General features: G+C 41.2%; 3 protein-coding genes across 3 annotated transcripts; 1 reads left to right on the plus strand and 2 right to left on the minus strand.

Annotated features, from left to right (window-relative positions):
• Positions 1-5,029: 5,029 nt before the first annotated feature.
• Positions 5,030-7,834, plus strand: LOC111017798 (Peroxidase superfamily protein). Its single transcript, XM_022293671.2, has 4 exons — positions 5,030-5,282; positions 5,407-5,595; positions 5,686-5,848; positions 7,304-7,834. Exons 1-4 carry the CDS (start codon positions 5,067-5,069, stop codon positions 7,681-7,683), a joined length of 948 nt encoding a protein of 315 aa, XP_022149363.1. The 5' UTR covers positions 5,030-5,066; the 3' UTR covers positions 7,684-7,834.
• Positions 7,835-8,643: 809 nt separating this feature from the next.
• LIGB (catalytic LigB subunit of aromatic ring-opening dioxygenase family) lies at positions 8,644-10,141 on the minus strand. The gene is made up of 3 exons (XM_022293670.2): positions 9,739-10,141; positions 9,300-9,670; positions 8,644-8,959 (listed from the first exon to the last, which is right to left on the minus strand). The coding sequence occupies exons 1-3, from the start codon at positions 9,973-9,975 to the stop codon at positions 8,749-8,751; spliced, it is 819 nt and encodes a 272-aa protein (XP_022149362.1). The 5' UTR covers positions 9,976-10,141; the 3' UTR covers positions 8,644-8,748.
• An 18,505-nt stretch (positions 10,142-28,646) lies between these two features.
• Positions 28,647-33,831, minus strand: LOC111017821 (RING/FYVE/PHD zinc finger superfamily protein). The gene is made up of 5 exons (XM_088126165.1): positions 33,084-33,831; positions 32,532-32,658; positions 31,650-31,865; positions 30,078-30,686; positions 28,647-29,711 (listed from the first exon to the last, which is right to left on the minus strand). Exons 1-5 carry the CDS (start codon positions 33,418-33,420, stop codon positions 28,910-28,912), a joined length of 2,091 nt encoding a protein of 696 aa, XP_087982291.1. The 5' UTR covers positions 33,421-33,831; the 3' UTR covers positions 28,647-28,909.
• Between the last annotated feature and the right edge of the window lie 38,258 nt (positions 33,832-72,089).

Raw genomic sequence — 72,089 nt, forward strand, 5'->3', positions numbered from 1 at the left:
TACCCAGTACATATACTGTCCCGGTTACACTAAAATAACCTCGGATGTTTAGTTTATTGGATTTTGGACAATGCAATGCTATGAACTCAACAACAAATTTATTGAATGAAACTTTATTGAATATACATTTGTTTTTACAAAATACAAATTACGAGTTTAGGGCAACACACCCAACACACTCATCTACTTACCCTAAAGTCAGGAAGTAGTAAATTCCATCTTGTGTAGTTATGTTTCCAGCTCCACACTCGGTCTTGTCCCCAAAATAGTAAGAATATTGAGTCGGCGACTCAGGCCACTCTTACCCATACAAATCATGAGCCTTAACAGGCAAGAGTCCATGACTCACTCAGGATTGAGATCGAGTTACCCGGTCATCCTATTGAAATATTAATCTATTAGCTAATGGTGTTACAGCTAAAGATTCATTATTTCATGGTCCGGTCTTATACAAACTCATTGTGTAGGATACTCCCACTCACATGTCTCTACACGAACGACCTGGATCAAGTCATTTGTAACTATTACAAAGTGGGCTGTATCCACAATGTTACCAAGATAAGGTACTCAACCTTATCCATATACTATAAATCCTTTAGGTTACTACTGGAACATTATACACATATATATTGAATATATACTATATATACACTGTATATCAAATATATACGTTGTATATCAAATATATACTGTATATCTGTTATATACTGTTCTAGTTACAGGACATAACCTAAGATGTTAGTTTATTGGATTTGGGTTAATGTTATTCTAAGAGAAACATCAATAACAACTTTATTGAATGAATATTTGTTTTATGTTTACAAACTACAAGTTTAAGGCATAAAACCCAACAAACATATACTTCCATGTTTCTATCGATTTGCTTGGTGAACATCAAGTTCACCATCCGCTAATAAGTGGCTCCTGCGTTCTACAGGTCGAACGACATGACCTTGTAACAGTAGAGCCCCTAGTCGGTAACGAATGAGGTGTGCTCCTGGTCATGTACATACATCTTGATTTGGTTATAGCTTGAGTATGCGTCCATAAATGTTAATAGCTCATGTCCGGCGGTGGCATCGACGAGCTGATCTATCCGAGGTAGAGAGAAGCTATCTTTCGGACAACCTTTGTCCAGGCTAGTGAAGTCGATGCAGACGCGCCATTTACCGTTAACTTTTTTTAACTAATATACAACATTAGAGACCCACGCGGGGTAGTGAACTTCTTTTATAAAATCAGCTCGTAAGAGCTTCTCAACTTCCTTACTTATTACAAAACTACACTCAGCATTGACAGGCCGACGCTTTTACTTTATACGTCTAAAAGAGGGATATACATTTATCCTATGTACCATGATGCTCGGGTCGACCATGCAAAGACGTCGACATTTGCTCGTAGGAAGTTGATGAGTTCAGTTTTTGTCTCTGCCCCCACCTTAGTGCCGATGCTAACTTGCTTGTTTGGGCTCAGGAGCGACACAAGCTCTAGTTCTTCTGCTAGCGTCCCACGGGTCGGCTTATCCGGCGGCGGGACCTCAGTTGTGATGGCTGCACATGTGGCTGAGCCTTTTAATGCTATGGCATAACACCCTCTCGACATCTTCTCCTCGCCTCGGACGATGGCTATCCCAACAGCAGTCGGATACTTCATCATTTGATGATAAGTTGAAGGGATCACCTTCAATTGGTGTATGAAGGGTAGGCCTAATATATCATTGTAGGCCGATGTGCGATCAATCACCACAAATTCAACGATTGAGGTGACCTGATGCTCCTCCTCGCTGAGGGGACCGGGAGTGAGATGCAACCCTCAGCGGTTACTGATTCTCCAATGAATCCGACCAACGACGTAAGATTCGGCTTGAGCTGAGCTCGCTCCCAGCCAAAAGCCGAATATACCGACATGGATAGTACGTTAGTCGAGGCCCCTCCGTCAATCAGGATTCGCTTGACCATCACGTGGTCAATCATGGAGGCGATGACCAGGATGTTGTTGTGAGGTAGATGGACGCCCTCGGTATATTGTTCGTCGAACATAATTGGAAAGGTCGTCTCTTTCGAGTATGAGGTGCAAACTTCGTGTGCTGCCTCTCTGCAGAGCCTTGTGCTTTTGTTCGGACCGGCGTTCGATGGACCCTGCGGCAATAATGTTAATTATTGCAGGTCGATCCCTGGTATGCCGATGTAGCGACCGGGTCCTCTCCCTGTGATCTTCCTTATTAGATTTGGTCGGCTCGTCTCTACTGCATGAGCCAACATACTTCTTTAAGTAACCTAGGTGGATCAGGTCTTCAATCTGATCCCTCAACACATAACAAGTTGATGTGTCATGACCGTGGTCCTTGTGGAAGCGACAATATTTACCTTCGTCTTTCTTTGCCTCGGGCTTCCGGGTCTTCCCAAGCGGGGAGAGTAAATTCTCAAACCCACCTTCCTCACAACTGCTAATATCTCAGCTATGGGTTTGTTCATAGGGGTATACTTGTCGAACCGAGGACCTCGTTTGGAATTGGATCGACTGTCGTCGCGGCGGTTCAACTTGTCTTTGGTTCAACGAGTTAAACTCGGGTCATCATCCCGCCGCTTTTGAGACTTGTCGTTTCGGCTATATCGCTTCCCACCATTAGCCTTCCACAGCTCTAGGCCATCAATATACCTCCAAGCTCAGATGAGGAGCTCATTTAAGGAGGTAGCTAGATTGCTGCTGAGCTTGACCACCAGAGTCTTGTCATTCAGCCCGATGGTGAAGTAGATGATCGCCATCTCGTTAGTACAATTCATAACTTTCACATGCTCGTCTATGAACCGAGTAGTATAGTTGATCAGGGACTCTCAAGCCTGTTGTTTGACTGTGCCAAGGTGGGATGCAGGTAATTTCATCAGCTGACAAGCTGAGAACTAGTTGATGAATATTTTGTGCAGCTGCTGCTGATAGACTTTGATTTCAACTGTCTGTACCAAAGCCGAGTTGAGCCTCCTAGAGCAATCTGGAAGATGCGGCATTTGATCGCGTCACTGGCTGCGAGAAAGTTCATCTTCCCCTCAAAGATCTCGACGTACGAGACAGGGTCTCCCGACCCATCGTACGGAGTCATCGTATGGAGTCATCGAGGATCTTCTGGATAAACGGTGGTTCATCGCACTCGGAGAAATCCACCTGGTTCGGAGCTTTGTACTGCTTTTTGAGACCCTCTATTTCTTTTTGCATTTCTTTCTTCAATTGGTCTATCTCGAACCTAATGCTGTAAGAGGTCGACTGGAGTGTTCCTTTTCACTTGGTCTATCGCGTCACCTCTTCACTTCTTGCACTGATGCGATTTCTGAGGTCAACTGGAGTGTTCCTCCTACGCTGAAAAGTCTCGCGGTCATTGTGGAGCACTCGAAGCACGCCACAAAGATCGTGACTGCTTGTTGAGGCCTCTGCGTGCCTCCTTGGTAGTTTGACCCGAGGGCCTCTTCGTTCGGTTTGGTACTACTCGGCACGTCCACGAGCCACTCCACCAAGAGAGGAGAGGATCTCCATACTCTGTTGTGGATGTAGCGGTGGTGTCCCGATGCGGATGCCTACCGTAGGTCGACGCGGGGGGTCGACCTTTGCTCGAGGAGGAGCCTCGGCCTTCTACATTGCGGCCAAGTGGGCCTTGACCTCAGCAATATCAGCAATGACGTTAGCAATGATATATGGTCGGGTCGACTAGGGGGTAGACGTTGTTGCCATAGCGGGCGCGAGTGTGGCCCCAGTCTTTGATCAAATAGACCTGCTGCTGGGTCTGTTGAGTTGGGAGTGGAGGTAACTCTTCCCTGTTTTCCTGAACCATAGGGTTCTGGGTCGTCTGGGGGTTCGTCGGAAAGTTCTCGGCTCGATCCCCAATTAGGGATTGTTCATCCGTTCTGTGCTTGCCGAGAATGGTGGGAGCTGGTCCCTGGAGGTCTTGACGACTTGGGAATAAATACGACGGGCATAAGTTCGACTAGTGCGCTCGCGGTCTGGGGTGCAGGAGAGTTGAGAGCGGGTTGGAATTGTCATTTCTTAGTTCGGTTTCTTGGTAGGATATGGCTTGAGAAACCAGTCGTTCTCACAAATGACGCCAAATGTTTGATCAAGAAAATGATCAAGTCTGGATAGCTCGACTCAGACCGAAGACTGCTCGAAGGATGAGCTGGAAGGGTGACCTGCAAAACCGAAGACCTAAAGTTAGTAACTGGCTGAACTAAACTCGAGAGATAATTTAGTATTCACGTACCTTGAAAATGGAGTGAATGGGTCTATTTATAGGCGACTTCCCGGACAATCTTCCCGACAGTGCCTCAACGGTTCTTTAAGGTCGTCGTGAATCATGGCGCGTTGTCGTGGAGTCTGGAATTGAGTCGAGGAGAAGCTAGACAGTTCACCTTAATAGATGAGAAGGAGTCTTGAGTGAGCTTGATCGGCTGGGCCACGCAAGAGATCGGCTCGGCCATATGCATGAGACCTAGGTAATGGAACTTCAATATTCTAGACAGAGGCCACATGTACTTTTCACCATCTATATGACGTATGTCACGCGTAAGGTGAGAATGACTCCCACCAGAAATAAAATAAAATGGTGTCATATTTGTTAATATTGTTCCCTAATACTGAATTTTGCAAACATAGTAACTTTATTTCCCACTCATTAAAAATACTAATGATTTTATAACTATTGGAGCCATTAAATTTGTTGTATAATTGAAATCATTCTCTTGAGTTTATGTACTAATTAGCATGCATCAACCATTTGAATAAATGTAATTAAGAATCCAAAATATTTGTAGAGGGTTGACATGGAGTGTTCAATTATTTTATGTGAAATTGGAATCCAGGTTTGATAATTAAAAAAAAAAAAAATGTTGGTGTTTGGTGTTAGAAACCAACATGCAAAAAGCTGTATAATTATCATTATTTATTATCATGGCTTGTTTGAGTGGACAATATGACGAACCCACTTTCTCTGTCTCTCAATTAAAAGTTAGAAGTACAGTCTCCATATATAAATACACAAACTTCAAACACATCTCTCCTTAAGCTCCCTACATTACTTGGCAATGGCGATAAGTTTAGTTAGTGTTATTTTGTTTGTGGGTTTTAGTTTGAGGTTGAGTAATTTGGGAGGTGTAAATGGTTTGAGCATGGGATATTACTTGATGAGCTGCCCCTTTGTGGATCCGATTGTGAAGAACACTGTGAACCGAGCTCTTCAGAACGATCCCACTTTGGCTGCTGCCCTCATTCGAATGCACTTCCATGACTGCTTCGTCGAGGTAACATACTCTCTTTCTCAATCACCAATGAACTCAAAACTCAAGAGCTTAAGTTAATGAGTTGAGGTAAATTTAATCATTTATAAGATATCTAACTTGAAACGATAATATCGTTGGTATGCAGGGGTGCGATGGATCGGTGTTGATTGACTCGACACGAGACAACATGGCAGAAAAGGACTCCCCTGCCAACCTCAGCTTACGAGGTTACGAGCTTATTGACGGCATTAAGGAGCAGCTAGAGAGCCAATGTCCAGGCGTTGTTTCTTGTGCTGACATTGTGGCTATGGCTGCTAGAGATGCTGTCTTTTGGGTAACCCTTTTAACATTTCCCTCTCTCTTTTTTTTAATTTGATCCCCTACCCAACATGTTCGGACTTAAAAATGGAGAAGATTTGGACAGGCGGGAGGTCCATTCTACGATATACCAAAGGGAAGGAAGGACGGAAGCAGGTCAAGAATCGAAGACACGGCCAATTTGCCTTCTCCTTTCTTTAATGCTTCACAGCTCATTAACACCTTCGCCCAACGTGGCTTTACTGTTCAGCAAATGGTCGCACTTTCAGGTAACCCTAACATACATCCAACTTTTATTCAATTAAATTTGAATCTCACCTCCTCTATGTCGTTGTATTGAAAAAAGAGATGTTTAAATTTTTCCAATAAATACAAAATTTGACAATACAAAAAAAACAGGTGAGGATAGGAAATTTGAACTCATAACTTATTAGCCAAAGACATGCACCAATTACAATTGGGATAGTTCAGTAGAAAATACAAATTTAATTCAGAAGTTGTAATCAACTACGTAAATTCTCAACTAAAAAGTTAAAAGTTGGAATTTTTAATCGTATATGTTGTTGAACTAAAAAACACTTCAACTAAATAAAAGGTTAAAAGCTTATGAAAATTATACTCCTCATAATAATATTTCGTTTTTAATTTTCTATTTTTCAAAATTATACTTATTTCCTTATCAACTATTTAGTATGTCTTTTCATTATTTTTTTCAAATATATTTTTTCTAATTTGAAATTAGATTTAAGTGTTGTCTTAGATTAAAAAAAAAAGGAGTAGATATAGTGTTTATAAGCTTAATTTCTTAAAACAGAAAATAAAAAATAAAATAGTTCAAACACGACTTAAATTATTGTTTTTTTGTTCATATGATTGTATTTAATTTTAATTTAGTTTATATAATTAAAAGAATTTCAATTTGGTCCATATAACTTTTTTAAATCTCTCCAAACATCTCTGATATCACTAATATATGACCGTTTATGTTAAGATATATGTTTTTCTAAATGTATCAAGTAAAGATACTATCAACATTTTTCTTGAGTATAACAATTTGGGGATATATAGGAGATCGAACCTCCTACCTCGGAATGAAGGAGCACACGCCAATTCAAATTCTTACCGCTATAATTTGAAACCACCATGAAATGATAATTTAACATAATAAAAAAAAATTAAAAATACCCTTTATCTACATGTAGTTGGTTTCTATATATTTTGTCTGCATCTAAACTTTTCCAATCTGACCCCAAATCTTTTAATTTGTTTGAAAGGAACCTCCATTGGCAATCTCCATTAAAATACCTAACCAATTAAAAAGTGTTGGAGTAAACTTTATTTTTTATTTTTTATTTTTTATTTTTTTTTTACATGAGGATTAAAATTGAAACTACTTGCAAATGATAGGATACCATTTTGCCCCAAACATTTTAAAAGTTCAAATTTTAATAGAAATGTTTTTTTTTTTTTGAAACAATGGAAATGTTAATTTAAGGTATGTAATTAATAAATTAAATGGTTGAAAAGTAAAATACAAAAGGTTTAAATAGTATTTTTTAAAAGTAACTATTTTTGCATCACCTTTATTTTTATTTTTACAAATTCAATTGAAAGAGTTGCTTGAAAGCTTGACGATCAAACGAGCAAACTTCAAAAGTGCAAACTGCATACTATAATGATATTTCGAATAATTTAGTCTGAAAGGTCAAAAATTTTTTTTACAGGGGCTCATACATTGGGAGTGGCAAGATGCGTTTCATTCAAAGACAGACTGGACGGCGAGGATCCGCTGCTGAGTCCCAACTTCGGGAGAACACTGGCAAGAACATGCAGCAATGGGGACAATGCAGTCCAGCCCTTCGACACCACGGCAGCCAGTTTCGACAACGTGTACTACAACGCGCTGTCGAGAGGCGCTGGAGTTCTGTTCTCGGACCAGGCCTTGTTCGCCAGCCCCCGCACGAGAGGCATCGTCGGTGCCTACGTCATGAACCAGGCGCTGTTCTTCTTAGACTTCCAACAAGCCATCATCAAGATGGGGTTGCTTGACGTCAAGGAAGGTTATAGAGGCCAAGTGCGGCGCAACTGCCGTAGGGTTAACTGATAAAACAAACACATTATTGTTGTTGATTATAGTAATTATGAGTATATGGATATTATGGATTATGGATTATGGATAATGTGGGTGTTTTGTGAGCTGAGTATTTCCTTATTAGGATGCTGCTGTTTTATAAATGATATGTGGAGTTAATGTTTGTAGTTGTGTGTAGTTTTGAGTAATTTCATCAGATGTTAAACTTGGGTACAGTGAGCAAATTTATCCTCCAAAAAGTATTATCGTGAGTTAGATTCCTACCTCATATGTTGTTCTAAGATAAAGAAATTTGTTTGATAGTAATAGATTAAAAAGAATTGAAATTGACCCAATTTATAAAAATTAAGTTTTCTTTTAAAAAAAAAAATTATTATTTTTTAAAAACCAATACTGACTTTATCCCATGCGACTGTACATTTTTGATGCAAATATTTCACTGGGAAAAGTTACTCCTGACATTTTGAACTGTTAGAAAAAACTTTAATTTGAAGGAATGATGATTTTGCTTGATCTTCTAACTGTCGATAGAAAACTTATTAAAGAATGTGTAAGACAGCTGTAGAGGCAAAGCTACAACTCCCAATGCTTTTCTCTTATAAAAGACGGAAGTTACACCTTTTTTAAAGATGCACAATCTCTTGAAATTCAATCCAGCTCAACTCGAGACTAACTCCTAATTAGTGTCATAATTTCTATTGAAAAATAGGGGATATGCTCCATACTTTAATAATAATGGTACAAAGTCTATATATAGGCTAAAGAGTACATACTAAAGTAAATATTGCTAAAGGTTACAAACCCAATACTATTATCCCCTCCAAATAGATGCTAACAGAAGTAGCAGTTTGGACGGAAAGAAGCTTAAATCACTGGTGTTCGATTTGGTGAAAAGATCAGTAAGTGTTCTTTTCCTCACAACTTAAGAAAAAATTAGTGCAAATATACACTATTCTCGCATAAACAAGGTCATTAAATAATCCAACAACACATATAATTATAATTACATCAATATGTGGTCCTCATTTTATTATTACAAGAGTTCATAAAGTAGAGTTAATACACCAAAGCAAAGAGTTAATGTGATTGGTGGGGTGGGGAAGGGGCTGTGAACTGGTACGACGCGTACGACATGGTGCCGAGGTCCCAGCTATGGTGTATCAGCTTTGCTTTCGCATTGCCTCCCGCTGCCCCCATCGCGACGTGGAGCGGGTAAAGGTGATCTGGACTCGGATGTGCCATTTTTGCATGTGGAGCCTTCTTCTCGTACTCGTTCACGTCTTCGTATCTAATAACAAACCATTCTTGTCAAACAAACACATGCGCATTCTATTTGGCTAAACTAACAAGGGTCCTAAATTTCATACTTCAACTACGTTAATAGCTGGTTTAATTCCACCGAAAGATTTTAAATATATACAATATAGGGTCAATACTCTCTAAATTGTATTTGATTTATAGTTCAAAAAATTAGTGATTTTAAATAAATTTTCTACCTTAAAGACTAAGTAACATGAATAATAAATTTAAAAGTCACTAATGGATCACATAAATCCAACTAACAAAAATTCTCCAACTACAGATTCTGAAGCTCAGTGATTAAACTTGAAAGTAAAATACTTGTATACCTTCCTTGAAGAAGAGCATCCTTGAGCCAATTATCGAACTCGAGAGCCCATGGCGCGATGGATTTGGCGCCGCGGTCGAGGGTCCTGAGGTTGTGCGTAGCGCTTCCGGAGGCAACAATGAGAACCCCTTCGTCCTTGAGAGGAGCCAGTGCTCTCCCCAAGTTGTAATGGTACGTCCCGTTCTTGCGGGACTGAACTGAGAGTTGGCAAACTGGGATGTCTGCCTCTGGATACATGAACATCAGAGGAACCCAGGCTCCGTGATCCAGCCCTCGCCCCCGCTCCTCCTCCACCCGCTCGAACCCGGCCCCCACCAGAGCCTCCTTCACCCTCTTCGCCAGCGCCGGAGCTCCCGGTGCCGGATATTTTAGCTGTTTTCCATCGATTCTCATACCAGCAAAATGACCCAAATAATAAATACACACAGAAATTTGCTTACCTTGTACATGGAGGAGGGGAAGCCATAGAAGTCATAGATGGTGTCGTTGGGGCCGGAGACGACATTGAGGGTTGGAAACGACGTGTCGTAATGGGCGGAGATGCAGAGAATTGATTTGGGCTTCTGGGGGAACACCTTCTGCTTCCAGGATTGGAAGAACTGCCTTGCTTCTATGGTGTCGTCGATGCTGAGAGTGGGAGATCCATGGGATATGTAGAAGGTGTCGCTCACAGCCATGGAATTCAAAATTTGTTTCAGATTCACGAATTGGGAATTGGGAATTGAGAGTCAACTGAAAATGTTTTATACTTGGGGATTTGGGATTTGGGAATTGCGCGTCTTGCGGTTCCTTTGGGGGTAGGTGGGATTGGAGGGCAGGGCAGGAGGGTAGGTGATTGACATCTCAACTTCTAATTATATATTGCAACAACCTCACCACTAATTTCATTCTTTTATATCCATTCTCAATCTTTTTTTTTTCTTTTTTTAGTACATCAAAGTGATCGAGGAGAAATGTTCCAACTCATTACTTCTTGGTGAGAGATATATGTTAATTACGGCTGAGGTAAGTTAATGTTGACCATTCTCTTATATTTAATACCAATCATAAAATTACACGTGTTCTAAATTAATTTTAAAATTTACAAATCAAATTATGTCAGATGTTTTTCTCATGGTCGTTCGATGAAAACTCTATAAATAGAAAGAGTCACCTCATTTGAAACATTGGAGATTCACTGATTTTAGAGCATTTAGAGAGTCATCTACCCATTCAAAGTGAGTTATCTATCCATTTAGAGTGTGCAACATCCAAAACCAACAAGACTAAAGTTCACGTTTGAGAGAATTAGTTAAAGGATCATATATTATAGATTTTAATATATAAATACATATTAAGTTCATTAATTCGAGTTTCTCTTCATTGAATTTCTCGTCAAACAATTATATTTAAACAAATGAAGAATATCTACGCATGAATTTCTCGTCAAAAGTATTTCCAGCAGAAAATTTTTGTTTTTCCCATTTCTGACATAATTTATTTTCATTTATGCCATTATTTTGTCATATTTGTAGTGGCAGAATTCTTAAAATCAAAATTTCACCACAACTAAGCTCTTTCTCGGTTGGTAGCTCATATTTGGGCAAATGTGGAGGAGCCGATTATTACTTGTTGGGTTTGTATGGTGATTGCAAACAAAGTCCCACATTGGCTAGGGAAGAGAATGATCATGGGTATATAAGAGAGGACAATTATCTCCATTGGTATGAGGCCTTTTGGGTGAAGCCAAAAGCAAAGTCGTGAGGGCTATGTCCAAAGAGGACAATATCATACCATTGTGGAGATACGTGGGGTACTCTGGGTACCGTTGTCCTTAACATTACTTTCCTCGACAATGGTCTTATTTTATTCTAGTTCTTGCATGACACATTGTGTGATTGGGTGTTGTTCAATGGCCCGTGGCATATTGGTGGTAAGCCGCTTCTCCTTCGGTGGACGCCTGGTATTGTCCCTAGGTCTTTTACTTTTGATATTGTACCAGTCTTGGTTAGCTTTTCTAATATCCTAGTCGAGATGTGAACCCCGCGAAGTTTTAGTACTATTGCTAGTGGGCTTGGGACCCCGCTTTGGCTTGACAAGGCTACGGAGGAATGCAGTAGGCTCTCCTTTGCTAGGGTATGTGTTGAGATGAGGGATATGTCTTCTTTTCCCACTTCTGTAAAAGTCTGAGTGCGTGATGTTGTATTCTCTATTTCTGTTGAGTATGCCTTGAAGCCTCGACGTTGCTCTCGATGTTGTATTTTTTGTCACTTGGATGCAGTTCGTCCTGTTACTTCTACGCATGTGTGGGTTCCAAAGGTTCCTCAGGTGTCGGTTGAGGCTCCGAAGGTTACTGGGCATTCTTTGGATTCACTAGTGCCGGTTCCTTTAGTTCTGGCTAAGGAGCCTGTGGTTTTGGATAAGGTGCATACAGTTTCAAATCTAGGACCAGATCGACCTATTGTGGGTGGAAATCGTTTTGCTGCATTGGCGTCTAGTGAGGATGTTATTGAGGATGTGGCTGACACAGGTCAAGTGGTGCGAAGGGGTGATTTCTCTTCACCTTTTGGGGGTTTTGATGAGCCTCAATATGATGCGCATGAAGGTTTTACTGTAGTTGTGTTCAGACGTGCTAAATAGCGACTGGGGGTTCTCCGAGTATGAGAACGGCTTCCTCGTCCCCTCATGTTTATCATGTCTAGTTGGTGTTCATGGAATGTGCGGGGCTTGAATGCCACCGCAAGGGGCCGGGAAGTCCGCTCGTTTCTAAGTAGTGTGGGTGTTGAGTTATGTTGTGTTGGTGGAAACTCGTGTTCTGCGTTGTAACTTTGATTCTATTTTTCGACCCTTTTAGGGTCATTGGCAGTGTGTGAGCAGTTATTCTTCTTCTGATCTGGGGTGAATTTGGGTGTTGTGGCGTCCGGGCCGTTATGCTTTTACTTTGCTTGCGCTTTCTTCTCAGTTCGTGCATGGGGTGATCCTAGACAGGGCCTCTCAGATTTCGATTCAGGTTCTTTGTGTGTATGCAACGAATTCTCCTTCAGAGCAGGCTTCGCTTTGGGACTCTTCGGTGCCTATTTGTTCATGGTGGTCTGGCCCTGGAGTGGTTATGGGCGATTTTAATGTTATTCGTAGTTTGTCGGAGGTTTTGGGTGGTAATCCAGATATGACAGAAATGGTATGGTTCGACGAGACGTTGCTGCAGGCTGATCTTGTTGAGCCTCGTGTGTCCGGACCGTGGTTTACTTGGATGAATAGGCAGTTGGGAACTGGTTTGATTCTGAAGCGGCTTGATCGTGTTTTGGTCAATTCAGCCTGGGTTGACACCATTCCTGTTTTTTAGGTTCAGGTTCGTGGGTGGGGTGTTTCTGATCACTGCCATCTTGTGTTTTCTATGGGTGTCGTTATTCCGAGGAGGCGACCGTCCTTTAGGTTTCTTTACCATTGGGTTGCCGATGCACAATTTCTTCCTTCTATTCGAGCTTCTTGGAAGTCGTTTCCACAGGTTTCACCCATTTTGAGCTTCTACTATAATCTCAGAGCGCTTAAGCCTGTGTTGCTCGTTTGGGTCATCCTTTAAGTGTTATTCAGAAGGGTGTTCATGAGGCGTGTGCTCGAATGGAGCCCAAGAGATGTTGCTGAGTGACCCGTTGTCTTTTTCTGCTCAGGGGGAGGAGAGGTTGGCGGTGAAGGAGTTCTAGGCTTGGGTTGGGAAAGAGGAGGTGTCGCTTCGTCAGAAGTCTTAAGTCTAGTGGCTTTCTCTGGGTGATCAGAATTCTGCTTTTTTCCATTGGAGTGTTCGAGGCAGGGTTGTTCGGAATGAGTTAGCTTCTTTGATTGATGATGCAGGTCAACGGTTACTGACCGTTCTGAGATTGCTCGAATTTTATCATGATCTCTTAGGGTCTGAGCCTGTGGGCTATCGTGATTTGACTGATCAGCTTGTGGGAATTCTTGATTTTATTTGGCCGGTTGAGTGTTGCACTGATTTGTGTCGTCCGATGATCGCTTTGGAGGTTAAGGGTGTCTTGTTTTCTATGAGTAATGGGAAGGCTCCTGGCCCTGATGGTTTTCCAGTGGGGTTTTTTAAAGCAGCCTGGAATGTTGTGGGGAATGATTTCTGCTGGTCTGTGTTGCACTTTTTTGACACCTTGTTCTTGCCTCTTGGTGTGAATGCGACGTCGGTTACGTTTATTATTCCTAAGGCTCATAGCATCTCAAGGCTAGGGGATTTTCGCCCTATTTCCTGTTGTAATGTACTTTATAAGTGCATTACGAAGTTACTGGCGAATCGTTTGAAGGTTTGGCTCCCTAGTTTTATTAGCAAAATCAGTCTGCGTTTGTGCCAGGGCGTCATATTATGGACAATATTTTGTTATGTCAGGAGCTTGTCGGGGGTTATCATTTGAATAGGGGAGTTCCCCAGTGTGTTCTAAATGTGGATCTTCTAAGGCTTATGATTATGTTCATTGGGATTTTCTCTTTGGCCTTTTATTGGCTATTGGGACTCTGTTCCGGTTTGTGAATTGGGTTCGGGCTTGTATTACCTCCCCCATGTTCTCGGTCTCTTTGAATCGTGCACTTGAGGGGTACTTTCCTAGGCGTCGATGTTTGCGTCAAGGAGATCCTCTATCTCCGTATCTTTTTGTTATGGTCATGGAGGTATTGTCCCGAATGTTGAAAAGCCGCCGTCGGGTTTTCGGTTTCATCATAAGTGTGATAGGGTTGGTCTGACTCATTTATGTTTCGCAGATGACCTGATGATCTTCTCTCATGGGGATCTTAGTTCTTTATCCTTTGTTAAGGATGTTTTGGCATCTTTCTGAGAATTGGTGAGGCTTGTCGCGGATACTTGGAAGAGCTCGTTTTTTGGGGCGGGTCTTCCTGATGTTGAAATAGAGCAATTGGCGGCTTTCTTAGGTTTTTCGGTGGGTTCGCTTCCTGTTTGTTATCTTGGGATTTCGCTCCTTTTGTGACGGCTCACTTATTGTGATTGTCAGCCTCTGCTTGAGCGAATTGTCTCTCGTGTTCGGAGTTGGTCGCCTCGGATACTTTCTTTTGCTGGCCAGTTGCAACTTATTTGGTCGGTTTTATAGAGTTTCAGGTTTATTGGGCTAGTGTGTTTCTTCTTCCAGCTCGAGTTGTCGATGATGTTGAGCGGATTCTGTATTCTTTCTTGTGGACGTGAGAGGGGGCGGTCAGGGACTAAGGTAGCGTGGTCTGAGGTGTGTATTCCGTTGCGGGAAGGGGGTTAGGTGTATGTCACTTGGCTGCTTGGAATTCGGCTGCTATAATGAAGCTGCTATAGCTGCTCTATATGCAGGCTGGTTCTTTCTGGGTGGCTTGGGTGGAGACCTATATTATTCGAGGGGATTGTATTTGGACCATTCGTGCTTCGCCTTGCTTCTCTTGGTGTTGGCGGGATATTCTTTCTGTCTGGGATGCTTTTCGACCTTTGGTTCAGTTTGCGATTGGAGATGGTCAGCGTTGTTTTGTTTGGCACGACGCTTGGCTTCCGAAGGGTCCGATTTATCCGAGGTTTGGTGATTGGATTATCCATGATGCTGTAAGCTTGTCCCGGACAAAGGTTGCTTATTTTCTTTTTCCCGATGGTTTGTCGAGCTGGTCTCGGGGGTCGGCCAATCTTTTTCAGTTGGTCTCTGAGGTTTCATTTGTGCCGGTTTTGGTTGGGAGGGAAGATGTGCCCATTTTGATTCTGGCGTCATCGTATCTTTTCTTGGTGTCGAGTGTGTTTATGCAAAGAATTGCACAACGCTATTTCACGAACCAAGCTCGAACCCGGTCCCCGGCTTGACCTGAACTCAAGAATGAACCTGCACAAGAGGGCAAACTCTCCGACTCTCAAGTCAGTTATGGTCGGACTCAATATTAAGTTCGAGTTGAGATTCGATACCTGAGTGTGAAATGAGGCCCTCTATGAACGGATGTGATTCCCAGAGCGGAAGCAGATCTTCGTTGTTGATTTTCGGGATACAAAATCCAAATGGAAAGAAGAAAATACAAGGGAAAAACCAAACCTTTGAAAACGTTTCTTCAGTGAGTTCCCCTCGAACACCACCACCGGATCTTCCTCGCTATCCTCTGGGTACGAGACCGTGTTTGTAGGAGCAGTTCTTTGGAATGAGAGGGAAAAGATCAGATAGAGAGAGCTTGATTTTTTGAGAGAAAATCAATGGGAGTTTTTTTCCTCATACTGTTCTGTTTTCTCCAACCGTTGAAGAAGATAAACAATGACGTAGGGTAACTCCCCACGTCACAGCAACCTCCCACTCCCCTGCAATATTGCAGGGAGTTTAATATTAATAATAATAACTATTAATATAATATATATATATGTATATATAAATATATATATAATAATTAATATATATATATATACATAAATAATTAACACTTAATTATTTATTATAAAATTAGAATCATATTCTAAAACATTTCTTTCGTATAACCTATAGTTTTAATGTACATCTTATGCACATTATTTTTAACCTATAGTTTTAATATGAATCTTATTTATATTAATTTTATTTGAATCTCATTCAAATAATATCTATCATAATATATAGTTTTAATTTACAATTAACTATATATTATAATATATCAATATACATATAATCCCTTAAGTAATTTGAACAATTCAAATTCTTCCAAAAACTTGATCCTCGTTTTATCCGTTATGAGCTAGCAAGGGGACCTAATGGACCTACAGATCTGAAGCTCCAACGATGCAAGATTAATCGGTCAAACTCATTGACCGAGTTAATCTAGATTCGTTAACTACGGGTCATTCCACTAAAGACCCGCAGTTGCACTCTTCTCACTGCAGAATGTTTTCGTGTCCATGGATATACGACCATTAATGACGAGTCAATCCTTCACGAGTGTTCGTAACTCAAGATGGGTCAAACTACCGTTTTACTCCTGAGTCACATCTTACTCCTTAAACACCACTGCTCCTCTAATGAACAACCCGGTTATGGTCCAACCAATAACCGGAAGTCCCTCTCGGCCAATGAGAGGGTGGGGCCCCTTGTTCAAGTCCTGGAGTCAGCATTTAAGGGAACACTCATCTACTCCCCTAAAGTCGGGGAGGAGTGAATTCCATCTTGTGAAGTTATGTTCCCAGCTCCCCACTCGGTCTCGTCCCCAAAATGGTAGGAATGTTGAGTCGGCGACTCGGGCCACTCTCACGCATACAGATCAAAGGACGAGCCTTCACGGGCAGGAGTCCATAACTCACTCAGGATTGAGAATGAGTTGCCTGGTCATCCTAAGAAATAGCAACCTATTAGTTAACGGTGTTACATCTAAAGATTGCCTATTTCGTGGTCCAGTCTTATACAAACTCATTATATAGGATATCCCCACTCGCATGTCTCCACACGAACGACCTGGATCGAGTCGTCTGTAACCTTTACAGAGTGGACCGTATCCATAGTGTTGCCAGGATAAGGTACCCAGCCTTATCCATATATTATAGATCCTTTGGGTTATTCACGGGACATTATCCATTCATATATCAGGGGTATATCAAATATATACCCCGTATATCAACTATATACCCAGTATATATACTATCCCGATTACATCATAAATAACCTTGGATGTTTAGTTTATTGGATTTTGGACAATGCAAAGCTATGATTCAACAACAAATTTATTGAATAAAACTTTATTAAATAGACATTTGTTTTTACAAAAAACAAACTACGAGTTTAGGGCAACACACCCAACACTCTATTTATAGGTAGTGGGTCCGACAGCACTTACGACTGGCGTTTATCCCTGTCTTTTACTATGTTGAACCTGTCGGGTTTGAGCAGATCGAACCCCTTCAGGCCGAACCCTGGCCTTTACACTTAGTCTTGCATACGGATAAATTTGGTCTCCTCGGCAGGTTCGAGATGGACCTAGAATAGTTCTTTTAATTTTAAACACCAATGAGCGTCTTCCACGTGTCCACTGTATTTTTATCCCCGAACATTGGCCCCCTCTCTGTCAGGTTCGATCTCGATCTGGCAGAGAAGTTACCTGATTCAATTTAGGACACGTGGCGACTTCTAATTCATAGAGAAAATATGACCGTTGTGGAAGATATTTCGATCTGCCAGGCTGTCGAGGCACTCGAGTATTCAGTTGTTACGAATTTCGAGATGATCCTAGCCACTTGTTCGTTACACGTGTACGACATATGGATTTTTCCTGTTAGCTATAAATAGTTCCGAAACTTCAGGTCAAATCTTAGCTTCCTGAATTTTTGGAGTTCGATCTGAAATCAGCTCGAACCCTTCGTAGGTCAGTCATTCTTCTAATCTTTATTTTGAATATGGTGGTTTTCATGTCTTCCCCCTCCAGTAATGATAGTTTAGGTAGCGTAGGTCGGACTATAAGCAGTTTGCCCCCCAAACCAAGTGACTCTGGGGAGGACTTAGCTCTTAAGTTAGAGTCCGAGTTGGAAGAGATAGAGAATTTTAGATTTTCTGATGATGGGGAGGACAGTGATACTTCCAACTCGGGCCAGGTTTTGGAATACCCTTCGAAAATGCCTGAGCACTACCTCGGACCCCTCCGTAGGGGGTTCAGTATTCCAAATGACATCATCTTTAGGATTCCGGAGGAAGGAGAAAGAGCTAACAACCCTCTAGAGGGGTGGGTCACTCTTTACTTGAAGATGTTTGAGTACGGCCTCAGACTTCCCCTTCACCCTCTTGTCCAGGAGTTTCTAAATCGAACTGGCTTGGCCCCTGTTCAAGTGGCCCCCAATTAATGGGGTGTCATTTTTGCTTTGGCCATTCTTTTCTGGTTGCGAGCTCGGGAAGAGGATGGGGTCGAGCTGCTTGATGTCTACCAGCTCCTAGCATACTTCGATGCCAAAATGATAGCTAAGAAGCCAGGTCGGTACTACATGTGCGCAAGGAAGGGCGCATGTGGTATAGTTAAAAGGCCGGCCTCCATCAAGGGATGGGTGAAGAAGTGGTTCTTTGCCTCTGGAGGATGGTTGGCAAAGAACGAGTCTTGTCTTCCCTTCTTTGACGTTCCCATTAGGTTCGGGAATTTAGGTATGAGGTCGTTTTGATTATTTTTGCAACTCTAGATCTTACAACTCTCTGGCTTTCATATCTGACTTCAATTCTTCTATGTCTTGTGCAGTGTCAATCAAACCAATTCCCAGCTAACTCAAGCATCTTGGGACACTCTCAAGTATTACAAGGATCGCTTCCCAAGTGGCAGGAAGGTCGGAACCTTGGTGACTGACCGATTGCTGCTTGAGTCTGGGTTGTTAGACTACAACCCCTTAGTGCGTCCAGTCGAAGACTCAAGACCAAACTCTAAGCTCGGTAAGCCGAACTCGACCTTGCTTTCCATTTATGTTTTGATTTTGGTTTCTAACTTTTTGCTTGTTTATTTTGTAGCAATGGTGTGTGGATTCACAGGCAGTGTGAAGCGCAAGTCTAAGGGCCGTGCTCACACTCTTAAGACTGTTCAAGGTACGAAACCAACAACTCCTGCTGTGACTCGTCCTACGGTCCAAGACAAAGCTGGGCCGTCTTCTGAAGTTCCAACTCCGGTGATCGAGTTGGATTCTGCTGGGGAACACTCCAGGGAAAAGCGTCCAAGGAATGAGTCTGAGGCGCTGGACGTGTCACCTCTATGTGAGGTAAGAGAAGACTCTCCTCTGAGGAGGAGAAGGAAGAAGAAGAAAACCACCTCCTCCTTAGAGGTTGGACCTCGTGAGCCTCTGCCCTCAAGCCACGCTGACCTGGTGGACGACCCCGAAGCTCGGATGGGGGGACGTCCGATGTGAAGATGCGGTTCAGAACTGAACCATCGAGCTCCGAGGTAAAGGACCAGGTGTCCCGCATCTCGACCGCCAGCTTGGACCGCTGCCTCAGAAGGGCATCCTAAGTTCGTAAGTGACCTTGGGTCCATACTGCAACGGACCATTGACCACGCCGCTGAGGTAAGACTTGCTTCTTGCTTTTCACTTGCTTTCCTTTTCGCAATTCGTAGCTCGGTCTAACCTTCGTATGTTTTGTCCTCGTAGGCGATCATTGCTTCCATTCACTCGGCGATTATGGTGAAGACCAAGCTGGATGGAAGGGAAATCTTGGCAGCGAGAGAGAGTGCGAATTCCTCTGCTACCTTGGAAGCTGCCACCATAATGAAGGGTGAGCTACTGAAAGCTCGCTTCGAATTGGAGACTTTGAAAGCCGAGGTTGAGGCCAAGGCTCAGTTGCTGAAAAGAGAAGAAGAAAAGCACAAGGCCCACCTCCGAGCTGCTCACGCCATCACAAAGGGGTTGGAGAAGGAGAAGTTCCAGCTCCTGAAGGAGAAGGACGACCTGGCTCAAATCCTTGAGGAGATGGACTAGGGTGCCTTACTGCCAAGCTCAAGGTGGAGAAGGAACGCCTCAACAACGGAGCTCTTTTGGAAGCAATGTTCAGGCAACACCCAGACTTTGATGGGTTCGCCAAGGACTTCAGTGACGCGGGCTTCAAGTTTCTGATGAAGGGCATTGCTGCCGACATGCCCCACCTCCAGATCCACCTCAGCGATCTGAAAAAGAGGTATATTGAGAAATGGGCTTCTGGGCCTAACAACACTCCAGGCCCTACATCCTTGGTGGAAAAGTACGTCAAAGAACTGGACTCTGACTATTCTGACCTGGAAGAAGATGATGCCCCTAATCAGGAGCGGGTTGAGGTCGGCACCACCCAAGAAGAAGCTCCTTCACAGCAAGGCGGGTCTCGGAGGTCAACCTTCTGGGCTCCCAAGGTGAACTGTCCTCTCACCTCGGCATCGACTGACGTTTCTGAGCTTCTTGTTATTTGTTGTTGTTTGTTTTTGTTTTTTTGTTTTTTTTTTACAAGTCTTTGAACAGAGCTACAAGGTACACAAGCCTTGCTCTGTCCTCTAATGAAATTTTCACTTCTCCAGCTCTGTACATTGTGCTCTGCTCTCTTCTTACTTTTTCCTTAAGCTTCTAAAATTTATTAGAATTGATCACATATAAACAATTTCATCTCGCACCTCTAACTCAAAAGTTTAAAGGATTGAATTCGAAAGAAACTTTGTCACATCGCGCCTTTTCCTTAAGGTTTAAATTTGAGAGTTTCCTTTATTAAATTCAGCATTTCTCCTCGAACTCGGAAGTCCACGAGGTAATATTGAACAACTGAACTTTCCACATCGCACCTTTAACTTAGATGTTCAAAGGGTTGAATTTTAAGTCCATAAATAATTTTGACATCGCACCTCGAACCCGTAGGCTTAGAGGATTAAATTTCATGAAAGAACTTTCCACGTCGCACCTTTAACTTAGATGTTCAAAGCATTGAATTTTAAGTTCATAAATAATTTTGACATCGCACCTCGAACCCGTAGGCTTAGAGGATTGAATTTTATAAAATTTACCTTGGCAGTAATTACTTTGTCAGGTTTAAGTCCTATAGAAGTCTTTGGCCCCCATTTAATTTCTCATTGGACTCGGAGTCATGAAATTAAATAGCTCCACTGTTTATTAAAATTTCATCCCCTTGAAAATTTTTACAAGCCATTCAAGGACTATTTTAACATTTCAAGGGTAATAACGCTTTAAGTGCTCTGCATTCCATGGATGCGCAAGCACGTTTCCTTCCAGATCGGCCAGTATGTACGTTCCTGGTCGGACTATGCCTTTAACTTCGAACGGTCCCTCCCAACTTGGGTCAAGGGTGTCCACGTGTCTCTTAATCTTCCTTAAGACCAAATGTTCGACTTGAAAACTTCGAGGTCGAACTCGAGCGTTGTAATGTCTGGTCATTCTGTTTTAGTACTCTGCCAGGCATAGCTGAGCCATTTCTCTTCTTTCTTCTAACAAGTCAAGGTTGAGGAGTAGCTCTTCCTCATTCCTTACTGGTTCGTACTGTTCCACTCTGTCTGTTGGCATGCCGATCTCTACTGGGACAACAGCTTCGGAGCCGAAGGCCAGTGAGAATGGAGTTTCACCGATTGACTCTCTTGGGGTGGTTCGATATGACCACAGCACTTCGAGTAGCTCCTCGGCCCACCTACCTTTCCTGGAATCCAGTCTCAGCTTAAGTCCGCGCTTAATGATCTTGTTTATCGCTTCAACTTGTCCATTAGCTTTTGGATGGGCGGGGGACGAACTGAGATGGCTTATGCTCAGCTTCTTGCAGAAGTAAGAGGATTCCCGCTCCGCACCCTTTTTCGTTGGAAGATCCATCTACATAGATCGTCCATGGAAGGTCGGAGTCGGTGGGCAGAGATGGCTGGGTGAGCTCTGCGATGAAGTTTGCAACTGCTTGCCCCTTTAATGCAGTTCTAGGTCCGAACTGGATATCGTACTCGCTCAACTCCATTGCCCACTTCATCAAGCGTCCTGATGTTTTTGGTTTGTGGAAGATGTTTTTTAGGGGTAAATTGGTAAGCACCATGATAGGGTGTGCTTGGAAATACGGCCTAAGTCTTCGGGCCGAGGTGACCAAGGCGAGGGCCAGCTTTTCCATTTGTGGATACCTGGTCTCGACCTCGGTCATGGCGTTACTCGTGTAGTAAACTGTACTTTGGCGTACTCCCTCATGCTTAATTAGGGCCTAGCTGACGGCACTATCGGATACCGCCAGATACAAGTGAAGCTTGTGTCTCGGCAGAGGCTTGGCGAGCAGTGGTGCCGAGCAGAGGTAAGTCTTCAATTGATCCAGGGCTTGCTCACACTCAGTCGTCCATTCAAATGGTCATTTCTTTCTCAAGACTTTGAAGAAAGGAAGGCATTTGTCAGTTGACCTCGAGACGAATCTATTCAGGGTTGTAGTCCTTCCATTGAGGCATTGAAGCTGCTTAAGAGTTTTGGGTGCTTCCATCTCGAGCACGACCTTTATCTTCTCTGGGTTAGCTTTGATTTCATGGTTGTTTACCATGAAGCCTAGGAATTTACCTGAGGAGACCCCAAAGACACATTTAGCTGGATTAAGCTTCATTTGATACTTTCGTAGAACTCCGAAGGCTTCGGTCAGATCGAAAAGATGCGACTTTGACTGCTTGCTCTTGACAAGCATGTCGTCCACATACACTTCCATGTTCCGACCGATCTGCTTGGCGAACATCTTATTCACCATTCTTTGGTAGGTCGCATCTGCGTTCTTTAGACTGAAGGGCATAACCTTATAGCAGTACAGACCTTGGTCTGTTATGAATGCAATATGATCTTGATCTGGGACATGCATCTTGATTTGGTTGTACCCGGAGTAAGCATCCATGAAGGTGAACAGCTAGTGACCGGCTGTTACGTCTACAAGCTGGTCGATCCTCGACAGTGGGAAGCAGTCTTTTGGGCATGCCTTATTTAAATTTGTAAAGTCTACACACATTATCCACTTCCCGTTGGATTTTTTCACTAATACAACATTAGAGAGCCACTCGGGATACATAATTTCTCTTATATATTCAGCTTTTAAAAGTTTGTTTGCTTCTTCAACAATTACATCACTCCTCTCCTTATTTACAGGTCTTCTCTTTTGCTTTACAGGTCAGAATGATGGATCTATGTTGAAGCGATGCACCGTGATCTTTGGGTCTATGCCAGGCATGTCCTCGTGGGACCATGCAAAAACGTCCGAGTTGGACCTGAGGAAGTTGATCAGCTCCTCCCTATTAGTGGCCCCCCAGCTTGGTGCCTATGCTTACTTACTTTTCAGAGCTAAGCAAAGGAATAAGCTCGAGCTTCTCTATTGGGGGAGAGAGCTCCATTTTGCATTCCCTGGGTAGGTCGGCCTCTGACTTTTGCTCCCTGGTCCAATTGGCTTGTTTTTCGAGAGCGCACACCGCTGATCCTTTGAGTGTGGAGGCATAACACTCCCTTGAAGTCTTCTGCTCTCCTCGAACTGTGCCCACTCCATTGGGAGTTGAGTACTTCAAAACTTGATGAAGCGTTGAGGGAACAGCCCAGAACGAGTGGATGATAGGTCTCTCAAAGATGGCATTGTAGGCTGACCTGCCGTCGACCACGACGAACTCGACCATCTGCGTGACTTGTGTATCGTCTTACCCTATTGTAACCGGCAAGTCAATACACCCTTCTAGGGAGACCGATTCTCTAGAGAATCCAACCAAGGGTGTTGGACTCTTTTTCAACTGTGACCTGGTCCATCCCAGGGCGAGGTATGTTGTAAGGGACAGAATATTGGCAGACACGCCCCCATCTATCAATACTCTTCGGACCAAGACATGATCAATGAGAGGGGCGATCACCAATGCGTCATTGTGGGGCAAGTAGACCTCCTGCAGGTCGGAATCATCGAAGGTAATGAAGCAGGTCGGTCCTTGCTCCCTAATAGTGCACACCTCGTGCCTGGCTTCGCGAGCTAATTCCTTCCTTTTATTTCTAGACTGGCCCCCACTTGGGCCTCCGAAAATGGTGTTGATGACCGCAGGTCGGTCATCTCGACGAGGTGGCGTCCTTGAACGCTTCCTCTCTTCTTTCTTTTCTACCGAGTTAGACCTCGGTTTGCCAACAAATTTTTTGAAGTAGCCATCTTAAATGAGGTCTTCAATCTGGCACTTGAGTTCCCAGCAACTCGATGTGTTATGGCCGTGATCACGATGAAAACGGCAATATTTATCTTTGTTGCACTTTTTTGGGTCTCCTCGGAGCTTCTCAGGTCGCTTGAGGAGTTTCTCCATCCCAGTCTCCTCAATATTTGTAAGTATTTCTGAGATGGGGATGGTGGTAGGAGTATAATGCTCGTAAGGTCAGCTTCGGTTGAGACCGCTGTCTGACCTGCGATAATCAGTTCGGCTATTGGAGGAGGATGACCCCTTGTCCTTAGACTTGGAATCAGCTTTCCTTTTGTCTTGGTCGGACTTCTTGAGGTCGATCTACTTTTCTGGCCGGCCAGTCTTGGTCCGGAGGAGTTCCTGTCCATCGATAACTTTCTTCTCCTTTTGCAAAACCTCAGCGAAGGTAGTTGGAGCTTCCTCTCCAAGTTTTACGATAAGGGTCTCGTCGGCCAGGCCGGTGAGAAAGTAGCACATGGTCGAATCATCGGAGCAGTGCACGACTTTCAGCTGCTCCTCCTGAAACCTTGTAACGTATTCTCTAAGCGTCTCGCCCTCCTTCTGTCTGATGGTGGCGAGATGAGTCGCTGTCCTTCTGTCATAGTGCCGAGAAGAGAATTGACTGATGAACTCTTTCCTCAGCTGAGAGTAGGTCGATATCGACTTGGCCGGCAATCTTCTATACCACAAGCGGGCGCTGCCGGTAAGTGCGATCTGGAAGACGCGACATTTGATGGCATCTGTTGCCGCTTGAAAATCCATGAGGCCTTCAAAAACCTCAACATAGTCTTTTGGGTCCTTAGACCCATCATATGGTTTCATAGTGGGAGTTTTGAACTTTGGAGGGATGGGAGCCTCCAAGATGTCCGAGGTGAATGGCGATTCTCCTAAGTCGCCATCATCAAATGCACTCATTTTTACCTCGCACCTTGCCTTTAAGGCTTCAACCTGAGCATCAAATTTGCTCTTAAGTTGGTCGAACTCTTCCCTAGTAATCATTCCCTCAGGAACTATTGGGTTGTAAGAAGATTCGGCCTGCTGGTTGGAGTTTTTGTGCGAGCATGCTGGACTTCGTCCTCTTCGGAGGGACGAGCTTCTCTTTCTGTTAAGATGATTGACTGGGCGTTTATGCTGAACGCACGCACTAAGCGTGGTAACAATTATATAGATGCAAGCGCACACCTGTCAGAGTAATATAAAATGGATGGAGTATCCAAGTATCGATCCTCAAGGACTTCTAAATAATTTCCAAACTCTAAAGTTTTAAAGAATAGTGAATGTTGAAATGAGTGATTCTTGTAAAATGGGAAGCGGTCACAAATAATGGTTTTGGATTTGGGATTTGGACTTATAATGATAAAACCTAGCCCGAATTACTTCAAGTTAGCCAACAAAGAATCAAGGATATGCTAAGGACGATATGTATTTTACTTTAGGAACCAACGACTACGCTTTTCACTTGACTTATGTCTAAGCAAGTTCAAAGTCCTAAGACATTCCCTAATATGTCTATTATGAGAGATATCTTAGTTTTAGGATGGAAATAGTCGCAACCTCGGGTTAAGGTCCTATGTCTAGGCTACTTAAGCGGAACTCTTATGTCTAAGGCGCTCCTCTCCTTGGTTTAACCACTCAACAATGCAAATAAGCAACCTTTTCAGTATTGACTTGTTAAGACTTACAGTGGCCTTCTCTAAATCCTAACTTTTTGGGAAAACATGTTGAGCAATGAATGGAAAGCAAAAACACTACTTCTTAGCAACCCTTTTTAGAAATAAAAGGCTAACTATCCATAACCGGGCTAGAGACGGGAATTTAGAAAGACATTTTGAAGAAAATACAGCAAGTAAAATGGTTGAAATTGGAATGCATGTGTGAAAAACAAAAGTTAGCTAACGGAGAGTTTTTATCGGGATTGAGAGCTTCGCCCTTCTCTTTCAAGCAAGGGGGAGTGTCACGTGCTCTTTCCTCCAAAAATACAACTCTCTTAACTAAAAATAAAGTAAAGGCAAAGGGAAGATAAGCAAAGTGCTGGATTTTTATATATTTGAATAAGTAGAAAATAACTAAGTACAAATGGAAACAAAACAAAGCTCAATAAAGGAATGTAAAGTGCTCGGGATTTAAAAACCAAAAGCAACTAATGAAAGCAACTCAAAAGTACTTAGAAAGCAACAAAGAAACACTAAAAATGATCAAGAGAAGGAAGCAAGGCTTGATGCATTTGGTGGAGAAGCTGCTGGAATTTATAGCTGTGCAGAATTGGTTAGGTAGGTCCTAAAACGATGGTGAATCACCCATTTCCAACTCTTTTGACTGACCAAATCGTGCTCAAACTGATAGTGGAACACTTCTTCTACACGTATGCATCGGTTGGAACCACCAAAACGCATTGGAAGACGCGTTTCATTAAGGGCAAAGTTGGAAGAAAAACTGTTTTTCTGCAGGCTTCCCAGGCGCCTGGCGCCTCCCATGTAGGTATTTCCGACTTTTTGCTTCTTTTGATTAATTTGCACTCTCAAATGGTCCTAAAACGTCATAAATACAATATAAGCCAACCACAAACCATAATATATGAATTTTGCATGAATTGGAACTCAAACGACCGAGAAAAATCCGAAACAAAGCTGAAACATAGTAAAAACAGCATCTAAAACCTTCTTTTTACGCATGTAAACAAGCGTAATCAATGATCGCGGAGATCACTCTTCGGGCGACTATACTACGCATTTTCATCGCCTCTGGGGTACTCCTCGTCGGCTGGATTGAGGTGAAGATCCCCGTGTTCGTGCACTCCTTCGTGCACCACTTGGTCCTCAAACCGGGACCTGGCACCAGAAGCTTGCACCATTTCGTTATACATCTCTTCCATGGTACGCATCTGGGTGCGCATTGCCTCCATCTCTTTTTGAAGGGCATCAAAATTCTCCTTAGTATGAGCTGGGGCCTGAGCTCGGGTGGCTCTCTTGGAGGCACCACCTCGGCCACGATTGGCCTTAGTTGGTTTAGGATGTGCCGCTGGCAGAACAAGTGTGGTGATGCGTGCCGACCTACGGAGCTGTTCGGTCCCTAGGCCCTCTTGAATCTGACCTTCTGCCACTTCCACCCCGACTTCTCTCTGGTGGCCATCGTTAGCAGCCATAGCTATTTGGTTTGCCGTGTTGGTCGAGTTTGCTAGCTGAACCATCTTTGTTTGTTTCTTAGAACGGGATGACTTAAATTGTCCTCCCCACAGATGGCGCCAAATGTTTATGCAAAGAATTGCACAACGTTATTTCACGAACCAAGCTCGAACCCGGTCCCCGGCTTGACCTGAACTCAAGAATGAACTTGCACAAGAGGGCCAACTCTCCGACGCTCAAGTCAGTTCTAGTCGGACTCAATATTAAGTTCGAGGTGAGATTCGATACTTGAGTGTGAAATTAGGCCCTCTATTTATAGGTAGTGGGTCCGACAGCACTTACGACCGGCGGTTATCCCTGTCTTTTACTATGTTGAACCTGTCGGGTTTGAGTAGATTGAACCCCTTCAGGCCGAACCCTGGCCTTTACACTTAGTCTTGCATACGGATAAATTTGGTCTCCTCGGCAGGTTCGAGATGGAACTAGAATAGTTCTTTTAATTTTAAACCCCAATAAGCGTCCTCCACGTGTCCACGGTATTTTTATCCCCAAACAGAGTGTGTGGGATGCATTTTAGTCGACTCGACCTTCTATTCCTTGGTCTTCTTTGCTTTGGTTCGGTGGGAACATTCCGAAACATTCTTTCATTGCCTGGTTGGTGCTGCGTGATTGGCTTGCTACGTTGGAATTCTTTCGTTCGTGTTTTCTGTGTGTTTTGTGCTAGCTTTGAGTCCCGAGATCATCTGTTCTTTAAGCGCATTTTTAGTTGGGAGGTCTTGTCTGAACTGGTTCTTCTCACCGGATTTCATATTGGTCTACTAAACATGCTTGGATCGGTTACATTAGTGTTGGGAAGTCATTTGTTTTTTTAATATATTTACCTTTGCAAAAAAAAAGCTCTTTTTGTTATTCTGATTTTCTCGTTATTTTTACAACTATATTTAGGGGTGAGCAAAGCACCCCGAAAAACCGATCCGACCGAACCAACGTCGGTCGGTCGGTTTGGTGAAGATGTCGGTCGGAATCAGTTTTTTATTTATAAAGCCGATCTATTAGTCGGTCGGTTTGGTCGGAAAAATATTTTCCGACCAAACGACATATGTTATTTAATTATAAAAATAAAAATAAAAAGGGACAGACCGCATTAAATGCAGTCTGCCATGCGTGACTGCTGTTGTGCAGTAGCAGCATGAAAGCTCGCCTATTGTTCATGTCTCTCCTAGTTTTCGTTTCACAAAGAAGGCCGACTGCAACTCCACACCGCCATCTTCCTAAAAAAAAAGTATTTGATACAAAAACCGACGAACCGGCTAGTTGATCAGTTGGTGCAAGTAAACATAACAGAGGAAGTCGGTTTACATAATAGGAAACCGACTAGGTCGGTTTTTGACGTCAGGATCAGCCAAAAACCGATCCCGATCGACCGATGCTCACCCGTAACTATATTACTCATAAAAAAATAGTTCATATATTTGTAATCAAGTGTCAATTTCATGGTATAAGCTGCTATATCTGCAATTAACTGTCAATTTGTTTGCTACAAGCGGCTCTAAAATATACGAGCCGATAATGAAGGTCAAGTCATAAAATTTAGAAGTTGAGAGCATAAAATCAAACCATGACCACATAATCCCAAGTTAACATCAAGATCAAACATCGACACAGACACATGAATTTGAAAGAGTTGGTAAATTCCATCTCTTTTTTCTCTTTTTTTTTCTTTGGTTTTTCCGATCCGTGGTCACATAAATCCCAAGTTTCGCCATCAGTTGAACATGTACAAGAATAACAAAACTAGGAAACACATCTAATCAGAGATTTCGGCCAAACTTCTTCACATGTACACATTCTCCTTCTCCCACCCCCACCACCAAACAAGAACCAAAAAAAGAAAAAAAAACTGAAACCAAAACTATATACATCCATACAGATCTCAACTAACGTAGCCTAGTTTCGAAAGAGTATCCGCCTCTGTCTCCCCGCTCGTATTCATCGCAACGATCGAGCTTCTGCATTTATAACATACAAATTTCCCCGGGACGTTGTCCGAGTCTTGGATTCCTGAACATCTTGTATGCCGCCAAACGCCACAGAGATCGCACGCTAGCATTCTCTCGCCATCGTCGTCCTTGGCTCCGCAACTGCAATCGACAGTCCACCTTTCCACCCCCCTCTCCATTCGAAACCTGTTCAGCGCAGTTTTCACTCCGCATCTTCCTCGGACACGTACGGACTCCGATTGTCCGAACAACAACTTGACCTGGGTGGAATCATCTACACCGCCATGGTCGACTATTTCTTCTACTTGAAACCTTCTGAACATCAAATATACGTCTTGGAAAGCTTTTGATGCTTCCAGCTTCAGGTCAGACATGGTTGCATTAGATGGAAGTACTACTAGTTCCCAAGGGGGTCTTGAAGAATTGTCTTTCAAGTCCTCCACGACTTCAACCTCGCACGAGAGGCATATCGAAGAAGGATTCAACTTAGTCGATAGCTTCTCGGGTTTATAATCTTTCACAAACTGCTTACAGTCTATGAGCTTCTCCGCCGAGCTTACCGCTGCATCCCTTGTTGCTTGGGGACCATAGTTAACCATAGAATGTGGATGGAGCATGGCTTCGTACAAATATCTCAAGTCCAACAGAAGATTTTCTTCAGATGGGTAGTTAGAGATGGACGATTCGGTGCAAACAGTGGCTGTATCCGATGAAATGCCGCTGCCAGGCTCGATTCTGCAAAACAAAAAAGTTACTCTTGAGAGACCACACACTATAAGCAGCCTTGCACAAGTGTATGCTAAAAACAATAAGGTTAAATTACAAATGTGATCCCCAACATGATTTCACTCAGCTTGATTAGAAAATATGTCACATATTCAATAAGATAACAAGGATGATTTATGACATTTAACTCAGACTTAAGGGACCACCGAATTGAAACTTCCCAATCACATGAACGAAATTGGAACCAATCTCAAGCAAGTCAAACCACAAGGAAACTTGAGACATCGCTCAATCTTATAAGACCAAATTTGTAATTTAACCTAACAATAACATGAAAAAGATCAGAAAAGAAATACGTGTTTATTTTTATTTTACCTGTATTCGAAAGCACCTGATTGAGGATTGCGTTGAGCATTAACAACCATCCCATCAGATGATACTTTCCCTCCAAGATTCTTAAGACAATAATCAAGGAGTTCTGGTGGTCCTGCTTTGCACACAGCCCCCCTAAGGGTGCGCCAAGTTACCCAATTCGACCCGGATACCGCATGTAGCACTTTTAACATTGCTTCTTCAACACGTGTAACATCGCTTCTCGTCCACGAGCACAAGACCCTTGACTGCTGCTTCTCATCCGATACATCATTAATGGTTGATGATGACTTGCGAACATTGTGAATTAAGCTCATCAGAAACCTGAAGAGATCTCTCACATTTAAAAGCTTACGCTCCGACAAAGACTGATAATATGAAATTATGTCCTGCAGGTGCGAACGGGGCTTCCGTCCTTGAGATGAAAAGATTGACAAGGGCAGGCTGGAGAGGGTTTCAACAGCCATTTTGTAGGCATCAAGAGTCACAGCAAAGCTACCAGCACCAAATTCGTAACCCCACTCGCCATACCATGGATGACCTTTGGTGATGGCATGAAGCAGCCGATACTCGAGCCCGTACTTCTTGGACACATCCATCACACTTACCTTTCTGCTCATAGAAAGAATGCAAAAAATCAATTACGTCCATGTACCCATAACTGAAATGAATGTAACTAAACTCATAAATGAAGAATTTGCCATTTTCACCATTTCCAGCACAAAAGAGAGCATGGATTGAATAAAAATCAATGGATTATACAAATACCACTTCTCATTAACCTTATACAAAATATTCAAACTTCAGGCAGACACCAAATAACCTTATAGCATATTTCCAGTTTCTGTCTCTCTCTCTCTTTTTTTGTTTTTTTGATAACCCAGAATCGATAGCTAAAGCCAGGGGCACCCATGCCCGTTCCAAGACACGGACCTAAGAGACATCAAGGATTTTTGGTATTAAGCTCACCCAAAAGTTCGTACACAAGACCTCATGATAGGTAATACCACAAAACCCGTGTCCTTGCCAACAGAGCCGCTCATTGAGGCTGCATATTTCCAGCTTCATCCTTAAGAAACCACTAGGAATGAAAGAAGTTCAAACAAAATAAAATGCCTCACCTTATGACAATGCATTTTGAGTACCTAATTTGTAAAGGAACATCATGACAATAATGAAAGCTTTTTCTCCTGGATCTGGGTGGGGAGGGTGACATGATACCCTCCAAGAAAAACAAAAATCTACAGAATTTTTAAGGTTTCACTCAACAGTCTGCTTCATCATGCATAGATTGTTATTAACACAGATTTCCAACATAACAAAATCATTTCAAATCATTACTACCAAGCTTAGATGTTCCATAAACAGCTTAAAAGATGGCAAACAAAAGCATTTGAACAATAAAAGCAAGACACTTACATGTCAATACTTCAATTGAGAATATGATGTGAGCCGACTCTAAAACGATCTACTGTACATACATTTTCTGAAAAGGATTCACGATTCACTATAGTAATGATTGACCTGACTCACATTTCTCTAAAAGATTCACTATTCACTATAGTAATGACTGACCTGACTCCAAGCATTTTACAAAATCGATCCCAAAAATCCATAATATGGCATCCCGATAGGTGCCTCGAACCACCCTCTCTTCCATTGACCCTGAGTAGATGCCCATAACCATTGGAGTGAACCACAGCGTGTAAGAGATGAGTATTGTTCTCTAACTGCTGGTACACCCAATCTTCTACATCATCTGTGCTCGTTACATGATTGCACGACTTGCATCTAGTAATAATAACAAATAAAATAATTTCAACAAGCGCAACAACAACATTCAGAGAGCCTAAAGAAAACTAAAGTTTAAAGGAAAAAAAAATCAAGAAGCAGGTCAACAATCATTCAAATGATAGAAAACAAAAAACACTGAAACCAATTGCAAACATAAGAAAATGAATTTGGGACAGTAGTTAATTATTTACACTATTTAAATAGTAAGGGAAAATATAGCAGTATTGATCCCAGAAAGATCATTTAATTTTGCACACATAAATATACTATTTCGGTCATATAACAAAACGTCTACATTAAACAACAAATATGATCCTTATGGTTTGAGCTCGAATTAAATTAATCTCTATGGCCTGAAAGTTTCAATTTAGTTCACATGGTTTGAGACTAGATTCAATTTGGTCTCTATAATTTGGTTAAACTTCATAAAACTGTCTCTAAACCATTTTTTACCCACCCGAAAAAACACCAATAAGCATCCATCCTAATACATTTAACTAACATAGTTAGCCAATCTGGAAGCATCAGCCTAGTAGTAGTTAACAAAAAATGGAGAATCTGTGATTGATGATAACGCATAGAAACCAATTTGAACCTGTTAAAACCATAAGAACTAAATTGAATAAACTGAAAATAGAGATTCGGGAGGGAGAGGAAGCTCACTTAGACTCACAGAGATGCAAGACATCTCCACAGCACATGCATGGTTTATGATATCCTCCAATGGAACTCCCATTTGCCTTTATTATGAAATGGTATCGTTTCCCACACACTGGGTGCGCACTCCACCCTACGTTAACAAATCCACATTTGAAAATCATATACTATATATATTAAACAGAACACGCAACCACGAATGAATTTTGTCAGCTTCATTCCATCATCATCTTCCACAAACAAACAAAACAACCCTCAATTTTCCATGAAAATCACTCCTTTTCCCATCCCCCAATCTTCTCCTCTCCCTTCTTTCTTATTCATTTACTTAATTAATAATTAAACAAAAAGGCCAAAGAGAAAACTACCACTACACGACACCGTAGTCCAAATAAGAATAACATCCGGATAACTCGAACCCGGCCACGTGGGAGACGTCAAAGGGTGGTGGGCCCCACGGGCAAAAGAATTACGAGAACTGAATTGAAATGAAAATATCGTATCGTATCGTAATTGGTATTGTATGATTGTATCGTATCGTGGGTTTGGGGGACTCACCGACGACGCGGCACTGGTCGCAGTAGAGGGATCTGGAAGAGGAGACGTCCTCCTCGACGATGTCGAGATAGACGACGGGGGGCTGGGAGTCGTGGACGAGGTCGCCGACGCGGAAGAGGATCTGCCATGTGAGGAGGTGCGGGAAGAGGGACGAGGGAGGGGGCAGCAGCGCGTGCTTGGAGAGGAACGTGCGGACGTTGGATCGGAAGGGACCGGTGAAGAGGTGGTCGGCGCCGGCGCCGGACATGGATTCTGATGACGGGAATGAGAGGAAGTCGTAGAGATCGGCAGTGACTCTTCTCTTCATTCTCTTGAGGGGGCGGCCGTTAACCACCATGCCGGATCCGGATGCGTTGGGGGATCAAGAGCAAAACACGCCCTCAGTCCAGATCTCGATCTCGATCTCAGATCCGGATTCGGAGAAACAGACGGCGGAGATTAGGGTTTCGTTACACAAAGAAAGAGAGAGAAACTGTAACGTTGAAACCGGACCAGGCGGTGGTACAGCTAAGCTAGCGCTAGGGCTTTCTTTTTTCTTTTTTTCTTTTTTTCTTTTTCTTTTTTTTTTTAGTGTGATTTTTTTTTTTATGTGTTTGTTTTGCTTCCTGGAGACGAGATGAGACGAGGATTTCGAAATTTGAACACCAAATAGAGTCGAGTCGGTTTCTTTTAGAGAGAGAGAGAGTAATTAAGAGGGGAGAGAGAGAGGGAGTGGGTTTCTCTCTCTCACAGCTTCAGACAAAAGCAAATAACAATCCCTTCTTTTTTCACTTTTTCCCATTTCTCTTTGTATTACAATTATTTTAAATTATAATTTCTTTTTTGTTTCTTTTACTCTTCTTTAGTCGATTGAAGATATTTGTCAATTACCACTAAACTATTTTTACTTTAACTATTCTTTAGTATTACTTACCTATAAAAATAATGTATGTCTATTGGTATGACTCTAAGGAAGTGCTGGGAGACGAGCCCAGGTTCGATATCAATAATTTGAGAATGTTAAGTTTCATGTTAAATTTGGAGGTTTTGTGATGTTGGAGAATGGAAAATTTTTGTTTGGGGCAAGAATGTGTAGCCTGCGATTGGATATTTTGTGCTTGAGAAACAGGAATCTGATATTGGATTAACTATTTCAACCCTTTTACAATATTGTATTTTATTTTTTAAATTAAAAGGAAAAAAGATGGTGGGCAACCCCAGTTGAGGAATCCAAGAGTTTTAAGTCCATGCCCAAACATGGGTTTGGTTTCACCATATTCCTAACCCCTCCTCCCAAATAAAAATAAAAACACTTTTTACTTTACTCAAATTAATTTTATTATATTAAAAAAATCAATTTTTTATTTATTATTTCATAAGCTGAGTGTAATCTACCTATATTTCTTTATTCTTGAGTCTAATTTTTTACATGGTACGTATCAAATTTAAATAAAATCAAAGCCTTTGAGAATCTCATTCTCATTCCCTATGCTCCCAACCTTTTTTTATTAAAGAAAATTAGAATTTTTAGAATGAGTGAACAATTGACTGTATTAAAAATGGCCGGAGCATCAAAATTGCAAAAATGATTTAATTGATTTCTATCCACCATTGATTTGGAGGACGCGACATCCGGATGGGTACTTAGAGTGTTCTTCAGAGGTACCTACAAAACAGGTAGGCCACTCCGACACCCAAATCAGTTAGGAATCAGAGCTTAACAGATCAATGGCGTCAATCCAATTTATATAACTTATTGAAAGACTCGATTCAAAAATGTTCCATACCCTCACTAGCACTATACTCATTCTCATTCGATAGGAATTTGATTAGACAGATTTTTCGTACATGGGCATGAGATGTGGTGGTGTATTTATAGCGGTCAATGGGGTAGATGGTTGTCCCATCGGGTATTCTCCTGTTCGAGTTGGGTCCCCCTGAACACCTATGATCCTCACTACTGTGTTAGGTGAGATCTAGCGTCTGGCTTCCCCGCTAAATGACCAACGCCAACCTGTTAGATCGACTTCTTCGATTTTTCACGAACAGGTCGGGTGTCTACAATTTGATCCCCAACACGAGTAGCTTTCTAGAAATGTATTTGCGAGTGATATAGTTACATCTATTTTTTCAAAATCAGACATCCTAATGTCACTGCCAAACTAGGTGTCTATTCACCATTACATTTTGTTAAATCCATCTAAACTAATATATATATATATATTTCATTTTGTTTGATAGGTTATAAAAGATTTTGATTTTCCTTTTTTTTTCCTTACCCAATATGTTTGATTTTACCTTTCAAAATAACTTTTTTATTCGTTCTCCTAGATTCTAAGAGATTTGATTTGTACACTGTCTCTCTCCTTATCTTACTTTTTCCAATTTTTTCACTCTTATTTGTTAAGATAGGGTACTTTATATTCCTTTTCTGTTCTTTCGTTTACGAGAGAAATTTGATTGTTTTCTATATTAATTTAATTTTTTTTGTTAATAAATTTTAATTTTTAAATTTGATTTTATTCTAGGGCATATATTGCTTAGGTGGGTGGAATCACTAATCCCATGGAGGAAATTTGGTTAAAAGTAAATATTTCTCAATCTAATATGTTTACTAATTGAGTATAGTTTAGTAATAAGGTATATTGCTTTTATGTTCTATAATTCACTTTGTAAGATATAGGACCAAATCTTAACAAATATAGATACTGTTGGAGGTGGAGACGCCGATTGTCAGAGGCTGAGCTTTCCCACACGAGAAAAAGAGAAGGCACCGAGCTAACAGGTCGGGAAGAGAACCTTGGACTGCGAAAGCGAGCCCCAACGTCGACTTCATGAAGGTAACAGATCTAGTCACCAGTATGGCCACGGTACTTGGCATGTCACCTAACTCTAGAACAATGAACTAAGACTGATGGGACATAAAACTACCCATTAGCCCACTATAAATGCATCCACATTTCACCCAATCAGGTATGAGAATCTGTCTGAAGCCGATCTGCCTAACTCAGATTCTAAACTAACTTGAGTGTTTGAGTGATCTACCTGTATTTGCAGGTCTCCTTGAGTAGTTCGCTTCAAACCAGCTCGAGGCGACCTGTGTTGGGTCGCCTTGCAGGACTTAGGCAAATTTTGGCATCAATAGTTGGCGTCGTCTGTGGGAAACGTCATCATCACCAGATCGCTCTACGCCTCGAAGCAATGATGGAAGGTTCAAAACCTTCAAGTAACCGAGAATCAGGAGATCGGGGACGATTTACTGATCACCGAGATCCCAAAATGCAACTAGGCGCGCGTAAGCCACCTATCAACAGGAAGCCGAGGACCAAGCAGACTTACAAAGGTCGCGGACCCAGGTCCCAAACGAGTTGGTCACCGACCCCCAAGACAAAATGGCTGCCTTGAGGGCATATGTGGCTGCTCTGAAAGAGTTGTCCCGCTCCCCTAGCTGCTGGAACTCGAAATGCAATACGACCCGAGGAAGGGAAAAGCTAAATCCAACTGGAAAGAGGTAGTGAGGTGCGTAAATCTGAACCCCTCCAAACGGATCCTGGGAAGAAACAACCGAGCATGAGGCCAGGATGACCTCCACACATATTTCTCCCCACGGAACAGCAAAGACCTTAAAAATCGCCTTGATCGAAAGTACTTCGCATTGATCGAACGTACTTCGCCAAAAAGATTGAACGACCAGTTCGGTGAGAATCAGTTAACAACGAAGAGCTACAATTGCGATTCAAACAGTTCAAGAAAGACCTATGAGGGGAGATCAAGAACAACCTCAAGAAGACCAAGGGAGACCACTATCCAATGACGACCTAAAGAACCACCCTTCACCCAAGCCATCATGACTGCTCCTATTTCGTCCAAAGGCAAGCTCCCGAGCTTTGACAAGTACGATGGATCTGTCGACCCGGTAGTGTTGGGTGTGTTGCCCTAAACTCGTAGTTTGTATTTTGTGTAAAAACAAATGTCCAAAATCCAATAAACTAAACATCCGATGTTATTTTAGTGTAACCGGGACAGTATATGTATTGGGTATATATTTGATATACCCCTAATATACGAGGTATAAATTTGATATACCTTGATATACAAATGGATAATGTCCCGTGAATAACCTAAAGGGTCTATAGTATATGGATAAGGCTGGGTACCTTATCCTGGCAACACTATGGATACGGCCCACTCTGTAAAGGTTACAGATGACTCGATCCAGGTCGTTCGTGTGGAGATATGAGAGTGGGGGTATCCTATACAATGAGTTTGTATAAGATCAGACCACGAAATAGCCAATCTTTAGATGTAACACCGTTAACTAATAGATTGCTGTTTCTTTGGATGACAAGACAACTCATTCTCAATCCTGAGTGAGTTATGGACTCCTGCCCGTGGGGGCTCATCCTTTGATCTGTATGGGTGAGAGTGGCCCGAGATGCCGACTCAATATTTCTACCATTTTGGGGATGAGACCGAGTGGGGAGCTGGGAACATAACTTCACAAGATGGAATTCACTCCTCTCCGACTTTAGGGGAGTAGATGAGTGTTCCCTTAAATGCTGACTCCGGGACTTGAACAAAGGGCCCCACCCTCTCATTGGCCCGAGAGGGACTTCCGGTTATTGGTCGGACCATAATCGGGTTGTTCATTAGAGGAGTAGTGATATTTAAGGAGTAAGATGTAACTCAAGGGTAAAACGGTAATTTGACCCAACTTGAGTTACGAGCACTCGTGAAGAATTGACTCGTCATTAATGGTTGTATATCCATGGACACGAAAACATTCTGCAGTGAGAAGAGTGCAACTGCGGGTCTTTAGTGGAGTGACCCGTAGTTAACGAATGTTAATTAACTCGGTCAATGAGTTTGACCGATTAATCTCGTATCGTTGGAGCTTCTGATGTGTAGGTCAATTAGGTCCCCTTGCTAGCTCATAACGAGTAAAACGAAGATCAAGTTTTTTGGAAGAATTTGAATTGTTCAAATTTCTTAAGGGATTATATGTATATTGATACATTATAATATATAGTTAATTATAAATTAAAACTGTATATTATGAGAGAAATTATTTGAATGAGATTCAAATAAAATTAATATGAATAAGATTCATATTAAAACTATAGGTTAAAAAATAATGTGCATAAGATGTACATTAAAACTATAAGTTATACGAGAGAAATGCTATAGAATATGATTTTATTCATGTGATAAAAAATTAAGGGTTAATTATTTATTTGATATATATATATATTAGATTAATAATTAATTAACATTTATTAATTAATTAATTATTATATATATATTATATATTATATTATATATATATATATTAATTATTAATATTAATTTTAATATTAATATTAATATTTAACTCCCCTGCAAAATTGCAGGGGAGTGGGCAGTTAAGTGACGTGGGATAACTCTCCACGTCACTGTTTTTTGTTCTTCCTTTTGGAGTTCTGCAAAAGACAGATGAACAGAACAAAAGAGAAGAATGCCCATACTCTCTCAATTTGATCTCTCTCAAACGCTCCTTCACATTCCAAAGAATTGCTCCCACAAGCACGATCTCGAGACCCAAGAGGATAGCAAGGAAGATCGTTTGATGGTGTTCGTTGGGAAATCGTTGAAGAAACGTTCTTCAAAGGTAAAGTTTTCCCTCAGTATTTTCATCTTGAATTTTTTGATTTCGTTTCCCAAATTTCACGAATAACGGTCCGCTTCCGCTCTGGGATTCACATCCCTTCAATTGGTATCAGAACCAGGTTGTTGTTCTGATTTTTTGGGAGCAAAATCGGTGTTTTTGGTGGGTGTTTTCTTATTTTCGAAATATGGGTTTGAGGGTTGGAAAATTTCCAATTTTTGGCATGTAGATTGCGATTTAAGTCTTGATTTGATCATGTAAGCGCCCGGTGTTTTGGGCATTGTGTTTCTGTATTGTTTCTGTAAGTCCAAGTCGTTCGAAAGTCGTTCGTGGCGTCGGATTTGGCGAAAATTTGAAGAAAATAGCGAAGAAGACGAAGGACTGCGTAGACAGCGCCATGGCGCTGCAGGGACAACACACAACGCCATGGCGCCATGTCTGGGCGCCGCGACGCTGCGGCTGTGGCATTTTGCTGCAGCAGCGCCGCGGCGCTGTCCTTAGGCGCCGAGGCACTGTCCCGGGTGTTTTTTGGCACGTTTCCGTGGTTCCGGTTCGCGGTTCGAGTGCGGTTGCAGTCTTTTTCTCTTTTTTGTATTATTTTGCTTTATTAGGGTGCCAAAAACCGTTTCAACTTTGCTATTTAATTATTTTATGCATTATGATTTTATATTTTAATTAAAATCATATGGCATATTCTATGCCATATAGTTTTAAAATCCCACCATAGGTTACATGCATAATATGTATGTTTGATATATAGTATGTATGTATGGTCATGCATCATATAGTTATAAATGTTATAATGTATGAATGCATGTTTTTATTTTCATAATTAATATAAGTGTTGTATTAATTAGATGAAAATAAAGTTGCATTGAGCATGATATTACTTTGGATAATATAATTGTTATATTAATGTATTCTTACAATGCATGATTATAGTTTTAATTTCTTAAATTTTATAAGAGTTATAATGTAATGACCCAGAATTTTCCGCACACCTCTAGGTCACATTAACTACCCAACTAATCAAATTTAACCCCGACTACAGCCTGCCAACTTCCTATGCACACAAACTTATAAAATCAAGTTTCAATCCCCATTAATCTAAAGATAAATCAATCTCATGGAATAACATTCAACAACATTCGTGAACCACTTCACGAGGCAAGTTTATTATTCAATCTATATGAAACTAAACAAATGGAATAAAACTCAAACAGGCACCTATCCCGAAGCAAAACTAACCACAAGGAAAAATCTCACAATTATTCAAATACAAATAAGCCCTTTATTGGCCACAACATAAGGCCTTAACCAATGACTTAAACTAAACAGGAATAACTAAGCAGCCTATGGTCCTCGCTCGTCATGTCTCCTCCGTCCCATCACCATGGTCACCCACGAGTCCTTCACCTGAAACAATCATTGTAGAGGGGGGGGGGGGGGGGGTGAGTATATAAAATATACTCCGTAAGTAGCCCTCACCAAGCACACACAAACATCATGCTCATAACCATAAAGGAAACATACATCGTCATGCTCTATCATTACAGTATGCAAATAACCATAGACATGCTCTACTATTACATTATACATTCAACCATAAACATGCTCTATAAGACCCGATGCTAACCACAACCATATAAAAACAACTACCGTCCACTTGGCTCCCTAACACCTCAAATACATCTATGTTCACCTCAGCTATTCAAGCTCTTCGAAACCATTCTATTGGTAGTGTCGGTCCCTGACCATTTATACCCAGAGCCCCAACACTAGTGCATCGACCCTCGACCATTTATACCCGAGGCCTCGATGTCTTACAATCTATTGGCCCTTGACCATTTATACCCAAGGCCCCAATAGTTCTCCTTTCGAAAGACTCCTTGCATCGACCCCCGACCATTTATACCCGAGGCCCCGACGCTCATCTTTATCCAATATTGGCGTATCGACCCCCGACCATTTATACCCGAGGCCCTGACACTCACCCATTCACTTCATAACTTTCATAATTCCACATAACATTTCTAGCCTCCAACCAAGATTTCAGTACTACTTCCTTAACAGCACCAACCACCACAACGGCCATCAACAACACCACCACTAGTATGATTTCAATGCATCTCTCAGCTCACCAACACAATTCAGCATGCTTCCACGACATAAACATCATTCTAATAGCAAAACAATAAACCAAACATGCTTTCACAACATACCAAATCTTAACAACAGCGTCACAGTGAGTTTAGTCATAACAGAGCATAGTCAACAAATTGCAAACGATTGGAGCCCAACACAATTCATCCAAACACTTAATATCCAACGTCCATATTCAATAAGCACTGCTAGATATAATAAAACTCATGAGACACGCCAAACACTTCATACAAATTCAGACAACAAACATTTCCAAAATAAATTCACCTGAACGAACATTCCCTACAATCATACATCATTCTACAACAGATCTCAGCAGTTCAACAATACAAAATTTCCACTATTATCACCGACGAACATTCAACACTAACCAGGCATACAAAACAACAGAAACAAGAGTTACACTACACAACCACGTATCAGAACCAATATTAAGCATCATAAAGAGCACATCGGCAACCAAATAACAAACATCAACACACGCACCCGCCCCCGTGCTACTTACACACACCGCACCCTTAAATGTTGCGCCGACTCCACACCTAAGCACACCGAAACAGAAAATACAGCACATTACACAACCTATTTGGCCTCCGAAATTCAACTCTAAAAGGGTTCGAACGACACATTACCACCAAACCGACTTCGTATGGATGTGGGTCACCTAGATCTAGCTTGCCAAGGTGTGGGTAGCCTAAATCGAGCTTCGAACGGATGTGGGTCGCCGCCAAACGTCCTAAACACTACTGTAACGTACAAATCCCGCCGCTAGAGTCGCTGACCGTCGGATCGTAGCAGCCGACCGCCGCCGGTTCGCCGCTGTACACCCGTTCGCCGTGCGCCGCCGCAGATCTGGGCCGCCGCCATGTGCAGCCGCGGAAAAGAGCTGCACCGGTTCGTTGCCGACGCCGGGGGAAACCCGTCGCCGCTGCTGCAAGTTGCCGGAATCGCGCCGCCTGCTACTACTGCTTCAGATTCGGTCGCCGGCCGCCGCGCGTGGTTCTTCGTCCGCCGCTACTACGAGTCGTCGTCCCGGTCGAAGTGGGTAGCAGCACCGGCGCTGCGTCGAGCGTCGAAGGGGCTACCGGAAAACGAAGGGAGGGGCGGCGGGAATTGGGAACGAAGAAGAACGGGGGGGAGGGGGGCGGCTAGGGAGAAGAAGAAGAAGAAAAGAAGGAATTTGGGCTAGGGTTTTGTTTTTGTTTTCTTTCTTTTTTTTCCCTTTGTTTTAAAACCAAAATAACCCAAAGGAGGCCCAATAAGTCCAAGCCCAAAGATAAGAAATCTACCCCCCTCCTAAACAAGACCCACCACACGGGATGCGGTAAATATTAATTTAATTGGATTTTAGAGCCCGATAAATATAAATAAATTCGATTAACATTCACTTTGAAAATTAAAAGAAAAATCTCCTGATTCGAGACTAACTAACCTGAGGGACTCGGGGTGTTACATATAAAATGTGGTAGAAAGAAATTAAAATCTATAATAAAGAATTGCATGCAAACATAGGGTCTAAGTTGATTAATTTTAAAGGGGTTTAAAATTAATTAGACCTTAGGTTATATCTTCTAATATGATTAGGGGGTAGTCTTTTATTTTATTTTAACTAGGTTTAAAATAAAATGATAAAAGACTAAATATAAAATATTGCCTATAAGGGAACCCTGTCTAAGGAAGGTTCTGTCTAGGTTGAGGTATTTAAGCTGACCGTAAGGGAACACCTCTACCTGGGAACCGACCTGGGGGTTGAATTAGTCAATATTTTATATACATGCAATAATGTCGTTGGTTTATTAAAGTGTTTAATGAACTAAAACATTATTGTACAACTACCAATATAAAAGTTATATTGGGCCGACTAAAAATTCACTTAGTTAATTTCATTTAGCCGAAATTTATCTAAGTAATATACCCTAGTCTTAGAATACTAAGTGGGAGCTAAAGAGAATATGTAATATACAACGTATATATTTGATATACAAAGTATATATAACATACTTTTCTCTCTCTATCACGTTCTCCTTTATATTCACACTGTGAGTTTCATGCTCGACCTCGTGTCGTCCTGAGCGCGACCTCCCTACGGAAGGTGTTTGCATGGTTCAATATCGAGGTGAATGGAGATAGTATTCATAGTAAGTGGGAGAAGGACGTGTGACAACACATCCTGCGGTCAACATGATCTTTGGAGGAATACGTACAATGCGCTTGCTCGCGAGGCATGACTTGAAGTGTGCGCCTGCTACATACAAGTCGTCCCCTACCAAGTCACTTTCTCGGACAAAGACCTCGAAGACATACATGTCCCTCACAACAACGCCCTGGTCATTGTAGCCCAGATCGACCACGTTAAAGTTAGACGGATACTGGTCGACTGGGGCGCTTCAGTAAATATACTATCGTTTTCTACTTATGAGACCTTAGGCTGGGAGCGAGGCCAGTTGAAGCCTAGCCCCACCTCACTGGTCGGTTTTACAGGTGAGCCAATGACCCCCGAGGGATGTATAGACCTCCTCATCACTCTGGGAGAAAGTGAGTTCTAGGTCACAAAGATGGCAGAATTCATCGTGGTCGAGGCCACGTCAGCGTACAACAAGATATTTGGCCGACCTGTTATCCACGATCTACAGGTTGTACCTTTGACGCTACACCAATCGTTGAAATACCATACCTCTAAAGGGATTGGGACAGTGCGAGGAGAGCAAAAGACCTTCAGCGAGTGTTATGCAGTAGTACTCAAACCAACTTGCACTGCAATTTCTAGAGGACCCGAGCTCAAAGAGCTTAAAGCAATGGATGAGCCAAATCAGGGGGAGCCCGCAGAAGACCTGAAGCTCATCCCATTGCTAAGCTCAAAGAAGTGCGTGAGTATTGGCACGAAGCTGGGGGCCACCGTAAAGGAGGAGCTCATCCAGTTTTTGAAAAGCAACTCTAATGTATTCGCATGGTCGCACGAGGACATGTCTGGGATGACCCTAGCATAATGGTGCATCGCCTTAATGTAGACTCTTTTGTGCGACCTATAAAACAAAAGGAAGACTTCTAAAATAAGCACAACTATTGTAGAAGAAGTTCAAAAACTTTTGAAAGCTGATTATATCTTGTGTGACTCTTGAACGTTGTGTTAGTAAAAAAATCAAACAGAAAAATGAAGGATGTGTGTAGACTTCACTAACCTAAACAAAGCTTGCGAAAAAGATAGCTTCCCCCTCCTTCGAATCGACCAGCTAGTAGATGTGACAGTAGGTCACGAGCTATTGAGCTTCATGGACACTTACTCAGGGTATAACCAAATCAAAATACATATCCTCGATCAGGAACACAACTCGTTCATCATAGATCAAGGGCTCTACTGCTACAAGGTGATGTCTTTTGGGCTAAAGAACGCTAGGGCAATCTATCAGCGCATGGGGAACAAGATGTTCGCCGAGAAAATAGAACGGAACATGGAAGTCTACATGGACGATATGCTTGTAAAGAGCAAACAAGCGACCTCCCACATCGCCGACCTGATGAAGACTTTCAAGGTTCTCCAACAGTATCAAATGAAGCTCAACCCAGATAAATGTGCGTTTGGAGTCTCCTCCGACAAATTCCTTGGCTGCATGGTCAATCAATGCGAAATCGAGGCAAACCGAGAAGATCCGAGCTGTGTTGGACATGTAACCGCCTCAGAATTTGAAGTAACTCTAGTGCCTCAACGGGCAAATTGCAGCACTTAATCGCTTCGTTGCACTATCCATCGACAAGTGCCTACCATTCTTCAAAATCTTGCAGAAGAAGGAATTGTTCGAATGGAGACCATAATGACAAGTAGCCTTCGACAGGCTCAAGAGCTACTTGAGCTCAGTGCCACTATTGTCGAAGCCACTACTAGGCGAGGAGCTCGTCTTGTACCTCGCGGTATCAACAAGCGCAATAAGCCCAACCCTAGTTAGGCAGGAAGCATGTCAACAGAACCCAGTGTACTATACTAGCAAGGCAATTACAGATGCTGAGACTCCTATCCATAAGTGGAAAAGCTAGCATTGGCCTTAGTTACGGCAACACGGAGCCTAAGCCCGTACTTCCAAGCTCACAAGGTGAAGGCTCTGACGAATTTCCCTCTCAAATAGGTCTTCCGGAAACCTGAGACGTTGGGAAGGCTCATAAAGTTGGCCCTTGAGCTAAGTGAGTATGATATAAGCTTCGAGCCGAGAACCACACTAAAAAGCCAAGTAGTCGCCGACTTTATCACCATGCTAACCTTGCCCGTCAGCTCAAGCGAAGCAGACAGGAATAGTTGGACCGTGAATATGGATGGATCTTCCGACGAAAAAGGCTGCGGAGCCGGGGTCTTAATCCAAGCGCCAAACAGAGATCGCTTTGAATACGCTTTGAGGTTCAATTTCCCGACGTCGAATAACGAAGTAGAATACGATGGGCTGATAGCGGGATTACGCATGGCCGAAGCCATGAGGGCCACACACTTGATAATACAGCAATTTACAGCTCGTAATGAGTCAGAATTCTAGGGAATATCAAGTTAAAGATAGTTCGATGGAGAGATATCTTCATAAGGTGCACGAGCTATTAGCTCAGTTCAAGGAGTATACCATGGAGTGGGTACCCCGATCCGATAACACTAACACTGACGCACTAGCAAAGTTGGTGTCCTCCTATCATGTCGAGCTCCCCTGATCGGTTCAAATTGAAATCCTTTAAGCCCCTTCGATCCACGAGCTAGAAGCCATGAATGTGGAAGTGGGGGCCTTAACCTGAATGGACCCAATAAAGGCCTTCCTCCTCAACGAAACGGCTTTGGGCCAGACAGAGCTCAAGAAAATGAGACGAAATGCAGCAAGATACGTCCTCCATGGTGACAAGCTGTACAAAAGAGGGTTCTCCCTCCCCCTATTGAGGTATCTGAACCTCGACGAGGCAAATTAGGCCATGAGAGAGGTCTACGAAGGAGCATACGTCAATCATGTCGGCGGCCGATCTCTAGCCGCTAAGCTAATAAGGCAAGGCTACTACTGGCCTACCATGGGACGGGACGCCAAAAATTTCGCCTGAAGATGTGATTGGTGCTAGAGGTTTGTGACGACCCTGAATCGGCCGTCAGAGCTCCTCTTGTCGATCTCAAGCCCATGGCCATTTGCCCAATGGAGAATTCACCTCATTGGGCCCTTGCCCATCAGAAAGGGCCAAACCAGGTTCGCTACTATTGTCGTCGACTATTTCACCAAGTGGACAGAGGTCGAGTTGTTGGCCACAATCACCGAAGCAAAGATCACAAGCTTCGTGTGGACCAACCTAATCTATCGATTCATCATACATCATGTCATCGTGTCAGATAATAGGAAACAATTCGAGAATCCCAAGTTCAACGACTTCTGCGCGAAGCTCGGGATAAAGCACTTCAGCTCGTCCAGTATGCACCCTCAGGCTAATGGCTAGGCGGAAGCTGTTAACAAAATTATCAAGCGCAGACTGAAAGTAAGGCGGGCATAAGAGCTCCTAGAAGTTGTGGTCTTATCGAACGACCACGCGGAGCTCAATCGAAAAAACCCTGTTCGTGCTAGCCTTCGGATCAGAGGCCGTAGTGCCAGTAGAAGTCGGGCTACCAACAGCCCGGACGGAGGAATTTGACGAATAGGCAAACAGGGAAGAGCTCCTATTGAATCTCGACCTCCTTGAAGAGAAGAGGGAGACCTCACAACTCGAGCTTGCCGAATACAAAAATCGAATGAAATGATACTATGATTCGAGGGTGAAGCCTTACTGCTTCCACCCTAGAGACCTCGTCCTTCGAAAAGTTCTCCAATGAGCTGGGGCCCTTTAACCGACGTGGGAGGGCCCATTCCAAGTGAAGGATGTTAGGTGACCTATAACCTATGTCTTGGCCAACCTCGATGGAAAGCAACTCCCGTACCTGTGGAACACAGAGCACTTGTGCATCTACCACCACTAAGTGCTGCAAGTCGACCTATTAGGGCCACCCTCGTGTAATCTTGCTCTTATGAAAATAAAATTTAATTGCCCCTCTTGTGTTCTAAACTCACCGAGCTACATTTAAATAAGGGCCTAAAGGTGGGAGCGCGAGCTTATGGGCAATCCATCAATTGCAAATTAATAAATTAGGATCTTAAGTATCAGGTCTAGATAGTTAGTAAAAAACAACAAAGAGATACGAAGAAATAGATTAAATGCGTCGAGGTTCATTAAAAATCTCGAGGAGAGGGCCTCGGACCACAGTACATAGCAAAAAAAAACGACAACAAACAAACAACAATAAGGGCGAGATAGCAGCAAGGAAAAAGGTGGGCAGAGCTCATTCTTCAGGAAGATCAACTTGGGCAGCCTCGACCAAAGGATCGTCATCCGTGGCAGTAACAGGGACGAGCTCGTCCAACTTCCTACCCGTGCCTAAATTGTTGGGTTTGGTGCCCTTAGCTCATGTATTTGTAATTTATGAACAAATTATTTATTCAATAAAGAGTTATCTTATTATTTCTTTACATTACTCGTATTCCAATAAACTATGAGGGCACCTGGCAGCTCGACTCGCCTTCGCGATCCTTGGCCAGCTAGTCGCCAAAAGCGTAGAACCAGTCCCCCTTCAAACCTTTTATGGAGGAAGGGCCCTTGACTAGCTTACTCACGCCTTGTTGTTGCGTCCACACAATCGTGTTGGATACACATGCAAGTGTACACTATATCCATTGATTGTAGTACAAAACGAGGTCGAATCTATAGGGGCTTAGGAAAGTGTTCTAAACTATGCTTGAGGATACAAAAAGTACAAAAGCAATAAAATATAGATGATTGTGTCGAAAGTAAAGAAAAAAATATCATAAACAAACAATAAACAATCCCAGCAGTGAACATGCTTTAAAATGTTGACAACAAGAAGAAGCTACAACACAGAATAACAAAAATGGGGAGTAAACAGATATGGGAGAACGGGGGAGACCTAACATGCTTTCACTGAATCCTAACCTATACTCTAGCACAAAATCATCCATTAATGCTCAACTCGATATGGTTCCCTTTTGAGACACCCAAACACGAATACCTACAACTCCCGTTGATAAATATCCAAGCAATAAATACAAGTTCTAAGCATTATTAGGGGACTCCATTCCTAAGTATCCACGATCCTACTAGAAAAAAGTAGCTAATAACAAATAGAGCAAGTTGGCTACCCGTAAGCCCTCTCAGGTCATACAGATGCTAGCTTACAAAAAAGAGTGGCCAACAATGTTCAGTAAGATTCAAGAAATAGACAGCTCTATTTAAGAACAAATGGAAATTAGCTAGAGTTTTGGTTGTTCATCAGTTACAGCACTCAAATCTCCCCTAAAATGGAGTTTAGCTCATGGAGGAATAAGAAAACATAATGGGTAAAGAAATGTTACAACCCATTTAGAGAAAAGAGAAGAAAATCGAAGATGAAGATGACAGCTCGCAGCAGCAGCCGAATATCCTCCCCTGTTGTCAGCTTTCCTCCGAAAATGGTGAGATTGTTCTTCATTGTCTTTTCCAACACTCAAAATGTCACTCTTGGGATCTGTGTCGGTCGTCTAGGTTAAAATGTCCCTTTTATATCGGGTCCCCATTTTCGGGCACCCAATTGAAGATTGTACAGGCATGGTAATTTTCCCGTATCTGGGGCAGTTACTGTGCTGTAAATCCATACTCCAGCGATTTTTCGCTCCAGCTTTCTTCTGCCCTGTCTTGAACATGCTTTATCTACTCTTTTCTGGGCTCAGTGTTTTCTTCATGCTTTGTCTTCTCTTTCCAAACCTGTGCAATTAAGCAAAAAATAAGAGAGTTTAGCACAATTTTTAGCCAAAGCATTCAAGACATGAGACTTTTAGCTCGAACTTCCATTTCTAATAGTATTTATGAGATTTGAGAGCTAAATTAGACAGACTTTGACATTTCTTCGCACAAAAACACCGAAATATTTACTGGAATAACTCTGTTTTGAAGAGTTATTATATCCCAAAACTTAAAATCTTGCTTGTCCCTAAGCAAGAGCATGAAATTCACTTCTGTACACAAAAAAAGAACATTAGAAACTTGCACTTCAAACATCCAACTCGTTGCTTCAACCCCTTACTTTGATCAGTAACGCTAAAGTTTACATACTCTGCTATAATACTTCAGTTCGAGCAAAGAAAGGAAGACAACTAAATTTTGTTCACACTCTGGAAAATGTTATTTTCTGCCCAACTCTAACTTCCTTCTACTTCCCAACCGCAAGCTTAACTTCTCCTAGAGATTTCATTCTCAAGCCCCAGTCACTAGCCTAACCCTTTAACCTTTGCATTACTAATTTGAGCTTCTTTAACTATAGGCTACTAGCCCTTCCTAATCCTGCAGCGTCTTTATGCTTGGGATGCGGGTTATCACCCCCTCCTTTATTGATTCCTTTATTTATTATTTTTTTTATTTTTTCAATAGGGTTGAATTACAAGATTAGAAATATTAATCGTTATATACAAATTAGCTTTTAAAGATATAAGAACCGAAAGTTCACTTCTCCAAATTTAAAAGAATGCATTGTCCTTAATGCAGCTAAGGACGACTAGAATATAATGCTTCAGCACGCCCCAAACTTAAAACGAAACTATGAGAATAAATATGAGAGTGCTCGCTAAAAGGATAAGTACATGAGTAGGGATGGCTAATGCTAAAATCTAAGGGGGTTTATAAGAGGTCCAGACTAGCTATACAAAAATAAAGTTGGCGCTGGATAGATGGCAACCTAAGATCGGCGCTACTTAGGGCTAGTACTACTAGAAGGATGCTAGGACATCGGCAGGCAAGCATGAACCAGACAATGCACAAAAGAAAGCTAGCAAACATTTAAAAGCTCCAACATTAACAAAAACAACTGTGCACTAGTAGGCTCTAGCATCAAGAATATCCATAAAGGGCAGGAAAAGAGATAGATGTTGAGGACACAAGATTTCTAACACATATGTTTCATTAATTTCGATGTTAAAATAGAAACGATTCTAAATAAAGACAGAAATTAAATGTAGAAACCTAAAATGCAAGAAATTTATAACTGGACTAAAAATTAAAGATAATAACATTTGGGGGGGGGGGGGGGGGTTCTGTTGTCAAAGCAAAAGGGCACTTCCTTTCCTTTTCGCGATCCAAGCATAGTTTCCTTCTATGCTCTCCTCTCCCTCTGAAGAGTCGTCTGTAGATTGATATTCCTCTTCAGAGCTACCAGACTGCTCCAGTAAAATCTTCAATCCAGTAGGGGTAGTAGCAAATGTGTATGAGGCCTCCGATTTTAAGCGCTCTAGCACTGTAAGGAAGCTGGCCTCCTTTTCCTTTGCTTGTTCGGTGAATGCAGATTGTGCCTCCTCTATACACGTCAGCTGCTTTTGGATGTTTATAAATTGGGCCATCATTTCATTGATGGCTGTTGTCAGCCGGGCTCCACGTTTGGTTGGGTCTTGGAGCATCAAACACTCCAACGTATTTTTGTCAATCACCAATTTGTCCATAATTGGCTCCTCGTTCTCCAAGATAGGAACATCTCGGCGCAGGCATAACTTGGTGATGAGGCTAGGAAATAAAAGGCGGCACGTCTTCTTTGAAGCGCACTGAGCGATCTCTTTATGGACGAGCTGCCCCACATTGATTGAGCGTCTTTCCAGAATGCAGGCCAACAGCAGGACTCTGTCCTTTGTAACAAATGAGGCTTGTGTGGTGGGCATGACTTGGCTCTTAATAAAGTAGAGCCAAATGTTGGCCTCTGCCATGAGCTGGCCAGATTTAAGAGAGCGAGGCGCCTTTGTCAGTTATCTGCCAAAAGGCGCCTTCAACCCCTACCAACTGTAGGACATGGTCTAGCTCACGAATGGAGGGCTGCTGGACTTGCTCGTTAAAATATGCATGTGGGGCTGTTGGGAAGCTTCAAGATCTTGTTAATGCACTCCGGTGACCAGTTCACCTCGACCTCTCGCAAAACTGTGCAGTCCACCCGTACTAGATCAAAGTTTGAGTAAAACTCTGGAACTAGCTCTGTCAGCACAGGAATGGGAGCCGCACAGAAATGCTCCCACTGCATCATCTTCGCTCTTTCCTTGATGGATGGCGGCATGTCCTCTAGATTAAATCCTTTTTCAAAATATAGGTCTCTGGCTTTGATAGCCCTGTAGTTGGTGATGAGACGTTAATCCTGCAGCGGAAACGACGATTTTGTTCTTGAATTTTAGGACAAAGAAAACACAACAAAGAAAAATACTGGCGAAAAAGGAAACTTACATTTGAAGACCTTCTTCAAATGTTCTCCAAAGAACACCGTCACTGATCTTCCCGCTATCCTCTAGGAACGAGAATCTGTTTGTGGGAGCAACGAACTTGGAAAACATGTTAGAGAGAAGGCTTGAGAGGAGAGAATTGCAGGGGGTTTTCTTCTTCACCTTTTTTGTTTTATACAGAACCTTTTTGCAAAAAACAAGATGACGTGGGAGTTACCACACGTCGTAACAAACCACCCACTCCACTGCAATTAAGAAGGGGAGTGATTAATATTCATATTAATTAATATTAATAATTAATAATTAATATATAAAATTAATCAATCTTATTAATTAACTAATTATTAATATAATTAACAATTAATTAATTATATATTAATTAAATAAATAATTAACATTTAATTATTTATTCCCAAAGTAGAATCATATTCCAATGCAATTCTCTCATATAACATATAGTTTTAATTATTTATTCCCAAAATATAATCATATTCTAAAATAATTCTCTCATATAACCTGTAGTTGTAATGTACATCTTATGCACATTATTTTTAACTTATAGTTTTAATATGAATCATATTCATATTGATTTTTATTTGAATCTCCCTCAAATAATTTCTCTCATAATATATAGTTTCAATTTAGAATTAACCATATATTATAATGTATCAATATACATATATTCCCTTGAGCAATTTAAACATCTCTAATTTTTCCAATAACCTTGATCCTCGTTTTACCCGTTGTGAGCTAGCAATGGGACCTAATGGACCTACAGATCAGAAGCTCCAACGATATGAGATTAATCGGTCAAACTCATTGACCGAGTTAATCAACATTCGTTAACTATGGGTCACTTCACTAAAGACCCGCAGTTGCACTATTCTCACTGCAGAATATTTTCGTGTCCACGGATATACAACCATTAATGGCAAGTCAATCCTTCACGAGTGCTTGTAACTCAAGTTGGGTCAAATTACCGTTTTACCCCTGAGTTACATCTTACTCCTTAAATACCACTGATTCTCTAATGAACAACCCGGTTATGGTCTGAACAATAACCAGAAGTCCCTCTCGAACCAATGAGAGAGTGGGGCCCTTTGTTCAAGTCCCGGAGTCAGCATTTAAGAAAACACTCATCTACTCCCCGATTCATCTCGTGAAGTTATGTTCCCAGCTTCCCAATCGGTCTCGTCCCCAAAATGGTAGGAATGTTTAGTCGGCGACTCGAGCCACTCTCACCCATAGAGATCAAAGGACGAGCCCTCACATGCAAGAGTCCATAACTCACTCAAGATTGAGAATGAGTTGTCTGGTCATCCTAAAAAATATTAATCTGTTAGTCAACGGCGTTACATCTAAAGATTGGCTATTTCGCAGTCCGATTTTATACAAACTCATGTATATGATATCCCCACTCGCATGTCTCTACACGAACGACCTAGATCGGGTCGCCTGTCACATTTACAAAGTGAGTCGTATCCATAATATTGCCAAGATAAGGTACCTAGCCTAATCCATATACTATAGACCCTTTAGGTTATTCCCGGGACATTCTCCACTTGTATCTCAAGGGTATATCAAATATATACCCAGTATATATACTGTCCCAGTTACATGATAATAACCTTGGATGTTTAGTTTATTGGATTTGGAAAATGCAATGCTATGAATTCAACAACAAATTGATTGAATATAAATTTGTTTTTATATAAATACAAACTACGAGTTTAGGGCAACACACCTAATAGTTGGACCTCGCTGCTTGGTCCACAAATCGCTAAAAGGTCGCCTGGTGCGAGGGAACTATTTTGATCTTTTTAGCGGAGCTGAACGGCAGCAGCACCTGCAAAATAGAGGGAGTACCACTACGCCGTTTCCCCTTAGATGGGGAAGCAGACTTGACCGATTTCTTTTTCTTGGATGGGGGAAGAGGTATGCTCGGGGCCTTCGGTTTCTTTGCAGGGTTGGGGCTAGGTAATGAACAAGAGAGGCGCTTACTCTTTCGAGTTCGCGAGGCAGGGCCAAAGGCGAAGACGGTAGAGATGGGTTTTGGGTTGGTGGAGTTGGTTGTAAGCATTGTTTGGGTGGGAGGTGAGGGCAGATTTTTGGGAGATGAAGGCGATTTAGTAGTCGGAGCGGTGGGAGAGGCGATCGATTTCGTGGGGCTGGGCACAAGAGGGTTTTCGACAGGAGGAAAGGGATGCTCTGTTTGGGCTTGTGGGAGAGAAGCGCTGGAGTTAGGATGACTTACTTTAGGGCTAGCAACAGGCAAAGGCGGCGGTGGAAGCTCTGAATCAGTGGGGGCCTACTCGGAGCTAGTAAGAGTTTGCTACGCTGCACTTCGCTCGCCTGAAGCCTCAGGTGGTGGAATCGTTTCACGGGCTTCAAGAAACTCCTCGCTAGTAGAAAGCTGCATCACCAACGCCCTCTTCTTGTTTGCCTTGTGTTTGATCCAGGGCATGGTGGGGTTAGGGTTCTCTTTGATCGCAAGGGAGAAAGGAAGGAATTTGGGGAAGCTTAAGGGCGAAGGGGAGACGGTTATAGAACAGAGTTGGGGGGAAGGTGTTGGGGACATGGGTCAACAAATTTAGCCTTAATAGAAATATCTCCTTATTTTCCAATTTTGAAAATCCCTCCCAAGATCTTTTCAATCCTCTTTATCTTCCTCAAAATTGTAATAATCACTAACCTCTCTCCTCAATTGAATTAGCCGAATTTGGCTTTATTATCACCCTGCATGTCTGCCACGCTTCAATGCTCCCACCTACCCTCTTTCTCTTTCTTCGTCATATCATTTCTGCTGCCCACCTTTTCTTGTAAACGTCTCTCCGCTTGATTTAAAACTTATCCCCTTGCAAAATAAAATTAACTAAATTCAATTTCAAGAATTAAAAACAAACAAACAAAATATTGAGAAACTCAAAATTAAAATGCGGGTGCAATAAAATGACCTGCCATTGAATACGGCCCTGTTTATTCCTTCATTGATCATGCTCAGTTTGCTGCGAAGTGGTAAGCTCCGACATCTCTCACCACGTTCTCGCCCTAGAGCTTCCTAGACCCGTCAACCTGGATAAGTGGTCAATAGCCAAATTTTATGTTCCCTTCCTGTCCTTGGTCTCTATATCGAACTCTTGCAGCAACAAAATACAGCGAATTAACTGCGGTTTGGCGTTCTTCTTTCTCAGTAAATATTTCAATGTCGCATGGTCTGTGTAGACTGTCACTTTGGATCCCACCAGATATGTATGAACTTTTCGAATGTGAACACCACTGCTAATAACTCTTTTTCCGTTGTGGTGTAATTTATCTGTGCTTTTATCAGAGTTTTGCTGACGTAATATATCAGATGCAACAGCTTTCCTCTGCGTTAAGCAAGGACTGCTCTCACAATATAGTCGCTGGCATCGCACATCAATTTAAAAGGCTGCGTCTAGTCTGGTGCGGTTATTATCGATGCATCGGTGAGAGCATATTTCAGTGTGATGAAAGACTGCAAACGATTAGATGTGAAGTTAAAGTCTTTATCATTCTCAAGCAAAGAACAAAGAGGTTTAGAGATTTTCAAAAAATCCTTGATAAATCTACGATAGAACTCGGCGTGCCCCAAGAAGCTTTGAATGTCCTTGACATTCAAAGGTGGGGGTAACTTCTCTATTGCCTTGATCTTTGCCTTGTCCACTTCAATGCCCTTGCTGGAGACCTTGTGTCCTAGCACAATTTCCTCCTGTACCATGAAGTGGCACTTCTCCCAATTCAAAACTAAATTTGTTTCTTCACATCTTTGCAACACCTTCGTCAGATTTCCCAAGCACTCTATAAATGACTTTCCAAACACCGAAAAATCGTCCATTAACACTTTGACCACTAATTCCACCAAGTCAGAGAAGATGGCCATCATGCACCTTTGGAAAGTGCTTGGGGCATTGCAAAGCCCGAATGGCATCAGTCTAAAGGCAAATGTCCCGTAGGGGCATGTAAATGTCGTCTTCTATTGATCTTTAGGGGCTATTGTAATCTGATTATACCTATTGTATCCATCTAAAAAACAGTAGTATTCATGACCTGCTAGCCTATCCAGCATTCGATCGATGAAAGGAAGAGGGAAATGGTCCTTCTTTGTAGCTTTGTTCAGCTTGCGGTAGTCCATGCATATGTGCCACCCCATGAGGATCAACTCATTCTTTGCATTTTCCACTACAGTCATGCCTCCTTTCTTAGGCACACATTGGACCAGGCTTACCTACTCATTGTCTGAAATGGGGTATTGATGCCTGCATCTAACCACTTGATAATTTCTTTCTTCACTACTTCCTTCATTACTGGGTTAAGCCGACGCTGGGGCTTATTCCCCTGACGTCAGCAATAGTCCATTGATTGCTCTCTGATGGGCTTTCAGCACACTCAACAACATCTACTCCTTTTCCATGGGTAGGTCCGCTGCAATGATGATCGACAATGTCTCTGATGAACCCAAGTAGGCATACTTCAGGTGCTGAGGTAATGCCTTAAGTTCTAGGACTGGCGGTTCTTCTATAGATGGCTTCAGCAGTTTGTACTCACGGTTTGCAAAGTCTAAGGACTCATGCATGCGCTTGGCTCATCCTTCACTGCTGTTCATACTTTTTAGGTAGATAACTTCAGGGTCTTCCTCTATATCGTCAACATCACTTCCAGAGTCGACAACTTCCCGATGCTTTAGCATTGCTTCTGCTTCTAACTCTTCCATTAATGCCTCATCCAGAATCTTAAGCATTGAACATTCTTGTAATTTAGTAGGGAATTTCATTGAATCACACATTGAGAATTTCACTTCCTTATCTTGAACACACATTATCAACTCCCCCTTGTGGACATCCACCAATGCTCTACCAGTAGCAAGGAATGGTCTTCCAAGGATGATAGAGACCTCTTTATCTGCATCATAATGAAAAATAATAAAATTAGCGGGAAAAATAAATTTATCTATTTGTACCAGAACATCTTTAATTTTTTCCTCTGGATGCGTGATAGATCGATCCACTAGCTACAAAGTGACTGTGGTGGGCCTTACTTATCATATTCCCAGTTTGTTATAAATGGATAGAGGCATGAGGTTGATGCTGGCTCCGAGATCACATAGTGCAAGTCTTATCTTCTTTCCTCCAACAGAAACAGGTATGGTAAAGCTCTTAGGGTCCTTCATCTTTGTTGGGATCTTGCTTGTGAGGATAGTGCTGCATACCTTGGTCATTGCTACAGTTTCATATTCCACTAACTTTCTCTTCTTTGTGAGTATCTCTTTCAGGAACCTCACATAATTTGACATTTGCTCTAGAGCTTCCACCAAAGGTATGTTCACATGCAGCTGCTTCATCACATCTAAGAATTTCTTAAACTTAATGTTTTACTCTTTCTTCTGCAACCATTTGGGATATGGTGGTGCTGGTCTGTACTCTGTTGGAGCATCATCATGCTCTGCATGCTTCCTTTTCAAGGGCACTCTAACCTGTGATGATCTGACATTAGATGCTCTAGCATTCGCTGGGTTGACTTCCTCACTAGCAATATTATGAACTTCGCTTGGTTGCTCAGCATGTTGAACTAGTGGTGTAGGTGAACTATTTCTGCTGGCTCACTATCCTTTGCTGGCGGAGATTCTCCTTGTTCTTTTTAGTAGGCTCGCTCGCTGCTCCTGGAGCATTCAGATGTACCGGAGGAAATGCTTTCCCACTTCGCAGTGTGAGAGCTTTCCATTGCTCCTTGTCGTCGTTTTGGCAATTCAGTGTCACTAGGTAATGCTCCATAGGTTTACTTGTCAAATCTATTGCGAGTTGGCCTACTTGCATCTCCAAATTCCTCAGTGATGCTACCTGGCTTTGCATTGTTGCATCATTCTTTTCCATCTACTTCTTCATCAGATTTTCAAACGATGAAAACCATTCTTCAGATGGCCTCTGCACTGCCATCTGAACTTGATTCGCAAAACCTGGGGGATAACTTCCTTTTTGCTAATATGTCGGAGCATTGGATGTACCAACATTGTTTCCCCCTTGATTTCCACTCAAACTGAAGTTAGGTTGATTTCTCCAGCCTGGGTTATATGTATTGGAGTATGGATTATTTCTACTGTTCTGCGGATTCTCCAAGTAGTACACCGACTATGGATTGCAAGGGCGATTGTTGTAATGGTGATCTCCTTCGCAAAAAGAGCAAGAAATCCCTTGAAGGTGGCTAACATTTGCTTTACTAATAGATTATCCCACTGTGTTTTGTTGTGTCATGCTCCTCATAACCAAGTCTGTCAGATTCTAAATCTTTAAATTCAGCGCAGAGTACGACTCAGATTCGTTCAGTCCCTTGCTTCCTTTACCTTGAATGGCTCTATGATCAGGCCATGAGTGATTGTTGGACAATATCCTTTCCAAGATGTTGAATGCTTGAGCATAAGGTTTCACTAGCAAAGACCCATTTGCTGACGGATCGATGATCAAACGCGTAGCATCGTCCAAAACATTATAATACATTTCCATTTGGATGCATCTTCGGATCCGGTGGTGAGGGCATTTTTGCAGAAGTCGTTTGAAACGCTCCCAAGTTTCGTTAACTGACTCCCCAGCAAATTGCTAAAAGTTGTTGATTTCGCTTATGTACTTAGCATTTTTGCTAGGTGGAAAGTACTTCATCAAAAAATTTTCGGCCAAGTTGTCCCAACTTTTAATTGAATCTGAAGGAAGTGACTCCAACCATGTTCTCGCTTCATCTCTGAGTGAATAAGGGAACGACTTAAGCCGCAACACTTGTTTGCTACATCCTTCATCCTTGAACGAATTGCAAACTCCCATAAAAAACTTCAGAGGCGAATGCGTGTCCTCCATAGGATGTCCGTGAAATTGGACCACTATCTTGAGCATCTGAAACATCACTGGCTTGAGTTCAAATTTTGGGGCTGCAATTTCTGGCTTCGTGATTACTGGGTTGAAATTATAAAATGTCGGAGCTGCACGCCTTGATTTCTCTAGCGATGTCATCTGCTAGTAATACAGAATTGAGAGGGGGCATTGCTACCTCAGGGTCAGCAGCAACAGGAACCCCGTCTACTATTTCCTCAATACTTACATTTGGTGGAATAGGCTGGCACGAAAATGGGTTAGGCGGATTTATATTTGCTTCAGCTTGGGTTCTCCTTTGTTCTCTTCAATTTCTGTGAAACGTGCGCTCTATCTCGTGATCAATAATATACTCCAAGCTTTCTTCGATTCCTGTGAAAGGTGTGCTCTATCTTGTGATCAATAATATACTCCAAGCTTTCGAAATCGTTCATACACCAACAATCACACTCAAATATGAAAAAGAGAAAACTCAATTAAGCTCCGTATCCACAAACACTATTGTTTAAAATAAAATCACTAGTCCCCGGCAACGACGCCAAAACTTGTTGAGTCCACACAACCGTGTTGGATACACGTGCAAGTGTACACTATATCTGTCAATTGTAGTACGAAACGAGATCAAAACCACAAAGTCTTAGGAAAATATTCAAAACTATGCTTGAAGATACCAAAAGTACAAAAACAATAAAATATGGATGATTGCTTTGAAAATAAAGAAGAATATCACAAACAAAGAAATAAACGATCCCAACACTGAACGCACTTTAAAATATTGACAACAAGAAGAAGCTACAGCACAGATTAACGAAAATGGGGAGTAAACAGATATGGGAAAACGGAGGATATATAGCATGCTTTCACTGAATCCCAACTTAGGGTCTAGCACAAAATCATTCGTTAATGCTCAACTCGACATGTTTCCCTTCTGAGACACCCAAACATGAACACCTACTACTTCCGTTGCTAAATATCCAAGCAATAAACGCAAGTTCTAAGCATGATTAGGGGACCCCATTCCTGAGTATCCACGACCCTACTAGAAAAAAGTAGCTAATCACAAATAGAGCAAGTCAACTACCCGTAAGCCCTCCTGGGTCACACACACGCTAGCATACAAAAGAGAGTGGCCAACAATGTTTAGTAAGGAATTAGAAATAAACACATCTTTATTTAATAACGAAGGAAATCAGCTAGAGTTTCGGTTGTTCATCAGTTACAGCACGTAAATCTCCCAAAATGTGGTTTAGCTCATGGAGGAAGAAGAAAACATAATGGGTAAAGAAATTTGACAACCCATTTAGAGAAAAGAGAAGAAAATCGAAAATGGAGATGACAGCTCGCAGCAGAAGCCGAATATTCTCCTATGTCGTCAGCTCTCCTACGAAAATGGTGAGATTCTTCTTCCTTGTTTTTTTCCAACACTCGAAAATGTGTCCCTCTTGGGATCTGCATGTGTCAGCTAGGTTAAAATGTCCCTTTTATTTCGAGTCCCCATTTTAGGGCACCCAGCTGGAGATTGTACGAGCATGGTAATTTTCTTATGTCTGGAACAGTTACTGCGCTGTAAATCCATGCTCAAGCGATTCTTCGCTCCAGCTTTCTTCTGCCCTATCTTGAACATGCTTCATCTATTCTTTTTTGGGCTCAACGCTTTCTTCATGTCTTGTCTTCTCATTCCAAACATGAGCACTTAATCCAAAAATAAGAGAGTTTAGCACAATTTTTATCCAAAGCATTCAAGACATGAGACTTTTAGCTCAAATTTCGATTTCTAGTAGTATTTATGAGATTTGAGAGCTAAATTAGACAAACTTGGACATTTCTTCGCACAAAAAACACCCAAATATTTACTCGAATAACTCTTTTTTGGAGAGTTATCACCTGCCGAGTAGTGAGGTAGAACCAACCATGGTTCTTAGGTAGGTTTCTTACGGTATAGAAGGACAAGAGCCGCTCGGGGTGCGGTAGAAGCACCAACAGTGTCCACACCAAGCCCCCACCATAGCATCCACCAACCAAGGAAGATGCCCTTGTCGTTGGGAGCGAGTCGTGAGGGGCGATGTTCATCTCGGCCAAGAACTCTTGGGCAAAACGGTGCAAGGGAACCCTAATCACGAACTCGAACATTTTTTCGTAAAAGGCTACATGCCCCTCCAGTAGATTCACAATGATCTTGTCTTTCATGAGAAACCTCATCCAAAGGGACGTAGGGACCTCATACCTATCCCTAATGAAGGCCACTGTTCCATCGGCCAGATCGAAGGGACTCCCTTCATACTTTTCGGAGGGGGCGGATTGAGCTACATAAGGTTGGATCTCCATGCCCTGGGGGCCAAATCCTCATCTACCACAAGGGACGACCTACTACCAGACGATCCTACAAGGGCCGACCTGTCGCTCAACAACTCAGCAGGGGCCGACCTTCAATTTGAGAAGGTACTGCTAGGGGATCTATCTTGTGGGGGGAGTCCCAGAGGCGACCTAAAGCTCCCAGAGCTACCCCCATCCGACCTATCTACCATTACACCTATTAGACATGACTATGACCTACTGTGAATTTACAAAAGGGGAAAATGAGCTACTAATCTCGACGTGAGAGCAAAAGTGAATCCTAGATGCGTGAAATAGAGGAGAAAGCCCTCCAATATATATATGAACCGGGGGATAATCCCAACCCTCCACGTGGCACCACCCTTACAGCCCAAATCGTGAAAGGAAACGATGGTTAACTGTCTGATTGCACCTAGGAAGTCGCACCCGACATGTGACCTCTCTTACGACTATTAAATGTGTTTGTCGGGAGTGGTGAATGGATCCACGTAATCACCATTTGAGCGCCGACGATCAGACGATGACTCACCTTCTCCCCTCTTGAAGGTGTTCGGAAATAACTCTCAAGTAGGTTGTGAGCCACCTGACCTAAGAATGGGCCAATGTTGGAGGTGGAGATGTCGACAATCGGAGCTCAAGCTATCTCGTAGGAGAAGAAGGCACCGAGCTAACAGGTCGGGATGAGACCCATGGATTACGAAAATGAGCAGATCCAGTCACCAGTACGACCACAGTACTTGGCAGGTCACTTAACTCCAGAACAGTGAACTAAGACTGATGGGACATAAAACTACGCATTAGTTGACTATAAATACACCCACATTTCACCCAATCAGGTATGAGAATCTGTCTAAAGCTGGTCTGCCTAGCTCGGATTCTAAACTAACTTGAGCGTTGGAGTGCTCTACCTATTTTTGCAAGTCTCCTTGAGTAGCTCACTCCAAACCAGCTTGAGGCGACCCAGCACAGGTCGCCTCACGGGACTTGGGCGGATTTAACAAGTACCATAAATAAAATCTTCCAAAAGTGTTTAATAAAATTTAAGGAAATAAAATTGAATTTTTGAATTCAATTTTGTTCTATATTTGTATCTTTTTATAGCATAAAAATACAAATATAAATTTTTTTTAATTCATTAAATTTGATTTTCGTTAAATTTTATTTAATACTTTTGCAAGATTTAATTTTTGGTAGTTGTATCGATTATGATTTTGTTCTATATTTATATATCTTGCAAAGTGAATAATACACTGGTATAAGTTATTACTAAACTATACTCAATTAGTAAAAATATTAGACGATAGATGTGTACTTTTTATTCAATATCATCCTCCAAGGGATTGCTAGTTCCACCCATGTACCATGTTTCTCAAAATATTTTTTAAACAAAAATAATCAATAGCACATGCAAAAGGTGAAATAGAAGATATTCTTGTTAAGGTTGATAAGCTTATTTTTTCTAGAATTATAAATTTAGATTGTGAGGCACGTGCACAAGTACCAATTATTCTTGGGAGACAATTTTTAGCGACCAAAAAGACACTAAAGGAGAACTGACCATGCACGTGAATGATCTGAAAGTTACATTTAACATATCTCCATGAAGTGGAAGAATGCTCTGCTTAGGATATAGTAGAAAAACTGACTCATGACTCATGATAAATTGAATGAAGTATTGAATGCAAATGAAGTTGAACAAGAAACAGAAGAAGACAAGTTGGATTCAAATAAAGGATGCTACGAGAAAGTTGCGGCTGTAAATTTGATCATAAAAAACAAATGCAGAAAAGTATATCACCAACCCTTGAGTTGGAACATAAAGCTTAACCGGCATTGAAGAAGCGTAACCACGACATGACAGTAGCGGAAGAGAAATTAAATGAGCTCGAAGAAATTAGTAGATAGTCGAAAGCCTTCCATTGTTCTTAAAATGAATATCTATAGGAGGAAATTGTTGTGTACAATAGTTTAATATTTCGTTTAATTTTTAGTCTTTTATTTAAAGCATTTTCTGAACATTTTAATATGCATATTTTCTTAGTGCATCATTAAACATTTCACGAAAATCAAAGAAAACAAATTAGAAAAAACGAAATGGCGGGCAATGCGGTACAAATGCACCTACCGTAGTTGTACGAAGGAAACTAGTCACGTCATAGAAAAAATTCTTCATGACCTCATGATAACTCTCCAAAAGAGAGTTATTCTAGTAATTATTTGGGTGATTTTATACAAAGAAATGTTAAAGTGTGTCGATTTTAGCTCTTAAAAATCATGAATGCTATTAGAAATCGGAGTTCGAGCTAAAAGTCCCATGCTTGAATGCTTTGGCTAAAAATTGTGTTAAACTCTCATATTTTTTGCTTAATTGCAAGGTTTGGACAGAGAAGAAAAAACATGAAGAAAGCGTTAAGCTCGGAAGAGAGTAGATGAAGTATATTCAAGACAGAGCAGAAAAGAGCTGGAGCACGGATTTACAGCGCAGTAACTATCCCATACACGGGATAAGTTACCATGCCCGTACAATCTCCAGTTGGGTGTCCTAAAATTGGGACCCGATATAAAAGAGACATTTTGACCTAGCCAACACACACAGGTCCTAATAGAGACACATTTTTTAGTGTTGGAAACAACAAGGAAGAAGAATCTCACCATTTTCAGGGAGAGACAACTGACGCAGAGGAGGATATTCGACTGCTGCTTCAAGCTGTCATCTCCATTCTCGGTTTGCTTCTCTTTTCTTGAAATGGGTTGTACTCTTTCTTTACTGATTGTATTTTATTCTTCCTCCATGAGCTAAACCCCATTTTGGGGGAGGTTTACATGCAGTAACTGATGAACAACTAAACTGTAGCTGATTTCCATCGTTAACAAATACAGTTGTGTTTATTTCTAATTCCTTACTGAACATTGTTGGTCACTCTATTTTGTATGCTAGTGTCTGTATGACCCGGGAGGGCTTACGGGTAGCTGACTTGCTCTATTTGTGATTAGCTACTTTTTTCTAGTATGGTCGTAGATACTCAGGAATGAGGTCCCCTAATCATGCTTAGAACTTTCATTTATTGCTTGGATATTTAACAATGAGAGTTGTAGGTGTTCATGTTTGGGTGTCTCAAAAGGGAACCATGTCGAGTTGAGCATTAACGAATGATTTTGTGCTAGAGCCTAGGTTGGGATTCATTAAAAGCATGCTATGTCTCCCTCGTTTTCTCATATCTGTTTACTCCCCATTTTCGTTATTTTGTGTTGTAGCTTCTTCTTGTTGTCAATATTTTAAAGTGTGTTAACTGCTGGGATTGTTTATTGCTTTTTTTGTGATATTTTTCTTTATTTTCAACACAATCATCCATATTTTATTGTTTTTGTACTTTTGGTATCTTTAAGCATAGTTTATTATATTTTCCTAAGTCCCTGTGGATTCCATCTTGTTTCATACTACAATCGACGGATATAGTGTACACTTGCACGTGTATCCAACACGATTGTATGGATGCAACACCTCATAACTATTCAAGTGACACATTTTTTATGAATAAGTTTGGGGGAGTATTATTTTTTTAAATGTAGAATTTAGGCCCTTCGGGATTCCACCAAATTCACACCATTTATCAATAATGAAACGGGAACAAACATCAACCTGCAAAACAAATAGCATTGAACATCGGCGTGGTGTTAGCCACACAAGCTCCGATGCTTAAGTTAGAATCGAGAATTGTCAAGTATTGAGAGTAGGGTTATTCAGCGTACCTTTAGGGTTCACCTTATTCTTCTATTTACAGAGGTCGAATCCTGGTGCCCTTAGGAAACATACCATTCTAGGCTGTGGGCATCTTGTTGTGGACCAGATGTTGAACCAAGGGGCTAGTGGCCCGCAATAGAATTTTACCAAGGTAGAGCAGGTTTGGGCCAACTTTCACAGGCCCGTTGGAGGGGCTTCACCGAAGTTCTTGACCGATGGCCAAGAATTATGGGCTAGGCTTCGGCCAATTCTTGGCCATCGGTTAAGAAGTGGTCGGTACTGACCCCAGGTTGGCTTCTGTATTGAGAGTACTTGTTATTTTCCTCCATCTAGGTCTTTCTATTTCGGGCCCAACTTCAGCCTTTTGTAGCTTGCTTGGCTTGACTCCCATAATAATTGCCCTCGCTCTCTAGGTTGTGATTCATTAGTGATGTACTTACTACCTTGAGACTATATTCATTCTGTCGGCTGGAATTGTGGGGGCCTTGGACCTGATCCTGATGTCCTGGATCTGGTCATGTCTTGGACCTGGTCATGCATTGGATTTGGTCACGCCCTAGACTTGGTCATGTCATGCACCTGGTTATACTTTCGTCTTTCCATACCAGTAGCCTCCACTCTCAAAATAGAAGATAATTAAGCTCAGATAAAATGCTAGACTTCTGTATTGAGAGTACTTGTTGTTTGGTTTTGTTGTTCATGGGTCGATTATTCTTTTTGGAATAGCCCTAAATTTGATATCCTTTGTCGTAATTAGCTTTTAATCAACTTGACCTTACGCAAATCGTTCCTAACGATTGCTGCACCTTGATTGGTTTTTATATCTTGTAATCCTTCCTTGGCGACGATCTCCCTTTGACCGCCACCACCTTTATGTCTCTTTACTATCTGAAGCACAGTCCGAAGGACGATCTTCGTTTTTATGTCATCTCTCGGAGGCAAGCTTTGATCGTTGGTCCTTCCTCTATAAAAAAAGGGAAAGTTCAGTGGTATTTCGTTGGTGGCGACTACTTGCCCGTGAGAGTCATGGGCTGTATTTCTTAGTCCCGATTAAGTGTAAGGGTTTAGGTTGGTATCTTCCTTTGCTTTATCACGAATGTATTCTATTTCTTAATTTATTAACTTTGCTTCTTTTTTTACAGTCCCCTGCCATTCAGATCTCACTCCTGCTACCTTGGCTTTTTTTACAATGTTATTATCCACTAAGACGAAGAAGACCAGACTCAACATTTACTTACCAAACAAATAAGACTCTAGGGTTTTGCCTTTCTTCCTATTTATAAAAGTTGAATCTTTGTTGTCTTAGGAAACCTAATTTTCTGGGGCTTCAATGTAGATATCGTCGTGGGTTGGATATTATAAAGAGTAGTCGAGGCCCACTCAAGAGATCTAATTTGGGTTGTTGCCGATCACCTGCCTTGCAAGCGTCTTCTTACCTATTGCCCGGTAGAGAGTTGTTCATAGGTTTATTCCCCTTGTTGAGGGACTTCGTTGCACCGCTTCCAATAGGAATGTCACGATGACGACTACTGCTAAACTTGGAAGGTTGAGGAGGCATCTCTTCTACATTTTCAACAACAAATCAAGTAGCCAAGTTGAATAATTATTTGAGAATGTGGCCTGAAATGGGTTAGTGAAAAGTAAAGTTAACCTTCGGTAAGTTCAGCAGCAAGACCAAAATCTCTTAAGTTTCTGTTTGTTAATAGGTCAGGACTATACCAGTATCTGGGTGATAAGGTGGCGCAACCAGTCAAAACAGCTTTGGTTTCTTTTGACAGTTCAGGAGGAGGGTCAATCAAAGCTGACAGAATGCTAAATGAAATAGAGATGATAAGTCGACTTAACAAAAATTCATGTGAAGAAGAGCAAGCAGAAGGGCTTACTTAGCCTACTGAATTCCATAAGGACATCGCATTAAGGAGCTCATTCGATGGTAGTCATCAACCACTTGATGGGATGTTAATCCCGTAGCGGAAGCGATGATCTTCGTTCATCAATTTTGAGAATCAAAATCCAATGTTCAAAAGTAAAATACAGGGGAAAGAAAAAGTTTACTTACCTTTGAAGAACGCTTCTTCAATGGATTAACCCGAACACCACCAATAGAACTTTCGTGCTATCCTCTAGGTACCGAGAACCCGTTTATGGGAGCAATCGATTTGGAACAAAAGGAATTGGAGAAGAGAGAGAGCTTGAGAGAGTTTCTTCGTAGGGATGGTTCTATTGCAGAACTCTTTTGCAAATAACCACATATGACGTGGGGTTAACTCCCCACGTCATAACTGTCCCCCCACTCCCTTCTTTAGAGGGGAGTGTTAATATTAATATTAATATTCATAATTAATATATATAATATATAATAATTAATTAATCATATTAATTAATAAATATTAATCTAATTAATGATCAATTAATATATATACAAATAAATAATTAACACTTAATTATTTATCATAAAAATAGATTCATATTCTATAGCATTTCTCTGGTATAACCTATAGTCGCTTATGTACATTATTTTAATCTATAGTTTTAATATGAATCTTATTCATGTTAATTTTATTTGAATCTCATTCAAATAATTTCTCTCATGATATATAGTTTTAATTTAGAATTAACTATATATTATAATGTATCAATATACATATATACATATATTCCTCTGAGCAATTTGAACATCTCTGATTTTTCTAAGAAACTTGATCCTCGTTTTATCCGTTGTGAGCTAGCAAGGGGACCTAATGGACCTACAGATCAGAAGCTTCAACGATACGAAATTAATTGGTCAAACTCATTGACCGAGTTAATCAACATTCGTTAACTATGGGTCACTTCACTAAAGACTCGCAGTTGCACTATTCTCACTGCAGAATATTTTCGTGTCCACGGATATACAACCATTAATGGCAAGTCAATCCTTCATGAGGGCTCGTAACTCAAGTTGGGTCAAATTACCATTTTACCCCTGAGTTACATCTTGCTCCTTAAATACCACTGCTCCTCTAATGAACAACCCAGTTATGGTCCGAACAATAACCGGAAGTCCCTCTCGGGCCAGTGAGAGGGTGGGGCCCCTTGTTTAAGTCCTAGAGTTAGCATTTAAGAGAACACTCATCTACTCCCCTAAGGTCGATGAAGAGTGAATTTCATCTTGTGAAGTTATGTTCTCAACTCCCCACTCGGTCTCGTCCCCAAAATAGTAGGAATGTTGAGTCGGCAACTCGGGCCACTCTCACCCATATAGATCAAAGGACGAGCGCTCACGGGCAGAAGTCCATAACTCACTCAGGATTGAGAATGAGTTGTCTGGTCATTCTAAGAATAGCAATCTGATAGTTAACGGTGTTATATCTAAAGATTGACTATTTCGTGGTCCGGTCTTATACAAATTCATTGTATAGGATACCCCCACTCGCATGTCTCCACACGAACGACCTGGATCGAGTCATCTATAACATTTACAAAGTGGGTCGTATCTATATTGTTGCCAAGATAAGGTACCCGACCTTATCCATATACTATAGACCCTTTAGGTTATTCCCGGAACATTATCCACTTGTATATCAGGGGTATATCAAATATATACCTAGTATCAGGGGTATATTAAATATATACCCAGTATATCAAATATACACCCAATAGGTATGATGCCCTGGTTACATGATAATAACATTGGATGTTTAGTTTGTTGGATTTTGGACAATGCAATGCTATGAATTCAACAACAAATTGATTGAATAAAACTTTATTGAATATACATTTATTTTTACATAAATACAAACTACGAGTTTAGGGCAACACACCCAACACCACTAACCCGAGACATAAAACCACCTTTGCTTCCAATTATTTATAGAGGTGGGACCGTTAACAATCAAGGAAAAACCTTTTTCCATAATAGAGCCATTCACCAATTTCACGAGCCCAAGAAGACAACTTAAATAAAAACAACTTGGGGCTCTAGAAGACTTCTTAATGGTGGGAACCGCCAACATTTGGTCTATGGACAAAATGCAAGCTCTATCACTACAAAATCTCCACCAAAGGTACCAAAACCCCATAAGGGTTCCCCACCCATTTGGACTCAGTTAGGCAGGAGCTAAGTTGACGGCATTAAGAAATAAGTGGGCAAACAGATGAAGGGGTAACCTAACCCCATATTCAAACATTTTGGGGTAAAAACTAACCCAGCCAACGAGAGGATTGTTAATCGACTCACCTTCCATAGGAATTCTCAATTCAATGTCCTTCGGAATTGAGTAGTTATACCTAAGGATTCCCAACACTTCCTCAAGACAGTTAGAATGGGTACAATCGAAATTATCTCCACTACCCTTTGAAGACTGATTTCGCTTGCGACGACGAGTTTTTCTCCTCTTTGAAGGTGGATTTTCTAAAGGCGGACTTTGAGAAGTAGAGGGCCTAAAGGTGCTTGGGTTGAAAGACTTAGCCCTAGCCATTAATTAACAATGACAGAAGGGAAAAAGAACAAAGGAAAAGGAGATTTCTCAATACAATCTAGAGAGAAAATTACCTATCGGTAAAAAAATGACGAGAACAGACAAGCTTCCCCTGACACAGAGCGATTGAAGGAAGAGAGCCCTGCCCTAAGCGTTCGATACTCAATTTTGAGAAAAGTGGAAAGTAAAAAAGACTGTGTGCGGAAAAGGCATAAATATATAATGACTGAGGAGCCTGAGTTCGTAAGGAAGGGACAAGTCAACCTCTTGATGACGTAGCAGTACTCTGACTTTCAAACTGGTCACTACTTCGAAAAAATCAAGTCCCTTGATTCATACCAAAGTAGGGGCTATTGTTTAAGCGTTCAATTTTCATTATTTATTTATTCGACAAACGTCATCAAGTCTCTGACTAGAGTGGAAAAAACGTGTGAGGGGACATATACCGAACTGGATACCTAGTCATTAGATCGGTTTAAATTTGCTGGGATGCGCCTTCATGACCAACCGATTTCCCCCACTACACGCACGGTTACCGAAATCTCAGGAGGAAAAACCGCTCATTTGAATTTTAAATCTCCTCTGCCTCAACGGTTATCTTTGCGTCTCTATAAATATTGCCATACATGGAGGGGGTGGGGTAAGCAATATTGTTCTTAGACATTTGATCATCTTTTCTCCATTTATTAGCCACTGACAAAATCTTTGGAGTGCTAACTTTTTTTTTTAGGACTCATCTTTGAGTGTTCTCAAAGATCTATTGTGATTATTGAAAGTTTTCGATAAGAACAAGGACTATTTAGAACAATTTCTTAAACATTAGGGATAAAAAATGCTCATTTTAAAATTTCAAGGACTAAATAGATACATATTTCAAACTTCAGAAACCAGAAGTGTTCATTTTCAAACTTGTGACCAAATAGATACCTCTTTCAAACTTAGGGACCAAAAATGTATTTTTTCCTTTATTTTTCTTTTTCTAAAAAAAGTCACCAATTTTCAATAAAAATGTCCATATATAAAGCATTGTGTTGAAGAGATAGGCTGGAATAGGCGTGCTTTGAAGTCTTCATCTCTCATGAAAAGTGAATTGACCTGCCCATGAGCCGGTCTGTTTGAGCCATATTTTGATCGGCCCGTTGGGTTGGCTCCAATGCTCGTTTCAATATAATACATTGTATATTTTATATTATATATTTATAAATAAATAATTAGAATTTAGTACTGTTTTATTCTTATTTTAATTAATCTATTAAATATAATTTTCAAAAAAATAATAAAACATAATTTTTTTTAAAAGTAAAATGACTTAAGTTATAAAAATATTATTTAACAAAATTTCTTGATTGCATTTTTGAAAAATAATAAAAATTGTGCAAAATAATTAAAAAAAATAGAAAACTCAAAAACTTTGGTTTGAAAAAATATTTTTAAAATAATTTTTAATGATAAAAAAAACAATTTATTATATGAAGCAATTTAAGGTCGATCCAAAAGTTCAATCCAAGCCATCCAACTTTGGTCTATTGAGTTAGACACATTAATTGGGTCATAAATCTAGGTTTTAGTGGCTTGGTCGGCCCAACAATGATTGAGGCTTGTATAGCATGGACGGATTCAATGATGATGGTGACTTCCATACAACAAGATGTCACCAATCACTTAATGGATTAAGTACACAAGTAACCCATTTGCAATTTCTATTGCAAAAATAATTAATAATGAAATTTTACACTTTCGTCTAAATAAGAGGATTAGTATATTGGTAGGCTATTTAGAGACTACAATTACATAAAAGAATTTAATGTTCAAAATTTACATTTTTGTCATAAATAACCTAAGATGGTATCCATCACCAATTTACTATTATATCTTTTTGAATTTACACATAAATATTAATTATTTTTAAAAATTTAAATTGGTTATGTCGAAGGTTACCTTTTAAATCCTTTATTTTATGCTTAGACTTTTCAAAAATAAAAGTTACCAAATCTTCAAAATACTACCCAAAATCCTCCATTATTGTAAATTTTCAAAAAAAGAAAAAAAGGAAACCTTCTCCTTCCACGTTCCTTTTTCCTCTCTGGTTTGCTCTTCTTTCCACAAACACCATTGTTTCCGTCCGTTCGAACTTTTCGAGGACAACAACCATCCTTTTAAAAAAAAGGAAAGATAAATGATTATAGCATAACTTTTATAATAAAATACGTTGGTTCAGGCGAACCGCAAAATTTCAATTTTGCGGAAATGATGTCTTATCATTGATAGAATTTGATTTCACATTCTACTTTCTTCTTCCATTTTTCTTTTTGTCTTCCTTTTTTTTATTTTAGAAATAATCTTCTTTCTTTCTTTCTTTCTTTTTAGAAATATAGTGAACTTCCTCCTCATACTTGTTATTATTATTAGCTATAATTTATTCATTTAAAAATATAATTTATTATAGATATATATAATTAAAAATTATAATAATTATATATATACATATAATTAATATTATTATTTTATTTTAAAACGAAGAATAGTAATTATAACAATAAAATAATCTTATTTTAAACTTTCTACAGATAATAATAATAAGAATAATAAACTAAAAACAAATGATCATTGATAATAATTTATTAAAATAATAATAGCAGTAGTAGTAATAATAATAATAAACTAAAAACAAATAATTATTTTAGTCATGCTTATTATCAAAGAAAATAATAATAATAATAATAATAAACTAAAAAAATAATAATTATTTTAATCATTTAAAGATAATAATAATAATATCAAAATTAAAAAACTGCAAAAATTGAGATTCAAATAGGTGATATATTTTTGGTATAAGTTAAAAAACATTATTAAAAAAAATGTCCTAGACTTCGTATCTGGTCGATTTTTGTTTTTTTGTGATTTTCACATTTGCTACGTGTCCTGATACGCCTGTGTTTGAACTTGAGACATTTTTATTTATCTTATTTTTTATATAAATTCATATTTTTTATTCTTTTCGTGATTTCCCTATAGTTTTTCTTTCTAACCTGAGTTTTAAAGAAGAAAGAATTCATAGATTATATCTATTTTTTAAAAAAAAAGATTATGAAAAAAAGATAAATTATTGTTTTTTTTATACAAATATGTAAATATTTTTGTTTTGGGTAAAAATATCTTGGACACATGGAGGACGCTTATTGGTGCTCAAGAATTAAAATATCCCAGGTCCACCTCGCACCTGCCGAAGAGGTCGGGTTCGCCCATTGGGAAAAGGCTAAGTATGCATGTCGAAGTCCAATCTGACTGGGGTTCGATCTGCTTGGAACCCGACAGGTCCGACATGAGAAAAAACATGTAACCGCCGGTCGTGAGTACTGTCGGATCCACTACCTATAAATAGAGGGCCTCATTTCATGCTCAGGTATCGAATCTCACCTCGAGCTAAATACTGAGTCCGACCTATACTTACTTGAGCGTCGAAGTGTTTACCCTCTTGTACAGGTCCACTCTTGTGTTCAGGTCGAGCCGGGGACCGGGTTCGAGCTTGGTTTGTAAA

The sequence above is a fragment of the Momordica charantia genome (genome assembly GCF_013281855.1).
Source record: "Momordica charantia cultivar OHB3-1 chromosome 1 unlocalized genomic scaffold, Mcharantia_2.0 BLBB01000001.1, whole genome shotgun sequence".
In the NCBI taxonomy this organism is placed as follows: domain Eukaryota; kingdom Viridiplantae; phylum Streptophyta; class Magnoliopsida; order Cucurbitales; family Cucurbitaceae; genus Momordica; species Momordica charantia.

Excerpts from the sequence above, each read along its gene's own strand:
- LOC111017798 (XM_022293671.2), top strand. The coding sequence starts at position 5,067 with ATGGCGATAAGTTTAGTTAGTGTTATTTTGTTTGTGGGTTTTAGTTTG. Across the intron at positions 5,283-5,406 it reads TCCATGACTGCTTCGTCGAG|GGGTGCGATGGATCGGTGTT; the intron begins GTAACATACTCT and ends GTTGGTATGCAG. Across the intron at positions 5,596-5,685 it reads CTAGAGATGCTGTCTTTTGG|GCGGGAGGTCCATTCTACGA; the intron begins GTAACCCTTTTA and ends AGATTTGGACAG.
- LIGB (XM_022293670.2), bottom strand. The coding sequence starts at position 9,975 with ATGGCTGTGAGCGACACCTTCTACATATCCCATGGATCTCCCACTCTC. Across the intron at positions 9,671-9,738 it reads TCCCCTCCTCCATGTACAAG|CTAAAATATCCGGCACCGGG; the intron begins GTAAGCAAATTT and ends GATGGAAAACAG. Across the intron at positions 8,960-9,299 it reads GATGCTCTTCTTCAAGGAAG|ATACGAAGACGTGAACGAGT; the intron begins GTATACAAGTAT and ends GTTTGTTATTAG.
- LOC111017821 (XM_088126165.1), bottom strand. The coding sequence starts at position 33,420 with ATGGTGGTTAACGGCCGCCCCCTCAAGAGAATGAAGAGAAGAGTCACT. Across the intron at positions 31,866-32,531 it reads TTGCATCTCTGTGAGTCTAA|ATGCAAGTCGTGCAATCATG; the intron begins GTGAGCTTCCTC and ends TATTATTACTAG. Across the intron at positions 30,687-31,649 it reads TGTAAAATGCTTGGAGTCAG|AAAGGTAAGTGTGATGGATG; the intron begins GTCAGTCATTAC and ends TTCTATGAGCAG.